Source organism: Nicotiana tabacum, chromosome 17, assembly GCF_000715075.1.
Source record: "Nicotiana tabacum cultivar K326 chromosome 17, ASM71507v2, whole genome shotgun sequence".
Lineage (NCBI taxonomy): Eukaryota > Viridiplantae > Streptophyta > Magnoliopsida > Solanales > Solanaceae > Nicotiana > Nicotiana tabacum.
In genome coordinates this window covers 67,216,982-67,289,070 of record NC_134096.1, presented here as the reverse complement: position 1 = coordinate 67,289,070, position 72,089 = coordinate 67,216,982, and the positions used below count along the sequence as shown (strand labels likewise).

Here is a 72,089-nt window from a genome sequence, read left to right as displayed (position 1 = left end):
CGAGCAAACGACTCCGGAATACGATTTTGATGATTCCAATAGCTCCGTATGGTGATTTTGAACTTAGGAGCGTGTCCGAAAAATATTTTGGAAGTTCGTAATTAAATTAGGCTTGAAATGGCTAAAATAGAAATTTTAAGTTGGAAGTTTAACCGGGGAGTTAAATTTTTGATATCGGGGTCAGGTTCCGATTTCGAAAGTTGGAGTAGTATAACGACCCGACTTGTCGTTTTAATAAATTACGCCCCGTTCAGTGACTTAAGGTCTTGAGCAGCTTCGTATTATGTGTATTGACTTGCGTGCGTGGTTGAATTTAGTTACTGGATAATTCAGAGTGATTTGGGACACTTGGTCCCTAAAACGGAAGCTTAAGTCTTAGGATTTTGACCATAGTTGAGAATGTGTGAAGACGACTCCGGAATGGAGTTCCGTTAGCTCTGTTGGGTGACTTTGGACTTAGGAGCGTGTCCGAAAAATTATTTGGAGGTCTGTAGTGGAATTAAGCTTGAAATGGCGAAAGTCGATTTTTTGAAAAGTTTGACCGGGGGGTTGACTTTTTGATATCGGGGTTGGAATCCGATTCTGAAAATTTGAATAGCTTCGTTATGTCAATTATGACTTGTGTGCAAAATTTGAGGTCATTCCGGATTGATTTGATGTGTTTTGGCACAAGACATAGAATGTGAAAGTTCAAAGTTCATAGATTTTGATTTGAGGTGTGATTTGTCATTTTGACATTGTTCGATGTGATTTGAGGCCTCGAGCAGGACCGTGTTATGTTTTGGGACTTGATGGTATGTCTGGTTGAGGTCCCGGGGGCTCGGGTGAGTTTCGGTATGATTTCGGATCATTTCTCCTTGTTTTGCAACTACTGGAACTGATATATGGTATTGTTCTTCGCAAATGCGAAGGGTCTCACGCGTTCGCGAAGAAAGATTTTGGACGGCTGGGATTTTGCCCATCGCGAACGCGATGAAGAAGTCGTGAACGCGAAGAAATAGATGAGGAAAGCCTACGCAAACGCGAGTGGACAGACGCGAACGCGAAGAGAAAAGGGAGTTGGGGGCTTGCCTGCCGTTAAGCCTTCGCGAACGCGACTCGTGTCTCACGAACGCGAAGGGAAGAGGTCGGAATGCATCGCGAACGCGATGAGGATATTGCGAGCGCGAAGAAGGAATCTGGGCAGCACATCTTTTGTGCTTCGCGAATGCGAAGAAGGCCTATCTGGGCAGAATTAAAAGTCCCAAAAGCGGGGGTTTGAGTTCATAACTCAAAATCAAATTTGGAGCTCGGTAGAAGACGATTTTTAGAGAGATTCTTACGTGGGTGTTTGGGGTAAGTGATTCTTATCCAGTTTTGATTAATTTCTATGATTTTGTCTTTTAATCCATCATTTAATTCAGATTTAATGGAGGAAAAATCAAGATTTTTGTAAAATCTTCCAAAAACAAAAATTTAAGATTTGGAAGTCGAGTTGTTATTGGAATTTGATAAAATTGGTATGGTTGAACTCATATCGGAATGAGAGTTCGGATTTCATGAAAAGTTTGCCAAGTTCCGAGGGGCGGGTCCCGTGTTGACTTTTGTTGACTTTTTGGAATAACATTTTAAGTCAACGTATTATTATCCGGAATTATTTCCGATGAATTTTAATGAAGTTATACAATTAATTTGGATAGATTTGAGCTGTCCGGAGGTCAATTCAAGCAAGAAGGCTATTTTGGAATATCGGCCTAACTTCAAAGAGGTAAGTGTCTTGCTTAACCTCGAGTGGGGGAATTTTCCCTTAGGCATTGAGTTTTATGTGCAATTTGTGTAATTGAAAATCATGTACGCGAGGTGACGAGTACGTACTTGGTTTATATGTACAAATTTCATTGATTAAAAATCTTTAGACGCCCTTATGTATTAAATTAGAAATTATTGGCACTCATTAAATCCTCTATTTGTCATGCCTAGATCCTTGTTTGTTGAAATTATTTTTACATGATGATTTGGTGTGATTGCCACCTTGATTTTTATGTGAAATATTATTTTGTTGAGTTGTTCACTTCCAGATATTTTGTTAAGATTCTTTGTGCACATTATGGTCGAGCCATGAGCTCCTTATTGTGGAAAATAAAGTATTGTTGATTTTTGTGGCAAGTTGTAATATTTGAGCACTTGATGTGCAATCTGTGATAAGTCGTAATATTTGAGCACTTGATTTGCAATCTGTGATAATTTGTAATATTTGAGCACTTGATGTGCAATCTGTGATAAGTTGTAATAATTGAGCATTTGATGCACAATCTATGCTATGTTGTAATATTTGAACACTTGAGGTGCAGTTTATGAGATGTGATATTGACACATTATATTGTGGGAGTTATGTTCGGGTGTTTGCACGAGGTTTCTGCCGTGCTATTATTACTATTGATTTATACACATGCGGCATGACAAGGCGGGCTATTTATATATATGTGGGTTTGCGTATGTGGCGAGACAAGGTGAGAACATTATTATGCACGTATGGCGAGACAAGGCGAGCATTTACTTTACTATTGCACACGTGGCGAGACAAGAGGGGGCTTTGTCGGGGATTGATTTGTGATGGCATGGGGGCATTATTGTTGTTGCATATTTATTTTGGGACTACGAGGCGGTACCTCAGGAGATCCCCTGTTGAGCACTTACTTCGGGACTATGTTTGCACTTGCCCTTAGTTATTTTATTTTTTCATAATTTGTAAATTCTTGTATTTTCCGTTATGTATTATTTGACTTAATATTAAGTGTTTTGTATTTCTTTATGTATTGTGTTGACCTTGACTTTTTTGTACGAGATTTTGAGGATTTGTATATTTTGGGTTGTGCTTGTCTTTGATCATTGAGTTATTTTAAATAAAAGAAAATTTCCAGTATATTTAATTTAATAAATTTTATATCCAAATCAGTAGTTTATCTGATGCTTTATTTTAAAGGAAATGTCATTTTTCCTCTCTCAAACGATTTCTAAAATAAACTTATCCTTTTATTGATTTCTTACTTGATTTAAATAATTTTAACCTTACTTTATTGAAAATAAATTGATCACATGGATCTTATACACATTGAGGATATTGGCACGTGTTGTCCGTGCAGTTGAGATATGAAATGAGGGCATGAGGTGCCGGAAAAATATGATGATTTAATTATGGACACGAAATGCTGTGGAGATATAAAAAATGGGCTGAGACCCATGTTTATAAAATAATATGAAAAAGGGCTGAGACCCATGTTTATGAAAAATATGAAATGGGCTGAGACCCGTATTTTTTTATGATTTTGAAATGAGGTGTCACATGGTGAATTTTTAATTGAAAGAATTATATTTAAAATATTTATTTGGAAGGATTTTTACTTAGAAAGTATTATATGAAAGAATTATATTTGAAAGAGAATTATTTGGAAGAATTATATTTGAAAGATATTTTTTTGAAGTACTTGATTTAATTGGGTGTAATTATAATTATTAATAGTTGAGAGATATTAATGGTATTCTTGTTGTCTACTGTGCATATCACTGGTTGTTTCATGTTGCTCTGTTGTTATTGTTTTCTATTATTTTGTATATTATATTGCACATGTTATTAAACTAGTGAGTGTCTTGACTGTACCTCGTCTCTACTCAATTGAGGTTAGTCTTGATACTTACTGGGCCCGCTGTGGTGTGCTCACTCTACACTTCTGCATATTTTTGTGCAGAGTCAGGTATTGGAGATATCAGACTTGAGCAGAGTTAAAGCGCGAGCGTAAAGGTTCAAGGTAGAGCTGTTTGGCCGTCGCAGTACCTTGGAGTCTTTTCATTTCATTGTACTGTTAATTTGTAATCAAACAGTATTGTATATTCGCTCCTCGTGATCATTCCATGTATTCAGTTAGAGCTCGTGACTCAGTACTACCAGTCTTGGGAGGTTGTATATTCATATTTATTCCGATGTTAGTTTTGGTTACTTATTTAATTAAAAACAAAAATGGCTTCAGATTGTAATAGAAATCGGCTTACCTAGTCTTAGAGACTGGGTGCCATCACGACGCATGTGGTGAGATTTTGGGTCGTGACAAGTTGGTATTAGAGCTCTAGGTTCATAGGTTCTACGAGTCACGAACGAGTTTAGTAGAGTCTTGTGGATCGGTACGGAGACGTTTGTACTTATCTTTGAGAGGCTACAGAACTGTTAGGAAATTTCACTTCTTTCATTCCTCATCGTGCGGCATTTATTAAGCTTGAAGCATATATCTTATGTTCTTTTGCATCCACTCGTGTATGAAATTGCGCACTCGATATCAACTATGCGCCAACGGTTCATGATACTATAGAGGGGTTATAAGAGAGCTAGGGTTGCTCAACCATTATTATAACATGTCATCCAGATAGAGGATGCGGAAGTATTATGAGATCATTCAGTTGTGCACATTGGGGTGCAGCATGTTCTTACATCTGATTGATAAGTATAATATTAAGAAGGTTTAATTAATTGTCTAATCATCACAATTGTGGTAGGGTCACGAGGTGGATGTAGATATGAAATAGCTAGTGGTATTAAAGACTATGTAGTTCATATGGGATTTCTATTTAGCAAAGGGTACGTACACAACCAAGGCACTAGAGGAAGCGAGTTTAACTGTCGCGAGGATGGCATGCGCCAAATACATGGCTTGAGGCGTCTTATGACCGGTGTCCTACGAGCGACGAAGGTTAGTATTGTGGATCATGGGAATGTGTCATGTGGCTTCGCGCCAAGTGAGGGGAGTCTACTATCAACAATCAGATTGCGGGGTCATGTGCTATATCAGTTGGGACCTGAGATGCATTTATGTGGTATTAAAAGGTTCTCCAAAACTTGTATATGATTAAGAGGTGGGATTCAAGCTACAAGCTTTATTCCAGTTAATACTCCACATGCACAGTCAGCTAGAGGTGGATGATAGGCGGGTAGTGGGCACCTAAGAGGTGGAAACCGGACCCGTTGATATAATCGCTATGATTTGGCTGAGGCCAATACACCAGATGGTGACGTTACATGTACGATCCTGATTTTTGTTATAAAAGGATATTTTTTCCTTAATTTGATTTGGTTTTAAATATTGAGGTGAGTCCTCCTATTATGCTCCACTTATGGGTGAGCTTCGTAAATTTGTAACCCACTTATATGTTATCCTTGTTAGGAGATTTGAAGGTGTGAGCCTGTGTCTGTCATTTTATTTTGGTACACCATTGAGGGCTATAAGTCCAAAAGTAATTTTTATGATTTATTACAGTGGGTTTAATATGTTTCGGAATAATTGATTCCAATTTTTTTTTATGAATTATATGCCCTACCGGTATGAGGGTTCATTATATATTGTTAAAATTATTTATGAAATATATTGAAAATAAGAAAGAAAGGAAATTGAAATTTTCAGTTGGCACAATGTGCAACATACTTGTGATTCGGAGTTGAGAATGAGATCCTCATATTTTTACATGATGTGAAATATTTAAACCGGGCTGCAAGCTGCGATGGAAGTTATGTAAGGATGAGGTCCTTGTGGTGAAATATTTATGAGTTTAAAATTTTTCCTTTGTGAAATTTAATTGTACAATAATATTAATAGGAAGTCATGCCTGTTAGGCTTATTTGATAATTCTTGTATATTTTTCTGTGCATATTCAGCCATTTTGGTGCTGTAAATATTGAGTTTTAATCTATGAGATGAGTGCCCAGGTGGCGTTAAATGTGACTCATTAATTCGAGTAAGCAATCATGAGGTTTTCATGCCTCACATTCTGTTGTAAGTGTTGTGAAAATTCAAAATGAGGTGATGGTTAATATGAGATTAATTAATGAAGCTGGAATTAATTATGAACAACTTTTAAGACCAGAGATGTGGTGATGAGCATACATATGATGTGCTTCATGTCCTGATATCATTATGATAATGCAGTGCTTGTAATGCTAAGATTTGTATTATTGGTATATACCTTGTGGTATTGTGTTGGGTTGTGGATGTGTTGTTAGGAGTTATTTTGGTGTTACTCTGACAGGTGGATAGGCCCAATTACAGGGGAGACTCTACCGAAATTTCTGAAAAAATTGGGAGTTAGTAAAATTTGAAGGATTGAGATTTGCAAAGGAAGAGATAAGTTATGTTATGTGTTTGAGGGCGAATGATCCTAAGTGGGGGAGAATGTAACACCCCAGAAATTTTTTGAAGTACTTCAACACTATCAAGAAAAATTGATGTGTGCGTAGGCACGAGTTGCTATAGCCAGTTGAGACTAATACCGTGCGTTGTTGTAAAAATTAGACCTTTTGAAATGTTTGGAGTGTAAGAAATTGATCTTAAAGCTTACAAATATGGATAAAAGAAATAAACTCAAATGAGATGATGTTGTCACGCTTATCTCAAATGCGGTAGCGTGAAATCAACCATGAGTATATGTGTAAAAGAAAAATCATCAATTTGGTAACCTTAGAATAATTCTTAGAACGTTCGAGGACGAACGTTTGTTTAAGAGGCGGAGAATATAACGACCCGACTCTTTGTTTTAATAAATTAAGCCCCGTTCAGTGACTTAAGGTCTTGAGCAGCTTCGTATTATGTGTATTGACTTACGTGCGTGGTTGAATTCAGTTACCGGATGATTCAGGGTGATTTGGGACACTGGTCCCTAAAACAGAAGCTTAAATCTTAGGATTTTGATCATAGTCGGGAATGTGTGAAGATGACTCTGGAATGGAGTTCCATCAGTTTCGTTAGCTCCGTTGGGTGATTTTGGACTTAGAAGCGTGTCCGAAAAATTATTTGGAGGTCCGTAGTGGAATTAAGCTTGAAATGGCGAAAGTCGAATTTTTGGAAAGTTTGACCGGGGGGTTGACTTTTTGATATCGGGGTCGGAATCCGATTCTGAAAGTTTGAATAGTTTCGTTATGTCAATTATGACTTGTGTGAAAAATTTGAGGTCATTCCGGATTGATTTGATGTGTTTCGGCACAAGACATAGAATGTGAAAGTTCAAAGTTCATAGATTTTGATTTGAGGTATGATTCGTCGTTTTGATATTGTTCGATATGATTTGAGGTCTCGAGCAGGTCCGTGTTATGTTTTTGGACTTGATGGTATGTATGGTTGAGGTCTTGAGGTCTTGGGGGGCTCGGGTGAGTTCCGGGATGGTTTCAGATCATTTCTCCTTGTTTTGCAACTGCTGGAACTGATATCTGGTATTGTTCTTCGCGAACGCGGATGGTTTCACGCGTTCGCGAAGAAGGATTTTGGACGGCTGGAATTTTGCCCATCGCGAACGCGATGAAGAAGCTGTGAACGCGAAGAAATAGATTAGGAAAGCCTACGCGAACGTGAGTGGGCGGACGCGAACGCGTAGAGGAAAGGGAGTTGGGGGCCTACCTGCCGTTAAGCCTTCGCGAACGCGACTCGTGTCTCACGAACGCGAAGGGCAGAGGTCGGAATGCATCGCGAACGCGATGAGGATATTGCAAACGTGAAGAAGGAATTTGGGCAGCACATTTTTTGTGCTTCGCGAACGCGAAGCTATGGTTGCGAACGCGAAGAAGGCCTATCTGGGCAGAATTAAAAGTCCCAAAAATGAGGGTTTGAGTTCATAACTCAAAATCAAATTTGGAGCTCGGTAGAATGCGATTTTTGGAGAGATTCTTGCGTGGGTGTTTGGGGTAAGTGATTCTTATCCAGTTTTGATTAATTTTCATGATTGTTTCTTTGAATCCATCATTTAATTCGGATTTAATGGAGGAAAAATCAAGATTTTTATAAAATCTTCCAAAAACGAAAATTTAAGATTAGGAAGTCGAGTTGTTATTGGAATTCGATAAAATTAGTATGGTTGAACTCGTATCGGAATGGGAGTTCGGATTTCATGAAAATTTTGCCGGGTTCCGAGGGGCGGGTCTCGCGTTGACTTTTGTTGATTTTTGGAATAAAATTTTAAATCGACGTATTATTATCCGAAATTATTGCCGATGAATTTTAATGAAGTTATACAATTAATTTGGATAGATTTGAGCTGTCCGAAGGTCAATTCAAGAAAGAAGGCTATTTTGAAATATCGGCCTAACTTCAAAGAGGTAAGTGTCTTGCTTAACCTCGAGTAATGGAATTTTCCCTTAGGCATTGAGTCTTATGTGCAATTTGTGTAATTGAAAACCATGTACACGAGGTGATGAGTACGTACTTGGTTTATATGTGCAAATTTCATTGATTAAAAATCCTTAGACGCCCTTATGTATTAAATTAGAAATTATTGGCACTCATTAAATCCTCTATTTGTCATGCCTAGATCCTTGTTGTTGAAATTATTTTTACATGATGATTTGGTGTGATTGCCACCTTAATTTTTATGTGACATATTATTTTGTTGAGTTGTTCACTTCCGGATATTTTGTTAAGATTCTTTGTGCACATTATGGTCGAGCCATGGGCTCCTTATTGTGGAAAATAAAGTATTATTAATTTTTGTGGCAAGTTGTAATATTTGAGCACTTGATGTGTAATCTGTGATAAGATGTGATATTGGCACATTATATTGTGGGAGTTATGTTCGCGTGTTTGCACGAGATTTCTGTCGTGCTATTATTACTATTAATTTATGCACATGCGGCGTGACAAGGCGAGCTATTTATATATATATATATATGGGCTTGCGTATGTGGCGAGACAAGGTGAGAATATTATTATGCACGTGTGGCGAGACAAGGCGGGCATTTACTTTACTATTGCACACGTGGCGAGACAAGAGGGGTCTTTGTCGGGGATTGATTTGTGATGGGCTGGGGGCATTATTGTTGTTGCATATTTATTTTGGGACTACGAGGTGGTAACTCGGGAGATCCCCTGTTAAGCACTTACTTCGGGACTATGTTTGCACTTCCCCTTGGTTATTTTGTTTTTCCGTAATTTATAAATTTTTGTGTTTTTCGTGATGTATTATTTGACTTAATATTAAGTGTTTTGTATTTCTTGATGTATTGTGTTGACCTTGACTTTTTTGTACGAGACTTTAAGGATTTGTATATTTTGGGTTGTGCTTGTCTTTGATCATTGAGTTGTTTTAAATAAAAGAAAATTTCCAGTATGTTTAATTTAGTAAATTTTATATCCAAATCAATAGTTTATCTAATGCTTTATTTTAAAGGAAATGTCATTTTTCCTCTCTCAAACGATTTCTAAAATAAACTTATCCTTTTGTTGATTTCTTACGTGATTTAAATAATTTTAGCCTTAGTTTATTGAAAATAAATTGATCACGTGGATCTTATATACATTGAGGATATTGGCACGTGAGTTATCCGTGCAGTTGAGATATGAAATGAGGGCACGAGGTGCCGGAAAAATATGATGATTTAATTATGCGCACGAAATATCGTGGAGATATGAAAAATGGGCTGAGACCCGTGTTTATAAAAAAATATGAAAAAGTGCTGAGACCCGTGTTTATGAAAAATATAAAAATGGGCTGAGACCCGTATTTTTTTTTATGATTTTGAAATGAGGTGTCACATGGTGACTTTTTAATTGAAAGAATTATATTCAAAATATTTATTTGGAAGGAATTTTACTTAGAAAGTATTATATGAAAGAATTATATTTGAAAGAGAATTATTTGGACGAATTATATGTGAAAGACATTTATTTAAAGTACTTGATTTAATTGGGTGTAATTATAATTATTAATAGTTGAGCGATATTAATGGTATTCTTGTTTTCTACTGTGCATATCACTCGTTGTTTCATGTTGCTTTGTTGTTATTTGTTTCCTATTATTTTGTATATTATATTGCACATGTTATTAGACTAGTGAGTGTCTTGACTGTACCTCGTCTCTACTCCATTGAGGTTAGTCTTGATACTTACTGGGCACCGCTGTTGTGTGCTCACTCTACACTTCTGCACATTTTTGTGCAGAGCCAGGTATTGGAGATATCAGACTTGAGCAGAGTTAAAGCGCGAGCGTAAAGGTTCAAGGTAGAGCTGCTTGGCCGTCACAGTCCCTTGGAGTCTTTTCATTTTATTGTACTGTTAATTTGTAATCAAACAGTATTGTATATTCGCTCCTCGTGATCATTTCATGTATTCAGTTAGAGTTCGTGACTCAGTACTACCAGTCTTGGGAGGTTGTATATTCATATTTATTTCGCTGTTAGTTTTGGTTACTTATTTAATTTAAAAAAATGGCTTCAGAATGTAGTAGAAATCGGCTTACCTAGTCTTAGAGACTAGGTGCCATCACGATGCCTGTGGTGAGATTTTGGGTCGTGACAAGTAGGTCTGTAATGTCAAATATGACTTGTGTGAAAATTTTTCGGTCAATCGGACGTGATTTGATAGGTTTCGGCATCGGTTGTTGAAGTTTGAAGTTTTAAAGTTCATTAAGTTTGGATTGGAGTGCGATTTGTGTTTTTTGCATTGTTTGATGAAATTTGAAGGCTCGACTAAGTTCGTATTATGTACTAGGACTTGTTGGTAGGTTTGGTTGATGTCCTGGGTGTCTCGGGTGGATTCCGGATGGTTAACAAACTAGAATTTGACTTGGTGTTATAACTGAAGCATTAGATTTTGTTGATTATGGTTTCCTCTTACGCGTTCGCGAGAATGGTCTCGCATTCGCGAAGTGTACATGGAGGCTGTGGAAGGTTTGTTATTCACGTTCGCAAAGAAGAGGACGCGTTCGCGAAGGTTTGGGAGGAGAGTGCACCGTGAGCGCGAGATGTGTGACGCGTTCCCGAAGAAGAGAAGAGGCAACCGGGGACTCCCTACAATTGTTCTACGCGTTCGCAATGAGAGGGGTCAGTAAAGGTCCGCGTTCACGTAGAAGGATTTTGGAACAGAAGCATTTATGCTTCGCGAACGCGAGGGAGATGCCGCGTTTGCGAAGGAGGAATTTGGGCAGAACGAAAATTGTGCTTCGCGAACGCGAGGCAGTGGCCGCATTCGCGGAGAAGGAATCGCTGGGCAGAAAGTTTAAGTTCTGAACATCCACTTTTGACGAATTGGAGCTCGGGAAAAGGCGATTTTCGGGAGATTTTCAAGAAAAACAACGGGGTAAGTTCTCTTAACTCAATTTCGGTCAAATTACCCGAATCCATGGTTGTTTTTAACATTTAATTGGTAATTTAAGTTGGAAGATTTAGAAAACCCTCTTGATTTAAATTGAAGATTTGAGGGTCCAGTAAATATTGGAATTTGGTAAAATTTATATGGTTGAACTCGTGGTTAAATGGGCGTTCATATTTTGTAACTTTTGTCGGGTTCCGAGACGTGGCCTCCACAGGCGATGTTTTTCGTTAAATTTCGGATTTTATTGGAAATTAATATTTTCATATGGAATTAATTCCAATAATTTATATTGACTGAATCGAATTAATTGTGACTAGATACGAGGCTTTTGGAGGCCAGTCCGCGAGGCAAAGGTACAACGGAGTAAAGAATTTCACGGTTTGAGGTAAGTATCTTGCCTAACCTTGAGTGGGGGAAATTACCCCTTAGGCATTGAGTCTTATGTGGAAATTGTGTAATTGAAAATCATGTACGCGAGGTGACGAATACGTACTTGGTTTATATGTGTAAATTTTATTGGTTGAAATTCGTAGGCGCCCTTATGTATTAAATTGGAAAATTGTTGGAACCTAGTTAATCCATGTTAGTTGAATTTAGTTGAATTTGTTTTTATATGATAATTTGGTGTGATTGCCACCATGATTTTCATGTGAATGTCGTATTTTTGTTGAGTTGATATTTCTTGGAGATAATTTCATTATGGATTATTCACTTGCAAATAATTTATTAAAATCTTTTTGAAGGAGGCATTAATCTAATTGCCAAAATTTTGGATTAAAAAAGACGTTGTTCCTTGATGAATTATTTTCCAGTTCATGTTGTGAAAATTAGTATTGAGTTATAAAGATCGTAAATCATATTGAGGTAAAGTATTAAATTGTGAAATATTATTCTGTTGAGTTGTTCACTCCCAGGCATTTTTGTTAAGATTTGTGCATATTATGGTCGAGCAATGGGCTCCTTATTGTGGATATTAATGTATTGTTGATTTCTGTGGTAAGTTGTAATATTTGAGCACTTGATGTGCAATTTGTGATATGTTGTGATAATTGAGCACTGGAGGTGCAATTTATGAGATGTTGTGATATTGGCACGTGATATTGTCGAGAGGTTTGTTCGGGTATTTGTACGAGGTTTCTGTCATGCTATTGTTACTATAGATATATGCACATGCGGCGTGGCAAGGCGGTCTATATATATGGGTTTGCGCATATGGCGAGAATATTATTATGCACGTGCGACGAGACAAGGCGAGCCTTTACTTTATTATTGCGCACGTGACGAGACAAGGTAGGCTATGTCGGGGGTTGATTTGTGATGACTTGTGATGGCCTGGGGGCATTTTTGTTGTTGATATTTATGATTTGGGACTACAAGGCGGTAACTCGGGAATGCCCTTTTTGTTGATATTTCTCTATGGCTGCACTTGCCTTTGGTTATTTTATTTTTTCGTAATATGTAAATTCCTGTGTTCGCCGTGATGTATTATTTGAATTAATATTAAGTGTTTTGTATTTCTTCTAGTATTATGTCGACTTTGGCTTTTTCGTACCAAACTCTGAGGATTTGTATTTCTGATTTTTACTTGTTCTTAATGATGAAGTTGTTTTAAATAAAAGAAATTACTATTATATTTTAATTTAATAAGTTTTATATCCAAATCAGTAGTTTATCTGATGCTTTATTTTAATTAAAATGTCATTTTCTTCACTCAAACTATTTCTAAAATAAACTCACTTCTTTGTTAAATTCTTACTTGGTTTAAGAATTGTAACCTTATTTTATTGAAAATAAATTGATTGTGTAGATTTTATATATTGATAAATTTGGCACGAGAGTTATCCGTGCGATTGTGATAGAGATATGGATACGAGGTGCCATGAGAATATAAAAGGGGATTGAGACCCGTAATTCTGATTATGATATAAGATATTTAATTGAAAGGATTTTTTTCCAAAGATTTTTATTTGAAAAACAAAACTAGTAGATAAAAAGTGTATATTTTGAAGCACTTGATTAATTGGTTGTGATTGTGATCATTATTTGTTTGGACAATATTTATGGTGTTCTTGCTGCCTTATTGTTTACATCACTAGTTGATTATTGTTGTTACCACTGCTATTTATTTTCTATTATTTTTGTATGCTATATTTCACACGTTATTTGACTAGTGAGTGTCTTGACTGTACCTCGTCACTACTCCACCGAGGTTAGTCTTGATACTTACTAGATACCGACTGTGGTGTACTCATACTACACTTCTGCATATTTTTGTGCTGAGCCAGGTAATGTGGAGTCAGTTGACCGCTCGCTAGCAGTACGAATCTTGTTGTGGAGACTCAAGGTAAACCTGCTGTTGCGTTCGCAGGCTTCAGAGACTACCTTCTGATATTGTACTTGCACTGTTTTATCTCGACTTCAAACAGTTGTATTTGTAGGCTTTCTAGTAACTCAGTAGAGCTTCTGACTTGTATTACCGAATTTGGGATCGTAAATTGTATAGAGATTTCTATTCCTTATTATCAGATATCAGTAAAATATTATTATTAATTCAGTTAATGTTAGGCTTACCTAGTCTTTAAGACTAGGTGCCATCACGATATCTTACAGAGGGAATTTGAGTTGTGACAAATTGGTAGCAGAGCTTTTCATAGGTGCTACGAGTCATAAGCGAGTTTAGTAGAGTCTTGCGGATCGGTAGAGAGATGTCTGTACTTATCTTCGAGAGGCTACAGGACTATTAGGACAGTTTCACTTCCTTCATTCCTATCGTGCGAGTTTATTGATCTCGGAGTTTGAGTTTTGCCATTCTATTCTCTCAACGAGCTGCAGTTACCGATGACGCTGCTCCCGGAGCAGGTAACGCTAGAGGCAGAGGCCGAAGGGGAGCACATGTCACAGCTAGGGCACCTACTGGAGCATCAGTTAAGGAGCAACTAGTAGCTTCGATTGGGGGACAGGTACCAGAGGCGCCTGCTGTTACCCCTGGACTTCAGGAGACCTTAGTACAGTTCCTGAGCATGTTTGGTACATTAACTTGGGCAGGGTTGATTCCGGTTGCACTAGCTACTTCATAGACCAAGGGAGAAACTCAGACTCCCGCCGCCCGTACTCCAGAGCAGCGAGTCCTCATTGGTCAGGTTCCAGAAGTCATGGTGACTCAGCCTGTGGTCCCAGTTCAGCCCATGGTTAGGGTCGCAGCATCTGAAAAGAACAGCTTATACTTGCAATGTTCAAGAAGTATGACCCTCCTACCTTCAATGGTTTGGCTTCAGAGGTTGCACAAGGCTTTCTAGAGGAGTGCCATCGCATTCTCCGCACTATGGGTATTGTGGAGACGAGTGGAGTTGCTTTTACTACGTTCCAGCTTAAGGGAGAGGCATATCAATGGTGGCGGGCGTATGAGTTGGGTAGCCCGACCGATGGAGCTTCACTTTCATGGGCTCAGTTTTCGGAGATGTTCCTGAGAGAGTTTGTTCCTTAGCCCCTTCGGGACGCATAACACGCGCAGTTTGAGCAGCTGCGCCAGGGCACTATGTCAGTGTCAGAGTATATTGTTAGATTCTGTGATTTGGCCAGACATGCACCTGTTTTGGTCGCTACAGTTAGAGAGCGAGTCCGTAGATTCATTGAGGGGCTTAGACGTGATATTCGGTTAAGCATGGATCGGGAATAGGAGTCAGATATTCCATTTCAGCAGGTGGTGGGGATCGCCCGCCGATTAGAGGGCATGTGGGACCAGGAGAGAGAGGACAGGCGGGGCCAGGAGAGAGAGGACAGGCGGGGTCAAGAGAGAAAGGACTGGGAGGTCAGCCAGTTTAGTTTGCACCTTAGGTTTTGTACGGTATCCCAGGTGCCCATAGATCTCAGAGTACCCGTACCGCATAGTTTCCACAGCCACATTAGCAGAGAGGTTGCTTCGAGTGTGGAGATACCAGCCACATGGTGAGAGATTGTCCAAGACTCCAGACAGATGTGTCACATCGGGCTATTCAGGCGAGTAGAGGTCGCCCAAGAGGGGGAGGCCCGGCCCGTTGATGTGTTTCCTACAGTAGGTATGAGGCCACTACACCCGATGGAGTCGTGCATGTATGCTTTTAATTTGTTACAAAGGAGCACCATTCGTATTTTATTTCGGTTCTGCTTATCGGGGTGAGTTCCCCTATTTGTTGCTCCACCTATGGGTGAGTTCATGATTTAGCATTCTACTTATGTATTTGCCCATGTTGGGAGATTCTATAAGTGGTAGCCCGTGTCTATCGCTTTATTTTTATTCATTATTGAGAGTTACGAGACCAGAAGTGCATTTTTGTTGTCCATTACGGTAGGTTTTGGTGTGATTCCTAAGTAATTTGGTTACGATTTGCTATTTGGATGCTCTACCGGTGTGGGAGCTAGTAAGTGTTGTAGTTTTGTTGGCGGAATTGAACCAGTGGAAAATTTCAGGTTGCACAGTGTGCAAAGTACTTGTGATTCATAGTTAAGGACGAGAACATCGTATTTTTATATGATGTGAAATATTTAAATCGGGCTACGAGCCGCGGTGGAAGTTATATAAGGACGAGGTCCTTGTGATGAAAATTTATTTGTTTAAATTCTCCCTTTGTGAAATTTAATTTGTATTATATTACTAATAGAGAACTCTGTTTTAAAAGGCATTTCTAGGGCGAGCCCCGGGGCAAGGCGTACCAAAAACGTCCCGGGGCGATGGTGTGGGGCGAAAGTCTCAAGAGGCGTACGCCCCGCAATTTGGGGCGTAGCCCGGGCGTTCAGGGCGTACGCCCGGGTGTTCGGGGCGTACACCCGGGTATTCAGGGCGCGTTTTTTTAGTAAGGAGTAAGCTCCAGAGACTTTTTCAAATTAAAACAAAATTCATTGAATTAGTCCTTCATATAATACCCAAATTCTCAAAAGTCAGTTTGGTAATTACTCAAAAGGTTTAAAAAGGAACTCAAAAGTAAAGACCCTTTTTTATTGTTTTAATCCCTAATTCATGATTTTCCCAATTTTTTATCTTGTTCACTAGTCTGCTAATATCTCCCAAAAGCAACGAATATTTTTTTTTTTACAAATACAAAGAGAATTATATTTTTCTTCATAGCAGCAAATTCAAAGTTCAAATTGCAGGTTAATCGTCCTTTTTGTTCCTCCATATAGAAAACTTTATTCTTTTAGACTCAAATTACTTGTGCTTGTAAGTAATGTATAATAGATTGTTTTGATTAGTTTTTTGTGGGGATGGAGCACACATATATATAGTTTTCTTCATTTTTTATTCAATTTTACCTGTTTATAAATATTATTATCATTATATTATTTTATAAAATATTAAAAATTAAATACCTATGGGGCTTACGCCCCGCTGAGGCATATGTAAAATGCCCCGCCTTATGCCCACGCCTTTTAAAATACTTAGAGAGTCACACCCGTTAGACTTAATTAATAATTCTTTTATGTGATTTTGTGCATATTTAGCCATAATTGTGCTGTAATTATTGAGTTTTATCCCCACGATGTGAGTGTCCAGGTGGCGTTAAATGTGATTCGTTAATTCGGGTAAATTGCTGTCAGTATTGCAAAAATTTAAAACGGGGGATTGATTAATATGAGGTTAATTGAGGATGCTGGAAATAAATTATGAACAACTATTATGACCAGAGGTGTGGTTATGGGCATACGTATGATGTGTGTGTAGGCACGAGTTGCTACATCCGGTTGAAACTAATACCGTGTGTTGATGTGAAAATGAGGCCTTTGGAAAATGTTTGGAGTGTAAGAAATTTGGTTTAAAGTTTATAAGTATGGATGAAGGAAATAATCTTTAACTAAGATGGCGTTGTCGGATCCATGTTAAATTTGCGATGACGTAGAATCACCCGTGATTTATGTGTGTAAGAATGCACTCAGTAATTTAATATCCTCAGAATAATTCTTGGCACGTTCGAGGACGAACGTCTGTTTAAGAGGGGGAGAATGTAACGACCCGACTTGTCGTCTTAAGAATTTATGCCCCGTACAATGACTTAAGGTCCCGAACAACTTCGTAATACGTATTATGACTTGCGTATGCAATCGAGTTTGGTTTTTGGAAGGTTCAGAATTAAATTGGAAGAACAATCCTTATTTTTGAAGCTTAAATGAAAAGAGTTGACCAGAGTTTGACTTTCGAGCAAACGATTCCGGAATAGGATTTTGATGATTCCAATAGCTCCGTATGGTGATTTTGGACTTAGGAGCGTGTTCGAAAAATATTTTGGAAGTCCGTAGTTAAATTAGACTTGAAATGGCTAAAATAGAAATTTTAAGTTGGAAGTTTGACCGAGGAGTTGACTTTTTAATATCGGGGTCGGGTTTCAATTTTGAAAGTTGGAGTAGGTCCGTAATATTAAATGTTACTTGTGTGCAAAATTTGAGGTCAATCGGACGTGATTTGATAGGTTTCGGCATCGGTTGTTGAAGTTTGAAGTTTCAAAGTTCATTAAGTTTGGATTGGAGTGCGATTCGTATTTTTAGCGTTGTTTGATGAAATTTGAAGGCTCAACTAAGTTCGTATGATGTACTAGGACTTGTTGATAGGTTTGGTTGATGTCCTGGGTGTCTCGGGTGGATTCCGAAGGTTAACAAACTAGAATTTGACTTGGTGTTATAGCTGAAGCATCAGATTTTGCTGGTTCTGGTTTCCTCTTACGCATTCGCGAGAATAGTCTCGCGTTAGTGAATTTTAGATGAAGGCTGTGGAAGGTTTATTCTTCGTGTTCGCGAAGAAGAGGATGCATTCGCGAAGGGTTGGGAGGAGAGTGCACCACGAACGCGAGATGGGTGACGCGTTCGCGAAGAAGAGAAGAGGCAACTGGGGACCCCCTACAATTATTCTACGCATTCGCGGAGGTGAGGTCACGTTCGCGATGAGAGGGTTTAGTAAAGGTCCGTGTTCGCGATGAGAGGGGTCAGTAAAGGTCCGTGTTCGCGAGTGGTTGATCGCGTTCGCATAGAAGGATTTTGGGACAGAAGCACTTGTGCTTCGCATACACGAGGGAGATATCGCGTTCGCAAAGGAGGAATTTGGGCAGAACAAAAATTGTGATTCGCGAACGCGAGGCAGTGGCCGCGTTCGCGAAGAAGGAATCGCTGGGCAGAAAGTTTAAGTTCGTCCCATTTTTCATTTTTGACGAATTGAAGCTCGGGAAGAGGCGATTTTCGGAAGATTTTCAAGGAAAACAACGGGGTAAGTGCTCTTAACTCAATTTTGGTCAAATTACTCGAATCCATTATTGTTTTTAACATTTAATTGGTGATTTAAGTTGGAAGATTTAGAAAACCCTCTTCGTTTAAATTGAAGATTTGAGGGTCGAGTCGATGTTGAAATTTGGTAAAATTTATATGGTTGAACTCGTAGTTGAATGGGCGTTCATATTTTATAATTTTTGTCGGGTTCCGAGACGTAGACCCCACGAGCGATTTTTTTGAGTTAAATTTCAAATTTTGTTGGAAAATTAGTATTTTCATATGGAATTAATTTTAATAATTTGTATAACCTGAATCGAATTAATTGTGACTAGATACGAGGCTTTTGGAGGCCAATCCGCGAGGCAAAGACACAATGGAGTAAAGAATTTCACGGTTTGAGGTAAGTATCTTGCCTAACCTTGAGTGGGGGAAATTATCCCTTAGGAATTGAGTCTTATGTGAAAATTGTGTAATTGAAAATCATGTACGCGAGGTGACGAGTACGTACTTGGTTTATATGTGCAAATTACATTGGTTGAAATTCGTAGGCGCCCTTATGTATTAAATTGGAAAATTATTGGAACATAGTAAATCCTTGTTCGTTGAATATATTTTTATATGATAATTTAGTGTGATTGCCACCTTGATTTTTATGTGAATCCCGTATTTTTGTTGAGTTGATATTTCTTGGAGATAATTTCATTATGGATTATTCACTTGTAAATAATTTATTATTTTTTTTAAACGAGGAATTAATCTATTTGCCAAAATTTTGTATTAAAAAGGTCGTTGTTCCTATTATTTTCCAGTTCATGTTGTGGAAATTAGTATTGAGTTATAAAGGCCATAAATCATATTGAAGTAAAGTATTAAATTGTGAAATATTATTCTATTGAGTTGTTCACTCCCGGATATTTTTGTTAAGATTTGTACACATTATGGTCGAGCCATGGGCTCCTTATTGTGGAAATTAATATATTGTTGATTTCTGTGGCAAGTTGTAATATTTGAGCACTTGATGTGCAATTTGTGATATGTTGTGATAATTGAGTACTTGAGGTGTAATTTATGAGATGTTGTGATATTGGCGCATGATATTGTTGAGAGGTTTGTTCGGGTGTTTGCACGAGGTTTCTGTCGTGCTATTGTTACTATTGATATATGCACATGTGGCGTGACAAGGCGGACTATATATGTGGGTTTGCGCATGTGGCGAGATAAGGCGAGAATATTATTATGCGCGTGCGGCGAGACAAGGCGGGCATTTACTTTATTATTGTGCACGTGGCGAGACAAGGCGGGCTATGTCAGGGATTGATTTGTGATGACTTGTGATGGCCTAAGGGCATTGTTGTTGTTGATATTTATGATTTGAGAGTACGAGGCGGTAACTCGGAAGTGCCCTTTTTGTTAATATTTCTCTATGGCTGCACTTGCCTTTGGTTATTTTATTTTTCCGTAATATATAAATTCCTGTGTTCTCCGTGATGTATTATTTGAATTAACATTAAATGTTTTGTATTTCTTGTAGTATTATGTTGGTTTTGACTTTTTCGTACGAGACTCTGAGGATTTGTATTTTTGGTTTGTACTTGTTCTTAATGATGAAGTTGTTTTAAATAAAAGAAATTACTATTATATTTTAATTTAATAAGTTTTATATCCAAATCAATAGCTTATCTGATACTTTATTTTAATTGAAATGTCATTTTCTTCACTCAAACTATTTCTAAAATAAACTCACTTCTTTATTAAATTCTTACTTGGTTTAAGAATTGTAACCTTATTTTATTGAAAATAAATTGATCGTGTAGATTTTACGTATTGATAAATTTGGCACGAGAGTTGTTCGTGCGGTTGTGACAGAGATATGGACACGAGGTGCCGTGAGAATATAAAAAGGGGCTGAGACCCGTAATTCTTATTATGATATAAGATATTTAATTGAAAGGATTTTCTTCCAAAGATTTTTATTCGAAAAAAAATAGTAGGTAAAAGGTGTATATTTTGAAGCACTTGATTAATTGGTTGTGATTGTGATCATTATTCGTTTGAGCAATATTTATGGTGTTCTTGCTGCCTTGCTGTTTACATCACTAGTTGATTATTGTTGCTACCACTACTATTTATTTTTTATTATTTTTGTATGCTATATTGCACAAGTTATTTGACTAGTGAGTGTCTTGATTGTACCTCGTCACTACTCCACCGAGGTTAGTCTTGATACTTACTGGGTACTGACTGTGGTATACTCATACTATACTTCTGCACATTTTTGTGCTGAGCCAGGTAGTGTGGAGTCAGTTGACCGCTCGCTAGCAATACGGATCTTGCTGTGGAGACTCAAGGTAAATCTGTTGCTGCGTTCGCAGACTTCAGAGTCACCTTCTGATATTGTACTTGCACTGTTTTATCTCTACTTCAAACAATTGTATTTGTAGGCTTTCTAGTAACTCAGTAGAGCTTATGACTTGTACTACCGATTTTGGGATCGTAAATTATATAGAGATTTCTATTCCTTATTGTTAGATATCAGTAAAATATTATTATTAATTCAGTTAATGTTAGGCTTACCTAATTACTAAGACTAGGTGCCATCATGACATCTTACAGAGGAAATTTGGGTCGTGACTATAGTTAGAGGCGGACCCAAGATTTTATCTTAATTTTGGGTTTGAAAGTTTAGAACGATGACTTTAAGTGCTAATAATTGAATTCTAAACTTAATATTTGTACATATTTAATAAATATTCTAATATAAATATACTGTTTGAACAAAAATTATTGGGTTCGGCCGAATTCATAGACGGGTTTCTAGCTCCGCCCTAAGTATAGTAGTTGTTATTTTTATCAAATTACATCAAGTAATACTTAATGTATAAATTTATCTATGATTAATTTATAAATGGCTTAATTAAGGACCTTTTTATATAAATACTAGTTAATTGGCCGGTATTAAAACTCATTAAAGGGACACAAAGGAGGCAATCTCTCGGTGATGAAAATAGATAAAGGTCAAGAAGATTTTTCTTCATGTCCAATAGGAAACCAAACGACTTATCGGGCTCGTTGTTCTTGATTTACACCGCTACTTTCTCTATCGACTTTTCCCGAAAAGTGCCACTAACAGTAACCAACCAACAGTAAGCTTAAAACGGCGTTCAACGCCGTCATCGCTTTCCATATATTATACTATTACTAACTCTTAACACAGTCCTCTCAATTTCAGGGTATTACTTTGTACCTCAACTAAATAAAGTGAATCTTGGACACTCCTTTTATGGGCACTGAACAGTCTCTTAATTCTTTACTTGGTATGTCAGAAATGGATCTGCTACTTGGTCTTTAAGTTTAACCAGTGTTTGAGTAGCAGAAATCTTGGAAGTGAGTATTTTTTGGTTTTTGCAAATTAAAAATGAAGCAAAAAAAGGAGCTACTTCATAGACCCAAGTTGTTGAAATATGCTATATTGGGGATGATTGTGTTCTTGGGTTTGATTTGTCTGTACAATTGTTCTTTTATTGCTCCTGGTCTTCCTAGAGCGCGTGACCCTTTCGCTTTTGAAGATGGTTCTGATCCAGTCACTGGGATTTCACACTATAGGCGCGTGGACATGGATTTGGAAGATCAAGAACTGTCTCTTGAAGTTCCAAAAAGTATTCCTGTATGCATGTAATTCTGGATTTGTTATTTCTTCTTTTGTTGTTGTTGTTGTAAAGTTTGCATTAGTGTGATTTTGCTCAGTTTTTTTTTTTGATTTGCTTTCTTTGTTCTGTTCTCCCTTCTATCATTTATAGGTTTGTGATACAAGGTATTCCGAGTTGATACCCTGTCTTGACAGAAATTTGATATATCAATTGAGATTGAGGCTCAATTTGACTGTTATGGAGCATTATGAGAGGCATTGCCCCCCTCCTCAACGTCGTTACAACTGTCTTATCCCTCCTCCAGTTGGTTACAAGGTCAGTAATTGATTGCTTTTCACTAGTTAGCTGAGGTTCTTTTGTTAAGGGAAATGTACAAAAACCATGATCCTGAATTGGTTTACTACTTGTCCTCATGTGCATTACTGAGGTTACTTTTAGATATTGCTATTGTTTGTGTTTAGTTTTGATGCGAACGAAGTCCTTGTTAGATTTCCAGATCCCAATTAGATGGCCAGCTAGTAGAGACCAAGTGTGGAAAGCAAACATACCCCATACACATCTTGCACAGGAAAAGTCGGACCAAAATTGGATGGTTGTCGATGGAGACAAAATAAAATTCCCTGGTGGAGGAACACATTTCCATTATGGAGCGGACAAATACATTGCAGCAATTGCAGGGGTAATTAAGCTCGACTCTTTACTTATTGTTGCGGGATGATTCATTTATAGTTGCATAACAATTCAATGGTTTTGTATGTACTTGTGTAGATGCTCAAATTTCCTGGTGAAAAACTTAGCAATGGTGGAAACATAAGAAATGTTCTTGACGTTGGCTGTGGTGTTGCGAGCTTTGGAGCATATCTTCTTTCCCATGATATTATAGCTATGTCGCTTGCTCCTAATGATGTGCACGAGAATCAAATACAGTTTGCATTAGAAAGGGGAATCCCATCTGCACTAGGAGTCTTGGGCACCAAAAGACTACCTTATCCAAGCAGATCATTTGAGTTGGCACATTGTTCCCGTTGTAGAATCGATTGGCTCCAAAGAGACGGCATTCTTCTGTTGGAACTTGACAGATTGCTCAGACCGGGTGGTTACTTTGTGTACTCTTCACCTGAAGCTTATGCGCATGATGCTGAGAATCGAAGAATTTGGAATGCTATGTATGATCTACTTAGAAGAATGTGTTGGAGAGTTGTTTCAAGGAGAGACCAAACTGTGATATGGGCTAAACCTCTGAGTAACAGCTGTTATATGAAGAGAACTCCGGGGACCCAACCTCCCCTGTGCGTGTCTGGTGATGAACCCGATGAAGCTTGGAACGTACCGATGAAGGCTTGCATCACTCCTTACTCACCAAGTGAGTAGGCAACTGCTAATGGTTCATATTCTTTCAATCCAGTCTTGAATGGCTGGTCATATGTATCCTTCTGATAAGCTTTTCTGCTTATACTGTGCGTCAAAACCTGTTTTCCTCTGTGCATAATGTGTGACTATCTTAGAAGTGAGAACTCATAAAGAACTGTCATTCTTAGTAGCCGTGTCATTCTAATTCATCTACTTCCTGCGAGGAGATTATGCTTACTTATAATCTTCTTTAATCTGATAATCTTGCTATTATATGTTAATGAAGAGGTGCATAAGGAAAAAGGGACTGGACTATTACCTTGGCCAAAGAGGCTTACGGCTCCGCCACCTCGCTTGGAGGAAATTGGTGTCACTTTGGAGGAATTCCATAAAGACACTGTAAGTTTGTAAAATCAGAGGGAAGACAGAATTTCTGTTGGATTTCATTAAATGGTTTCTGTTTCTTGTTCAATTTGTCTGTTAGCTAATTAATATATGTATATACTTTTTCAGAGCGTATGGCATGACAGAGTGATTGACTATTGGAAGCAGATGAAGTCTGTTAGCCAAAAGAACTCATTTAGGAATGTCATGGACATGAACTCAAACCTCGGTGGGTTTGCAGCTGCACTAAAGGATAAGGACATTTGGGTGATGAACGTTGCTCCTGTTAACATGTCATCAAGAATGAAAACAATATATGATCGAGGCTTGATTGGAACAGTTCATGACTGGTGCGCCACTTTCCACTCTTTGGGACATTGTTCTCTTTGCACCCCTTTTCCCTGTTCCCATGGACAAGCATAATTATTGCTAATCTTTTGTGGCATATGGTCAGTCTACTGCTAACTGCCTACTATGCGCTCTTTGAAATCCAGATTTCTTTCTGATTATTTGCACATCAGTCATTGGAAATTGGCAGATTACCAGTGACTTGTGTAGCTTTTTTTTTTCTTTATAAATTTACAGAAGAGGAGCTTGAACTTTATATAATTCCTAAATTTGTGGATAAAAAAAATTGAAAATAAAAATTATGAAGAAGCTGCGAATGAAATATGCTAATCCCTCTTTGTTCTTCTTAAGTTTATACCCATTCCCCAGTTAAGACTTGATGTTCTTCTTTATAGATTATCTTTACTCGTATCTCTTTTTCCGCCATCTAGAAAGTCTCAGTATATTTGTTATTGACTTTAAACTTCCAGTGAAACAGAAATGAAATAACGTATACTTATATAAGTTGGACCTATAGGAGCTTTGGAACAGATCGAAATGGAAATCGAGAAAGAGTTCAACATTTTACTTATCTTTTGCTTTTGACTTTGATGAAATGACTATGGCAGGAAGCCTCAGGCTTTAAGCTATATGTGAAGGATTAGCTATAGGTATGCTCCACTATGAGAATGTATATAGTGTGATACACCTGCTTGATATCTATATTGCCACGTTCCATGATGTTGATTAGCCATGATTATATTTCCTATTACCAGCAGCCAATTAACTGAAGCCTTTGGTAGATATCCCAAGATTAGTATGTCTTTCCTTTTTAAAGCCTAAAAAGTGATGTCTTCCTTTTTGTTTTCATATGAAGCAGAACAGAAGCACAATTAGCTTAATACCTATGAACTAATAACTAACAGCAGGAAGGCCTTGTGTAAACAGTGCTTTCCAAGAAAAGGAGACTATTCATAACTACCATGAGAATTTGGTTGCAGTAATAAATAGTTTTGTAGCTTATATCATGATGTTTTTGTCATAATAATGAATTTGTTCGTCCTTTTATGTAAATGTACAACTCTTCTGCCTATATTTCCACGACCTTCCAGGTGCAGTGAAATATTAATTGTGTTACATGCCACATTGTGAAAATATTGATTGGATTTAGTCAAAGAGGTACTAGTTTAAGGAAAATGTTTCATATCAATATCTGAATAACACAAGACTATTATTTTGTGCTTAACATCTATGAAAGAGGTAAAGATCACATATAGACATCTATGAAAAGGTCAATCTTTTGAAATAACTCAATTTAGAAAGTAGGTCACGCCTATGGTATGGACAGCAAGGAGGAAACAGATAGAAGCATTTTTGTCATAGTCTCGCAATATATTCCTTCTAACTTGTGCCTTCAATTTGCTGAGGACTTACTATCATATATAATTAGGTGTGAGTCATTTTCAACGTACCCACGTACGTATGACCTACTTCATGCCTGGATGATCCTCTCGGAGACAGAAGATCGAGGCTGCAGCATTGAGGATCTGCTTATTGAGATGGACCGCATGCTACGGCCAGAAGGAGTCGTCATTATAAGGGACAAGCCTCATATAATAAACTCTGTAAGAAAATTCTTGACTGCACTAAAATGGGATGGATGGTCATCAGAGGTAGAACCGCGGACCGATGCTCTCTCCTTGAACGAAGAAAAAGTTTTAATCACAAGAAAGAAACTTTGGAAGGAGAAATTTACAATTTAATGATACTTTTTTGGTATGTATTTTTTCTTCACGAATGGACTTGTGATTCAGTTCTCCTCATTTCGATCATTGTTCAAAATGTAGCAGCGAGTCGTTGCCAGGATCTGGCCGAGGCATCCTGATGGCCAATGTGTTATATGTGTCTACTTCATCAATGACAATGTTGGGACTATCTTTCAATAGTTTTAACTGATTTTTGGTTTGGCAAATTCGGTGTGTTTCAGGAACGAAAGCTGGATTCCGGTTCTCTGTTTGATCACAAAAGATCAGTGTACTATCTGCAAAAGTGCAAACTTCTGATATACATCTGCAGAGGGAGGGGGGTTGGAGTTATGTTCTTTACAGCCATATTTTGTAGTTAATTTGGTCCATAAAAACTTAAAAAAATTATACATTCCCTAGAAATTGAAAAGTGGGTTGTTACATTTTTGAATTGTTGATATGAAGGTTCATTCTTGTTTTTATTATTCTAAATGAAAATCATTTCCAATTGCATCTGCCCTCTGTTATAATTTACGCAGTACAAAAAGGTTATTCTAGTTACAAGTATCATTTTTGCTATATCTGATCTGGATTGCCTATGTACTTTTCTTTGGGATATCTAAGTGCGAGTATCTGAAGTAATGTTCCTTTATTTGCATTGCAATCTATTTACAAAAATATTAGATGCTTTACAGAAGCACTTTAAATTGAACTCCAAGTTTCAATATACTTTTCCTCCTCCAAGTTTACATATAGAAGAAAATATGTATGACACTATTACTAATTAGGAATACTTTGTTTCCTTAAATACGTTTTTATTAACTATATTCTGAATGTTTTTAAATATAAAAATGTGATCTTATTTTATCTAGTTTTTGCAAATATGTAGTTTCAACGTAAAAAAATAAGAAACCGAGACACAAGTGCATTCACCTAGTTCCACCACGTTATTCTTTTCTGGACAAGAAGAGTATACATCTCAAATACGGTAATCAAAATCATCTATAACAAATTGCCAAAGCACCCTTAACTTTATATTTTCTTTATAATCGAGAAATTTCTAAGAATTAGTGGCGTATGATTCAAAACTTGACGAATAATGGGTCCCTCCCTTTATTCTTTTTCATTTAAGTACCAACCTTTTATTTTTGTCCATCGGTACATTTTATTGCTAGACCAAAGCCCTTTGAGGCAAAATGGGGCATATATAAGTGTTAAAATTAAATTCTCGTAAAAATAATGAAACGTGTCATGCTTTTATTTGTTTGGAAACATAAATTTGGTGGCCAAACTTTTCTAATATAGGGTATGTAGAATTGTAGATGCTAAATAATAAATAGTTGTCCAAAATAAGACGTGCAAATGAAAAATAGGTATCCAAAACAATACATGCAAGTGATAAATAGGTGACCAAAACAATTGCGATTTTCCCGCTCATTCAGTTTGCTTCTTCCTCAATTCACCACAAACCATAAGAAGAGCACCCACACAGAGTCGTCGCTCTTCTCTATCAATACCATTGCCACTCAACAGAGCTCCAATGAATACTAATTTCACCTATCGTTAAGCGGGAGGTACGTAAATTTCCATTTTGAGATGATTTCAGATTCCTTCAATATGACAACAACTAGCGTTTATACATCTGTACATTTGTTTTTTCATTGTCACCTATGCCATAATTTTTACCCGTTGGATTAGAAATTCTTCAGGATATCGTTTTTAGACCGTGTAACAATCTCCATGTAGACTTCATAATTTGAAGAGAAAAAGAAAAAACAATGAAGATTCAACCATCTTTCTTTTCTGGACTTGAGAAAGATCATATAGATAGAGTTTGAAATTGGAATAGTTGATTGATTGATTAAATTGAATTTCAATAGGATTAGAAACTCAGAGATCAATTCCGTTCATTTTTTCCATGACAAATGCCACTTGCATGCCCCAGTTAATTAATGAGACCTCTATTCATGTAGGATAGCCCGATGGATTCTCAAATGGCCTCTGCTTGGAAGAGCAGTGTCGAAAATCACTTTTCGCTTCAATCAAATGCTGCCCCGGACACTGCACAAGTGCCGTTGAAGGTACCTTTCGTTATTGGTAAGGCTCAACCCTCTCAGATTCAGGATTTAAATTTGATGGATTCAACCTTTATGGTTCTTACATTGAATAGATTGTAGTTTTGAAGTATGGTTTCAGCACTAATATGTATTGACGTTTAAGTAATGTTTCACATGTATACCTATCCACCATCAGAAAAATCCATCAAGTGTACGGTGCATCTGGCTATGACCCTCGTGTCTACTATCTTGGACTTGGAACTAAACACACACACACGCACGATTGCATTTTCTTTTCACGTAGGAATGCGTTGATTGGATAGGCCTACTCTATATTAAGTGCTATGAAGGAATTGAAAGGGCCAAAGGAGAAAGAAGAATTTTTTTTTTGTTCCTGTAGTTAAGTAACATGATTCGATGAGAAATAAAAGATGGGAGAGCTTGGCTTCTCCTTCCTTGCAGTTAAATCTGCAAATAAGCTAATGTCCATAGCTCAAATAGATGGATACAAGAGAATTCATGTACCCGAGCACAACTAGTTTGGGACTGATGTAAAGTTGATTGATTGATATCGATTAAAATAAGCTGATATTGACCCTTGTATGCCTGAGAATCTTTATGTCCGATTACTAGTATTTAATTTCTATCCATGCGTTTCTTATGATCATTTAAAATGATTAAAATTGTGAAGGTGTTGCTGGAGGGACTGCATCTGGCAAAACAACTGTTTGCAATATGATTATGTCACAGCTTCAGAATCAACGCGTCGTACTAATCAATCAAGTAATATCTTGCTCACTTCTTTTTCTGCTACTACTGTTTGGTATTCATAAGCACTCTCACTTTGTAATCTGAAAATTACCTCTTGATGTCCCATTAAATCATATTTATATGTCTTTCAACTGTAAACAATTGGTATTCTGGAAAGTTTTCATTCTTTTGTTATATGTAACTTTTCATCATCTTCTAACGCTTGATCAACCTAATTTCAACTTTCAGGAAGCATTTTATCATCCATTAACTGCAGAGCAGTTAGAGAAAGTTCACGACTACAACTTTGATCATCCTGGTAAGGAATTGATGTTTGAGGTTTCAAACTAGATTGTAAATATTGCTCGAATAAGTTCTCTATCTGTCACTTGCCCGTTTACATCATGCATTCTTTTTCAGATGCCTTTAACACTGAGCTTCTGCTATCATGTATGGAAAAATTAAAACATGGACAAGCAATTAGCATCCCCAATTATGATTTCAAGAGCCATAGAAGCATTGAAGCAGCCCGTGTGGTAATAAATTTTATCTTCTTGGCCACTGATTTGAGTTGTATAGTTCTTCTTAAGCAATCTGACATTACTGCAAAGCTTCTAATCATGAATCAAGTACCAGTCAGATTTTAGAACTGCTATCTGATGGCTGTGAATTTGTACATCTTAGCAATAAGTTACCTCCTGATTACATGGCTTGCAGTATATATACTGTTTGATGCTGCTGTTTTCTACTTCTAAATGATGGGAGCTGTATAACACATAGGAAAACCATACTTTGAGTCTAATAAAAAAGATGGAAAATCCATAACAATGCAACAGTTCACAGTTCAATCATGATTGCTGAAGCAGCTGGAGTCAGTTAGATGTATCAGCATACAGTATTTTCAATTATTATAGGCTTTTGTATTTTGCTTTTACAGCTTTACTTTAAAGTTCCAAACTTCAAACGCAGATGATTCTCTAGCACATTTCGTAATCAAATGCAGGTCAATCCCTCAGATGTCATCATTTTAGATGGAATTCTTATTCTACATGATCCTCGTGTACGTGAAATCATGAACATGAAGATCTTTGTTGATTCAGGTTCTTCTCTATTGGCCCTTAACATCCCTCGCTTATCCCCAAACAGGAAAGAGAAACAAGACAGCTGCTTACTTGATATTTTGTGGTTCACTCTTTACCCTTACTCTAGCTTTTGAAATTGGAAATCAAATTCTCTGATTTGAAATCCCTTTAGGACATATTTTCAATCTTCCATATTGCTCCCTAAACTGTTAATAAACCCATGAACGCAGACTCTGATGTGCGGCTGGCCAGGAGGATACGACGAGATACTGTTGAGAGGAACAGAAACATCCAATACGTGCTAGACCAAGTTAGCATTTTTTTTTTGCACTTAATGCTCCTTTATGGATTCTCTGTTGCTCCTAAATTGTATGGCAGGTTACCACGTTAGCAGTTCTTTTTCACTTGAGACTCCTTTTTGGTTTAGTAACCTGGAAAATAAGACAGTTTATCTGCTACAATAGGTTAAAATCTGCTAAAAGTGTAAATATTCTTTACAGTATCAGTAAAATTCATGAGAAATTAATGTACATCGTAATGGAAATTAGCCGTGCTTCTTTAGTAGTTCCTCATGCACTGCGTCACACAGGTCAAAGGTTAAGGAATGTTGTATAATGAGGTTCTTTTGGACCGTTAATTACACGGGCAATCTGCTATATGGTCCTGTAATTTACCTATGTTACCAAATTGGATGTCAATAGGGTCTGTTCTCCTAGTTAAACTATTTATTGTACGTGCCATATAAACAGAATACTGCTCTGTGTTTACCAATTCGACATTAGGTTGCAGTGACCTTTTTGATGACTCACCATACATTGGGTTCTGTATCTCTTGATTCATTAGTAATCTAATCTTTGATTTGTTTGGAAAGTTTAAATTTTTCAAGCTGACTGTGCTATCTGACATGCAGTATGCAAAATATGTTAAACCTGGTTTTGAGGACTTCATTCATCCAACAAAGAAATATGCTGATGTAATAATTCCACGAGGAGCAGATAATGATGTTGCAATCGACTTAATAGTTCAACATATTCGTACAAAGCTTGGACAGCACCACCTTTGCAAAATATATTCAAATGTATTTGTTATACATTCCACATTTCAGGTGTGCATCTCTTCAGATTCTCTTCTTGATCCTATTTCAGTTCAAGTACGGGTATGGTAAATTGCTTGACCTGTGCTTCAACATTCTTGAAGATCAAAGGTGAACAAGTTCCTTAATATTTGCCCTTTTGCTAGATGCGTGGGATGCACACGCTTGTACGAAATGCAAAAACAACCAAGCATGACTTTGTTTTTTATGCTGACCGCCTTATACGATTGGTATGATCGTTTTATCTTATGTCAATGAATTCTCTTTCAACCATGTAGTGAAACACGTTCTTTTTACTCATGTTTGAGGTTGTGGAGCATGGTCTTGGTCATCTTCCTTTTACTGAGAAGCAGATAACCACTCCTACAGGTAGGTCACTTTGCTATTATCATTTGCTTCCACTTAAACAGAAAGTTAGCCCATCAAGTCTAGGGAGGTGGGAGATGTTCTCACACGAGTTTAAATTTCACTGATGTTTAAAAAATATTTGCACAATCAGATATCGTCCACACTAAATATGGTGCACATATATGGAATTGACTTTAAGTTATATTTGTTAGGATCGGGAACCCGGGTAGTGCAGAATTTAGCCAACCAACGATATAATGATAATAACAAAGATAATGGAAGGTGATAATAACGGCAATTAAAGAATATAAAGAAGACACAAATTTAACGTGGTTCGGTCAAGGTGACCTACGTCCACAAGCGGAGAGAAGCAATTTCACTATACCAACAAGAGTACAAAAGAGAGTACAAAATTAGAGTAAATACTCTAATTAATCCCAAATACCCCAAGAGAATAACCTCACAAGATCACTCCAAAGAAAAGGTTCACACAAGTGTTTCCCAACACTCACTCTCTTCCAAAATACTCTATAATGAAATAAAGGAGGAGAAAGAAAGACAAGAGTAAAAATCTCTTGAATTGGTGTGTTTACAAATGAGGAAAAACTCCTCTATTTATAGCAAGAAATCCTTAGCCTAATAATGGATATTATGTCATGGCAAATGTCATGATCCACAAATTTGTTATAATGGATATTATGTCATGACAAATGTCATGAACCACAAATTTGTTATAATGTATATTATGTCATGGCAAATGTCATGAAAATTTGGCCATATTACAAATCTCCACCTTGGCCTAATTTCGGTTTATATATAGTAAATTTGCTCCACCTTCTCCGCAAAAAAACCCAATAGGCAAAATCATTCTTCATAAATGCCAATCAAGTTCAGGCAAAGCTTGAACTTGGACACTAGAAGAGGTTTTGTAAACATGTCAGCAGGATTGTCTCTAGTGTTGATCTTCTGAACAGAGACTTTTCTTTCAGCAATGGTTTCTCGGATGAAATGATACTTTATATCAATGTGCTTCGTCCTCTCATGACACATTTGATCTTTAGTCAAGTGAATGGCACTTTGACTATCATAGAAAATGGTAATACCACTTTGGTGTAAACTGAGTTCCGCAAATAGACCCTTCAACCATAAAGCTTCTTTGATCGCCTCGGTCACTGCCATATATTCTGCTTCGGTAGTAGATAAAGCTACTACATGTTGTAATGTAGCTTTCCAACTAATAGCGCAACCACCGATGCAAAATACATAGCCCTGTCAGGGATCTTCTTTTGTCAAGATCACCTGCATAATCTGAGTCTACAAAACCAACCAAAGTGTTAGTATTTCTCCCAAACTCCAAACATGTGTTTGAAGTACCTCGCAAGTATCTGAGAATCCATTTCACAGCATGCCAATGTGCTTTACCAGGGCAAGCCATATACCGGCTTACCAAGCTCACTGCTTGTGAAATGCCTGGACGTGTGCAAACCATTGCATACATAATACTGCCGACTGCACTGGAATAAGGAACCTGTGCCATGTACCTCTCTTCTTCCTCTGACTGCGGGAACTGAGCAGCTGATAACTTAAAATGAGCAGCAAGAGGGGTACTAACTGGTTTAGCATCTTTCATGCCAAACCTCTCCAAGACTTTCTCCAAGTACTTCTTCTGGGTCAGAAATAGCCTGTTGGCTTTTCGATCTCTTTTGATCTCCATGCCAAGGATTTTCTTAGCTGCTCCCAAATCATTCATCTCAAATTCACTTTTCAGCTGACTTTTCAAATTGTGAATTTCTGTTAAATCCTTAGTAGCAATGCGCATGTCATCAACATATAATAATAGGTACACAAATGAACCATCAGTTAACTTCCGGAAGTAAACACAACTATCATACATGCTCCTCGAATAACCATGTCCCAACATAAATGAATCAAACCTTTTATACCATTGTCTTGGAGACTGCTTTAATCCGTACAAGGATTTATTCAACAAGCAAACATGATCTTCTTTTCCTTCAATTTCAAATCCTTCGGGTTGATGCATGTATATTTGTTCCTCAAGTTTGCCATGTAAGAAAGCTGTCTTAACATCAAGTTGTTCTAATTCCAAATCATACATGGCAACGAAGGCAAGCAAGACACGAATAGAGCTATGTTTAACAACAGGTGAGAAAATATCATTAAAATCAACTCCTTGTACCTGACTATAGCCCTTTGCAACTAATCGTGCCTTATACCTCGCATCTTCAACCTCTGGAATGCCATCCTTTTTCTTGAAGACACATTTGCAACCAACAATTCTTTTTCCTGATGGCGGCTTCACAAGAGACCAAGTACCATTCTTGTGGAGAGACTCAATTTCTTCATTCATTGCAATCAGCCACCTGGCTGAGTCAGCACCAGAAACTGCTTCTGAATATTTTGATGGTTCTCCAATTTCTTCAGTTTCCTGTGAAACTGAAAAAGCAAATGCAACATAATCTCCAAACCTTAATGGTTGTTTATCTTCTCTTCTTGGTCTATGTTTGGCTATAGAATACTCCTCTTCTTCTGGTTCAACTTCAGGAGTCTCAACTTCAGGAATTTCAGCTTCTGTCTCAACTTCAGGAGTTTCAACTGTATTTTGCTCCAAAGTTGACGAGCTTGGCTCAGAAGGAATGCCAATCTCAATCTTCACCTGGTTCTGTGTACTCTTTCCTTTATCTGTATTACAAGAACTAGAAGACTCTTTTCTAGAATGTAACATAGAGGATTCATCAAAAGTTACATCTCTGCTAATTATAAATTTTGGTGCCATGGGATCAGGATACCATAGTCGGTATCCTTTCACCCCAGATGCATACCCAAGGAAAATGCACTTTTTAGCCCTTGGCTCTAATTTTCCATCATTTACATGCATGTATGCAGGGCAACCAAATATCTTTAAATCAGAACAATTAGCAGGAGTACCTGACCACATTTCCTCTGGAGTCTTAAAGTTCAAAGGTGCAGAAGGAGCTCGGTTGACAATATAACAAGCTGTAGAGATAGCTTCTGCCCAAAAGGCGTTTGTCAACCCAGCATTTGAAATCATGCAACGAGCCCTTTCCAAAAGAGTTCTATTCATCCTTTCTGCCACACCATTTTGCTGAGGTGTCATTCTCACAGTACGATGTCGAGCAATTCCTTCATTCTTGCAAAATTCATTGAATTCATCATTACAAAATTTCAAGCCATTATCTATTCTAAGCCGCTTAACCTGTTTTCCTGTTTGCTTCTCAATCAAAACTTTCCATTGTTTGAAATTTAAGAAAACATCACTTTTATTTTTCAGGAAATAAACCCAAACTTTCCTTGAATAATCATCAATGAAAGTTAACATATACGTGGCACCACCTTTTGATGGGGTACGTGAAGGACCTCAAAGATCTGAATGAATGTAATCCAAAGTACCTTTTGTTCTATGAATCGCTGGAGATTTGAAGCTGACTCTTTTATTCTTCCCGAACACACAGTGTTCACAGAACTCCATATTTTCGGTACTTTGGCCACATGAGAGACCTCTTTTACTGAGGATGGAAAGACCTTTTTCACTCATATGCCCCAATCGCATATGCCACAATTTGGTGATGTCAGAATCTGATTTATCTGATATTGAAACTGCAGCAGCACGTGTAACAGTAGATCCCAAAAGAGTATACAACGTACTAGATCTGCGTGCTTTCATGATCACAAGAGCACCATGAGAAATTTTCAGAACTCCACCTTCACCTGTGTACTTGCACCCAAGAGATTCTAGAGTGCCCAAAGAGATGAGATTTTTCTTCAAGTCAGGAACATGTCTAACATCGGTGAGAGTTCTCACCACACCATCGTGCATTTTGATTCGGACTGTACCTTTTCCAATAACTTTGCAGGCAGCATTGTTGCCCATCAAGACAACTCCACCTCCAATAGATTCATATGTGGTAAATAAATCCCGACTGGGACACATATGATAAGAACAACCCGAATCTAAAATCCACTCATTGTTAGATTTGAAACTATTATTAGTTGCTAAAAAAATAGTTCCCTCAGTCTCATCAGCAGCTACACTTGCTTCGACAGTGTCAGTATTTTTATGCTCATTTTTCTTTTTTGTATGCTTTTCTTTGTTTTTCAATTTAAAGCATTCAGAAATAATATGACCTTTCTTATGACAAAATTTGCACATGACATTTCTGTATCTGGATTTTGACCTTGATTTAGGTTTCTCTCTACTTGAATCTTTCTTATTGGATCTACCTCTTATGAATAAGCCTTTCCCTTGGTTCCCACTAGTTTCTCCAGTAATATCTCTATCTATTTGTTCTTTTGATTTCAAAATAGATTTGATATCTTTATAAGAGATATTACCCTTTCCATAAAGCATAGTATCTCTTATATGTTTAAACGATTGAGGTAAGGAAACAAGCAATAACACAGCTTGATCCTCATCTTTGATTTCAGCATCTATGTTACTTAAATCCATAAGAAGAGAATCAAAAGTATCAAGATGAGTAAGTATAGAGGTACCTTCAGCCATACGAAAAGTGTAGAGTTTTTGCTTTAGGTAAAGTCTGTTTTCTACTGTTCTTTTCATATATAGGGCTTTAAGCTTTTCCCATATGCCTTTGGCTGAGCTTTCTGCTGCAATTTCACGCAAAACCTCATTTGAAAGATTTAAAATAATACATGCTTTTGCCTTTTTGTCTATGACGGCAAACTCCTCATCCGTCATTTTATCCGGCATCTTCTCCTTTCCTTGCAATGCCAAATCTAAGCCATCCTGAATTAGGATAGCTTCCATCTTTAATTGCCACATTTCGAAGTTTGCACTTCGGTCAAATTTCTCAACATAAGACTTTGTTAGAGTTATTTTGGCTATTTAAACTAACCCGGTTAGATCTGGCTCTGATACTAATTTGTTAGGATCGGGAACCCGGGTAGTGCGGAATTTAGCCAAACAACGGTATAATGACAATAACAAAGACAATGGAAGGTGATAATAACGGCAATTAAAGAATATAAAGAAGACACAAATTTAACGTGGTTTGGTCAAGGTGACCTACGTCCATAAGCGGAGAAAAGCAATTTCACTATACCAACAAGAGTACAAAAGAGAGTATAAAATTAGAGTAAATACTCTAATTAATCCCAAATACCCCAAGAGAATAACCTCACAAGATCACTCCAAAGAAAAGGTTCACACAAGTGTTTCCCAACACTCACTCTCTTACAAAATACTCTATAATGAAATAAAGGAGGAGAAAGAAAGACAAGAGTAAAAATCTCTTGAATTGGTGTGTTTACAAATGAGGAGAAACTCCTCTATTTATAGCAAGAAATCCTTAGCCTAATAATGGATATTATGTCATGGCAAATGTCATGATCCACAAATTTGTTATAATGGATATTATGTCATGACAAATGTCATAAAAATTTGGCCATATTACAATATTAAACCGTGTAAATAGCCGGATACAGCAGGTTATGATTTTATTTTCTAGGTTATCATATTAGGCTTGCTATACAGAGTTACATGTTGTTATAGATGAAAAACCCTATGCACTATGGTGTACAAAACTTAAACTCATAGGAATCTGCTGAAAAAATTGTCTTTCCCTCTTTTGCAGGATCTGTTTACAGTGGTGTCGTTTTCTGTAAAAGCTTGTGTGGAGTGTCGATCATTAGAAGGTATTCATTATTTCTATTATAGTATGGGTAGAATTTCCAGCATACAATTAAGAATTCTGTTTCATGTTACACACCAGTTCTCAAGAGTGTAGCCTGTCATTTAAGTACATCTTCCATTGTAGTAGTAATAAACATCAGTAATTGAAACTGAAAGTTGACATGGTTACCTTGGATCAGTGGAGAAAGCATGGAAAATGCATTGAGGGCTTGCTGCAAGGGAATCAAAATCGGCAAAATTTTAATCCACAGGGAGGGTAAAAGTGGCAGGCAGGTCAGTCAACCAAATTCAAGTTTAATTGCATTTTCTCATTCCCCCGTCCTCGTTGTTCTCAAAATCCCCAGAACAAGAGAAAATGTACCTGTAAAAAAGTTGATCTGCAAAAAGAATTCCGCCAATATCATTCTAGGGAAAACAATAAAGCCAAAAATCTGACTGCATTATGCATCATTAGATACAGTCAGACATCTCTATAACAACATCCTTATATAACAACACTTCACTATAAAAGCCAAGCTTTTCCGGAACCAATTTTCATGTTATGTTATAATATATGCTCTCTATAACAACACTTTGCTATAACATCCAAAAATATTCGGAACAAACGAGGTTGTTACAGAGATGTTTGACTGTATCTGCACATTCACCAAGAGCAATAAAGAAATGTAGTCAAATAATAAAATGTAGGGTGATCTATACATTTAAGAGCGGCGGAGAAGAGTAAATTGTTGCATCAGGTTTCTGTATCATGTGTTGTCTGTTTTCTGCTCTCATAACATGCCTTTATAAGTCAAACAAGTACAGTCAGACCTCTGTATAATAATATCCTTATATAACAATAAGTACAGTCAGACCTCTATATAACAACATCCTTATATAACAACAAGTACAGTCAGACCTCTATATAACAATATCCTTATATAACAACACTTCACTATAAAAACCAAGCTTTTCCGGAACCAGTTTTCATGTTATGTTATAATATATGCTCTATAACAGCACTTCGCTATAACATCCAAAAATATTCGGAACAAACGAGACTGTTATAGAGAGGTTTGACTGTATGCCTATTCGTGGTAGACATGCCTCCAAATTAAGACATTGTATCTATTAGTACTATAATGTAAATATCTCGAATTTTAAACAAATAAAAAGTTAGTTTTGTTATTAACTGCGCAACCTTTTGTTTGGACTTGAAGACTGAAGTCGAGTTCTAAATAAACCTCAAAGCTTTAAAGCAAGATAGCAAGGTTATTTTCTTTAAAAGAAGTCATCATCTTTTAAATGGAGTAATTGCTAAGCACCTTTATAATATGAATTCTATTTTGTCCAGAAAACAAAGCACGCCTTTATAAAGTGGTTGAAAGAGTTGTTTCCAATCCATACAGACAATTTCTCCTCATTCACACTTGTACTTTGACTTGCACTTTTAAAATCTCCAACAACAAAGAGCTTAATAGCAGGACATATAGAAAAATGCAGTTTCTTACCGATCCCAGCAACATTACAGTTGATCTACGAGAAGCTACCAAAAGATATTGCAAGTCGCCATGTTTTGCTGCTTGATCCAGTACTAGCTACAGGTTGGAAATGCTTTGCTTTCCGTCAATCAATAAATTCCTGAATAACTTTGTCTACTAATCAATGAATTGTTAATTACTGTCCAGGGAATTCTGCAGTGAAAGCTATTTCTGTGCTTCTTAGCAAAGGTGTACCAGAGTCTAACATCATTTTCTTAAACCTGATATCAGTGAGTAATCGTATTCAACAATTGCAAAAGTCAAAACCCATAGTATTTTGTTTCAGATAGTTTACCATTGTACTTCTTCCAGTCCTTCTGTCTTTTATGATTTTTGAACACCCCTTAAGAAAGACGTTTAGTAGCATTAATCATAAGAGTATTTGTTCCAAACTACCCTTTGCCTCACTTTAAACATCTCACTTAATTAACAATCCATTAATTATATCAGTAATATGACTTCTTTGTTTTTCTAAAACGGAAGTAGTTTGACACAAATTTAGTTGCCAAAATGACGAGTATTTGGACCAGAGGGAGTATTTTGTGTCAGATAGTTTTGAACATATTACTTAATTAATCATGCAGGCCCCCGAGGGATTACATGCTGTATGCAACAAATTCCCAAGATTGAAGATTGTAACATCAGAGATTGACACAACTCTTAACAAGGACCTCCACGTGATTCCTGGTATGGGTGAATTTGGAGACCGTTATTTTGGTACTGGTAGTCGAGTTACTCCTCCATAGATTCAGCCATGCAAGTTCTGTCCCTCTTTTATTCAGGGATGGATTTCTACTCATAATCGAAATGTGGGTTAGTCTTAATTGACAGTTTAGAAAGATATCGCGCTTTGCCCCCTTTTCTTTTAATTAGAAAGAGCAAGATTTTACTTATTCGAGGGGATGAAAGACAAATAAAGGATCATGAGATTTTATGATAAGAGAGATATCCGTGAGGCATGACCATAGAGTTGTAATTAGAAGTTCTTGCATTTCGCAATACTATTGTTGCACCTGCTTTGAGAATGTGTATATACCTTCTGTAAGTTCTCTTTTTATGTTTGATTTTAACAGCATAGTTCTCTTTTTAAAGATCTATTTTTCCTCTTCGTTCCTGTCATCCCTCAAGTTTAAAACAACCATCCCCGAGTAATAACCTTCAGAAAAGATGACCAATTAAACACACTGGGAGCAGACGGAAAAGTACAAAGTTGATCTCGCTTATATTTTCAATGGATCGGACTATTCAAGTTGCATATATAGATGCATAAATCCTCAAGATATTCTTTTACAGGAAACAAATGATGCTTTGTATTAGTAGTGTGCGTGCACTACAAAATGAAAGAAAATAACTGGTCCAAAATTGGAGAACCTGCCACCATTTTCACTTTGAAGCCAGAGTTTGAAGATCAATATCATTTAAAAACGAAGGCATGACCTTAATTGGCTCACAAACAAAACCAGCTTCTTGGCATGCATCCTTGAGTTGCTTCACTTGTGAAGGCCCATCTGGACAGAATACAACCACAGCCCCACCGCTTCCTGTGAACTTTGATGCAGCACCTATCCTTCGAGCCACCTCAACCATCTCTACATTCACAGCTCCAAGGGCATCGTCATCAAACATACGCCTACATCATTCATATATTGAATTTCAGCAATTCATTTGAGTATACCAACTCTATCTTTGACAATACAAAACAACATTTAATTACAGTGAGTTTTGCAATAGAAGATGCAGAAAAGGCATCAATCAATTAACTACGTCTCAAGGCACATTAGGAGTTCTCTAAAACTGGAGGTTCTTAAATGTTACACTTATTCCTATGCAGGTTAATGTAAGTGTAACAATGACTAAACCTTGGCATCACCTAGTTGGTTAACTAATAAAAAACTTCCAATCGATCATAGAAAGTTGCCATATGTTTTACCTTCTTAGATCAAAATTATGATTCATGAGGGTTGCTAGCTTAGCATAGTCCTTCTCAAGCAGCGCTTTTTTGTCCTTCTACAGCTATGTTTGCAACCTCTTCCATGGTTGAAATAATGAACTCATCACCTGCTAACCATCTCTGTTGAACTGTACTATGGACCTGGATTAGAGAAATGCTTTATCAATTAATGCCCAGAAATAGTGATATTCATGTTCACCTATAAATCTATTGCAGCAATTACGCCTTCCATCATCAAAATTGCTTAACAAATTAGTGGAAAATACAAGAGGTGACCATGATGCTGAAAATAGAGGGTCCTCTACAACCTAAACTGTCCCCTCTTCAAGTTCCCGTCCTTAACCTCTTGTATCATGTCAAATATAGTTCAATAGCTTAAATTGAATGCAGAGTTAAAAGTAAACAATGACTCAAAGGTGTAAACGGTACAGACCTTTTCAGAATCGCTGGGATTCTCAGCGTAGATGAGGTAAAGAGGCCGGAGAAGAGCAATATCCATGGGTGTATGTATGCCATGACCAAATTCATCCATGTGATTCTTGCTAAAATCCTGCAAAAGGTAAAAACTGGTCATACAGACTAGCAACATTAAGACCATGTGTCTATTAGTCTTCACTTATACCATGTATACGAGGCCTCCATAAGTCTGTGCCACCCTATCCTGCAGACCAGCTACAATTCCAAGTTATTTCTCTGCATTAAGGACCAGGTTTGGCCTTACCTCAACTTTGATAAGATGTCTGACTTCATAAAAGCCAATAAGGCAATTCAATGCAGCAGTTACAATAGCACTGGAACCCGAAAGCCCTGTCTCTGGAATGTGGAAAGTTTTTTAATTATGAATCAAACCTTTTCAATAAGTGATTATCATGAATGTTTTCTCTACCATAAGTATGACCAACAGCAATGATAACAGTTGCTAAATTCAAGAAATTGTCAATGAGCAAAAGAAATTAATATATATTTTAACACTTTATATGAGATAAAGAGATGGTGGCGATGTGGGAAGTAGGAAACAAAGAAAAGACTTATGAAGAAGGAAAACCAAAAACTTAAGAAAAATCAAGGAGTTGTATCATGATCCTTAAAATTCTACACGTAAACCTTTCATCACATTGGAAATCAAGATAAAGATGCTAATTTATTAGACCATATACGATCCAAATCTACTATCTTTTTGTAGGTCCTACGTTCAACATATGTTATATTGTTTTGTGTGAGCCTATTCCAAGGTACTGTTTTATTCTCCTGATTATAGATAAAGGAATAAATCCACCTTACTATCATAACATGATTGCCGAAAAGATTGTCCAACTAGGAAAAAAGCGTCTATGTTAAAAGTCTTCGTAGACAAAGAGACTATACAGTATAAAACTAGAAGAAATCTCACACCAAACTGAAGTTGTTTCCTCTACAGTTAACCAAATGCCGGGGAGAATCTAAAGCGAGAAAAGTGCAGAGTCAAACCAGCCTCCAAGTACTTGAAGCAGTAGGTAGGGTTGTAAGAAGAAAATCAAGTTGCTAGATATTTGGCTGGAGATTGACTCGGTTGAAGCTTCTTTGGGATTGATTAGTCAACAAGTAGCTAAAGCTCAGTTTCAAACTTTTGTCAATACTCAACTGAAGCTTGAGCACTCTCCTAGGGCTAGTTAAATAATTGAGTTGAGCGGCCTCAACTGGATAAAGGATTTGCTAATAATATAAAGAAAATACCTAGCCACATGAGCTTTTATTGACCAGCACTAAAAACTCATTTAAGCTTAATTTAAGCTGTTAAGAAAACAGTTTACACCATGATTTGAAGCCTGTTCTGGAACCAATTTCGTAAACAATGATAAACTACAGAGTCTATGATAGGATCGGGAACCCGGGTAGTGCGGAATTTAGCCAAACAACGGTATAATGACAATAACAAAGACAATGGAAGTTGATAACAACGACAATTAAAGTAGATAAAGAAGATATAAATTTAACGTGGTTCGGTCAAGGTGACATATGTCCACAAGCGCAGATGAGCAATTTCACTATACCAACAAGAGTACAAAAGAGAGTAAAAAATTAGAGTAAATACTCTAATTAATCCCAAATACCCCAAGAGAATAACCTAACAAGATCACTCCAAAGAAAGGGTTCACACAAATATTTTCCAACACTCACTCTCTTACAAAATACTCTATAATGAAATAAAGGAGGAGAAAAAAAGACGAGTGTGAAAAGCTCTTGAATTGGTGTGTTTTCAAATGAGGAGAAACTCCTCTATTTATAGCAAGAAATCCTTGGCCTAATAATGAATATTATGTCATGGCAAATGTCATGATCCACAAATTTGTTATAATGGATATTCTGTCATGGCAAATGTCATGAAAAGTTGGCCATATTACAAATCTCCACCTTGGCCTAATTTCGGCTTATATATAGTAAATTTGCTCCACCTTCTCCGCAAAAACCCCAATGGGCAAAATCATTCTTCATAAATGCCAATCAAGTTCAGGCAAAGCTTGAACTTGGACACTGGAAGAGGTTTTATGAACATGTCAGCAGGATTGTCTCTAGTGTTGATCTTCTGAATAAAGACTTTTATTTCAACAATGGTTTATCGCATGAAATGATACTTTATATCAATGTGCTTCGTCCTCTCATGATACATTTGATCTTTAGTCAAGTGAATGGCACTTTGACTATCACAGAAAATGGTAATACCACCTTGGTATAAACTGAGTTCCGCAAATAGACCTTTCAACCATAAAGATTCTTTGATCGCCTCGGTCACTGCCATATATTCTACTTCGGTAGTAGATAAAGCTACTACATGTTGTAATGTAGCTTTCCAACTAATAGCACAACCACCGATGCAAAATACATAGCCTGTCAGTGATCTTCTTTTGTCAAGATCACCTGTATAATCTGAGTCTACAAAACCAACTAAAGTGTTAGTATTTTTCCCAAACTCCAAACATGTGTTTGAAGTACCTCGCAAGTATCTGAGAATCCATTTCACAGCATGCCAATGTGCTTTACCAGGGAAAACCATATACCGGCTTACCACGCTCATTGCTTGTGAAATATCTGGACGTGTACAAACCATTGCATACATAATACTGCCAACTGCACTGGAATAAGGAACCTGTGCCATGTACCTCTCTTCTTCCTCTGACTGCGGGGACTGAGCAGCTGATAACTTAAAATAAGCAGCAAGAGGGGTACTAACTGGTTTAGCATCTTTCATGCCAAACCTCTCCAATACTTTCTCCAAGTACTTTTTCTGGGTTAGAAATAGACTGTTGGCTTTTCGATCTCTTTTGATCTCCATGCCAAGGGTTTTCTTAGCTGCTCCCAAATCTTTCATCTCAAATTCACTTTTCAGCTGACTTTTCAAGTTGTGAATTTCTGTTAAATCCTTAGCAGCAATGAGCATGTCATCAACATATAATAATAGGTACACAAATGAACCATCATTTAACTTTCGGAAGTAAACACAACTATCATACATGCTATTCGAATAACCATGACCCAACATAAATGAATCAAACCTTTTATACCATTGTTTTGGAGACTGCTTTAATCCGTACAAGGATTTCTTCAACAAGCAAATATGATCTTCTTTTCCTTCAATTTCAAATCATTCGGGTTGATGCATGTATATTTGTTCCTCAAGTTTGCCATGTAAAAAAGCTGTCTTAACATCAAGTTGTTCTAATTCCAAATCATACATGGCAACGAAGACACGCAAGACACGAATAGAGCTATGTTTAACAACAGGTGAGAAAATCTCATTAAAATCAACTCTTTGTACCTGACTATAGCCCTTTGCAACTAATCGTGCCTTATACCTCGCATCTTCAACCCCTGGAATGCCATCCTTTTTCTTGAAGACCCATTTGCAACCAACAATTCTTTTTCCTGATGGAGGCTTCACAAGAGACCTAGTACCATTCTTGTGGAGAGACTCAATTTCTTTTCATTCATTGCAATCAACCACTTGGCTGAGTGAGCACCAGAAACTACTTCTGAATATTTTGATGGTTCTCCAATTTCTTCAGTTTCCTGTGCAACTGAAAAAGCAAATGCAACATAATCTCCAAACCTTAATGGTTGTTTACCTTCTCTTATTGGTCTATGTTTGGCTATAGAATACTTCTCTTCTTCTGGTTCAACTTCAGGAGTCTCAACTTCAGGAATTTCAGCTTCTGTCTCAACTTCAGGAGTTTCAACTGTATTTTGCTCCAAAGTTGATGAGCTTGGCACAGAAAGAATGCCAATCTCAATCTCCACCCGGTTCTGTGTACACTTTCCTTTATCTGTATCACAAGAACTAGAAGACTCTTTTCTAGAATGTAACATAGAGGATTCATCAGAGGTTACATCTCTGCTAATTATAAATTTTGGTACCATGGGATCAAGATACCATAGTCGGTATCCTTTCACCCCAGATGCATACCCAAGGAAAATGCACTTTTTAGCCCTTGGCTCTAATTTTCCATCATTTACATGCATGTATGCAGGGCAACCAAATATCTTTAAATCAGAATAATTAGCAGGAGTACCTGACCACATTTCCTCTGGAGTCTTAAAGTTCAAAGGTGCAGAAGGAGCTCGGTTGACAATATAACAAGCTGTAGAGATAGCTTCTGCCCAAAAGGCGTTTGTCAACCCAGCATTTGAAATCATGCAACGAGCCCTTTCCAAAAGAGTTCTATTCATCCTTTCTGCCACACCATTTTGCTGAGGTGTCATTCTCACAGTACGATGTCGAGCAATTCCTTCATTCTTGCAAAATTCGTTGAATTCATCATTACAAAATTCCAAGCCATTATCTGTTCTAAGCCGCTTAACCTGTTTTCCTGTTTGCTTCTCAATCAAAACTTTCCATTGTTTGAAATTTAAGAAAACACCACTTTTATTTTTCAAGAAATAAACCCAAACTTTCCTTGAATAATCATCAATGAAAGTTAACATATACCTGGAACCACCTTTTGATGGGGTACGTGAAGGACCCCAAAGATCTGAATGAATATAATCCAAAGTACCTTTTGTTCTATGAATCGCTGGAGATTTGAAACTGACTCTTTTCTGCTTCCCGAACACACAATGTTCATAGAACTCCATATTTCCAATACTTTGGCCACATAAGAAACCTCTTTTACTGAGGATGGAAAGACTTTTTTCACTCATATGCCCCAATCGCATATGCCACAATTTGGTGATGTCAGAATCTGATTTATCTGATATTGAAACTGCAGCAGCACCTGTAACGGTAGATCCCAAAATAGTATACAACGTACCAGATCTGCGTTCTTTCATGATCACAAGAGCACCATGAGAAATTTTCAGAACTTCACCTTCACCTGTGTACTTGCACCCAAGAGATTCTAGAGTGCCCAAATAGATGAGATTTTTCTTCAAGTGAGGAACATGTCTAACATCGGTGAGAGTTCTCACCACATCATCGTACATTTTGGTTCGGACTGTACCTTTTTCAATAACTTTGTAGGCAACATTGTTGTCCATCAAGACAACTCTAGCCTCCAATAGATTTATATGTGGTAAATAAATCCCAACTGGGACACATATGATAAGAACAACTCGAATCTAAAATTCGCTCATTGTTAGATTTGAAACTATTATTAGTTGCTAAAAAAATAGTTCCCCTAGTCTCCTCAGCAACTACGCTTGCTTTGGCAGTGTCAGTATTTTTGTGCTCATTTTTCTTTTCTATATGCTTTTCTTTGTTTTTCAATTTAAAGCATTCAGAAATAATGTGACCTTTCTTATGACAATATTTGCACATGAAATTTCTGTATCTGGATTTTGACCTTGATTTAGGTTTCTCACTACTTGAATCTTTCTTATTGGATCTACCTCTTATGAATAAGCCTTCCCCTTGGTTCCCACTAGTTTCCCCAGTAATATCTCTATCTATTTGTTCTTTTGATTTCAAAATAGATTTGATATCTTTATAAAAGATATTATCCTTTCCATAAAGCATAGTATCTCTTATATGTTTAAACGGTTGGGGTAAGGAAACAAGCAATAACACAACTTGATACTCATCTTTGATTTCAGCATCTATGTTACTTAAATCCATAAGAAGAGAATCAAAAGTATCAAGATAAGTAAGTATATAGGTACCTTCAGCCATACGAAAAGTGTAGAGTTTTTGCTTTAGGTAAAGCCTGTTTTCTACTATTCTTTTCATACATATGGTTTTAAGCTTTTCCCATATGCCTTTGGCTGAGCTTTCTGCTGTAACTTCACGCAAAACCCCATTTGAAAGATTTAAAATAATATATGCTTTTGCTTTTTTGTCTATGACGGCAAACTCCTCGTCCGTCATCTTATCCGGCATCTTCTCCTTTTCTTGCAGTGCCAAATCTAAGCCATCCTAAATTAGGATAGCTTCCATCTTTAATTATCACATTCCGAAGTTTGCACTTCAATCAAATTTCTCAACATAAGACTTTGTTAGAGTCATTTTGGCTATTTAAACTAACCCGAATAGATCTGGCTCTGATACCAATTTATTAGGATCGGGAACCCGGGTAGTGCGAAATTTAGCCAAACAACGGTATAATGACAATAACAAAGACAATGGAAGTTGATAATAACGGCAATTAAAGAATATAAAGAAGACACAAATTTAACGTGGTTCGGTCAAGGTGACATATGTCCACAAGCGGAGATGAGCAATTTCACTATACCAACAAGAGTACAAAAGAGAGTAAAAGATTAGAGTAAATACTCTAATTAATCCCAAATACCCCAAAAGAATAACCTCACAAGATCACTCCAAAGAAAGGGTTCACACAAATATTTCCCAACACTCACTCTCTTATAAAATACTCTATAATGAAATAAAGGAGGAGAAAAAAAGACGAGTGTGAAAAGCTCTTGAATTGGTGTGTTTTCAAATGAGGGGAAATTCCTCTATTTATAGCAAGAAATCCTTGGCCTAATAATGAATATTATGTCATGGCAAATGTCATGATCCACAAATTTGTTATAATGGATATTCTGTTATGGCAAATGTCATGAAAAGTTGGCCATATTATAAATCTCCACCTTGGCCTAATTTCGGCTTATATATAGTAAATTTGCTCCACCTTCTCCGCAAAAACCCCAATGGGCAAAATCATTCTTCATAAATGCCAATCAAGTTCAGGCAAAGCTTGAACTTGGACACTAGAAGAGGTTTTGTAAACATGTCAGCAGGATTGTCTCTAGTGTTGATCTTCTGAACAGAGACTTTTCTTTCAGCAATGGTTTCTCGGATGAAATGATACTTTATATCAATGTGCTTCGTCCTCTCATGACACATTTGATCTTTAGTCAAGTGAATGGCACTTTGACTATCACAGAAAATGGTAATACCACCTTGGTATAAACTGAGTTCCACAAATAGTCCCTTCAACCATAAAGATTCTTTGATCGCCTCGGTCACTGCCATATATTCTACTTCGGTAGTAGATAAAGCTACTACATGTTGTAATGTAGCTTTCCAACTAATAGCGCAACCACCGATGCAAAATACATAGCCTGTCAGTGATCTTCTTTTGTCAAGATCACCTGCATAATCTGAGTCTACAAATATGTGTTTGAAGTACCTCGCAAGTATCTGAGAATCCATTTCACAGCATGCCAATGTGCTTTACCAGGGCAAACCATATACCGGCTTACCACGCTCATTGCTTGTGAAATATCTGGACGTATACAAACCATTGCATACATAATACTGCCGACTGCACTGGAATAAGGAACCTGTGCCATGTACCTCTCTTCTTCCTCTGACTGCGGGGACTGAGCAGCTGATAACTTAAAATAAGCAGCAAGAGGGGTACTAACTGGTTTAGCATCTTTCATGCCAAACCTCTCCAATACTTTCTCCAAGTACTTTTTCTGGGTTAGAAATAGACTGTTGGCTTTTCGATCTCTTTTGATCTCCATGCCAAGGGTTTTCTTAGCTGCTCCCAAATCTTTCATCTCAAATTCACTTTTCAGCTGACTTTTCAAGTTGTGAATTTCTGTTAAATCCTTAGCAGCAATGAGCATGTCATCAACATATAATAATAGGTACACAAATGAACCATCATTTAACTTTCGGAAGTAAACACAACTATCATACATGCTATTCGAATAACCATGACCCAACATAAATGAATCAAACCTTTTATACCATTGTCTTGGAGACTGCTTTAATCCGTACAAGGATTTCTTCAACAAGCAAATATGATCTTCTTTTCCTTCAATTTCAAATCCTTCGGGTTGATGCATGTATATTTGTTCCTCAAGTTTGCCATGTAAGAAAGCTGTCTTAACATCAAGTTGTTCTAATTCCAAATCATACATGGCAACGAAGACACGCAAGACACGAATAGAGCTATGTTTAACAACAGGTGAGAAAATCTCATTAAAATCAACTATTTGTACCTGACTATAGCCCTTTGCAACTAATCGTGCCTTATACCTCGCATCTTCAACCCCTGGAATGCCATCCTTTTTCTTGAAGACCCATTTGCAACCAACAATTCTTTTTCCTGATGGAGGCTTCACAAGAGACCTAGTACCATTCTTGTGGAGAGACTCAATTTCTTTTCATTCATTGCAATCAACCACTTGGCTGAGTGAGCACCAGAAACTACTTCTGAATATTTTGATGGTTCTCCAATTTCTTCAGTTTCCTGTGCAACTGAAAAAGCAAATGCAACATAATCTCCAAACCTTAATGGATGTTTACCTTCTCTTATTGGTCTATGTTTGGCTATAGAATACTTCTCTTCTTCTGGTTCAACTTCAGGAGTCTCAACTTCAGGAATTTCAGCTTCTGTCTCAACTTCAGGAGTTTCAACTGTATTTTGCTCCAAAGTTGATGAGCTTGGCACAGAAAGAATGCCAATCTCAATCTCCACCCGGTTCTGTGTACACTTTCCTTTATCTGTATCACAAGAACTAGAAGACTCTTTTCTAGAATGTAACATAGAGGATTCATCAGAGGTTACATCTCTGCTAATTATAAATTTTGGTACCATGGGATCAAGATACCATAGTCGGTATCCTTTCACCCCAGATGCATACCCAAGGAAAATGCACTTTTTAGACCTTGGCTCTAATTTTCCATAATTTACATGCATGTATGCAGGGCAACCAAATATCTTTAAATCAGAATAATTAGCAGGAGTACCTGACCACATTTCCTCTGGAGTCTTAAAGTTCAAAGGTACAGAAGGAGCTCGGTTGACAATAAAACAAGCTGTAGAGATAGCTTCTGCCCAAAAGGCGTTTGTCAACCCAGCATTTGAAATCATGCAACGAGCCCTTTCTAAAAGAGTTCTATTCATCCTTTCTGCCACACCATTTTGCTGAGGTGTCATTCTCACAGTACGATGTCGAGCAATTCCTTCATTCTTGCAAAATTCGTTGAATTCATCATTATAAAATTCCAAGCCATTATCTGTTCTAAGCCGCTTAACCTGTTTTCCTGTTTGCTTCTCAATCAAAACTTTCCATTGTTTGAAATTTAAGAAAACACCACTTTTATTTTTCAGGAAATAAACCCAAACTTTCCTTGAATAATCATCAATGAAAGTTAACATATACCTGGAACCACCTTTTGATGGGGTACGTGATGGACCCCAAAGATTTGAATGAATGTAATCCAAAGTACCTTTTGTTCTATGAATCGTTGGAGATTTGAAACTGACTCTTTTCTGCTTCCAGAACACACAATGTTCATAGAACTCCATATTTCCAGTACTTTGGCCACATAAGAGACCTCTTTTACTGAGGATGGAAAGACCTTTTTCACTCATATGCCCCAATCGCATATGCCACAATTTGGTGATGTCAGAATCTGATTTATCTGATATTGAAACTGCAGCAGAACCTGTAACGGTAGATCCCAAAATAGTATACAACGTACCAGATCTGCGTTCTTTCATGATCACAAGAGCACCATGAGAAATTTTCAGAACTTCACCTTCACCTGTGTACTTGCACCCAAGAGATTCTAGAGTGCCCAAATAGATGAGATTTTTCTTCAAGTGAGGAACATGTCTAACATCGGTGAGAGTTCTCACCACATCATCGTACATTTTGGTTCGGACTGTACCTTTTTCAATAACTTTGTAGGCAACATTGTTGTCCATCAAGACAACTCTAGCTCCAATAGATTCATATGTGGTAAATAAATCCCAACTGGGACACATATGATAAGAACAACTCGAATCTAAAATTCGCTCATTGTTAGATTTGAAACTATTATTAGTTGCTAAAAAAATAGTTCCCCTAGTCTCCTCAGCAACTACGCTTGCTTTGGCAGTGTCAGTATTTTTGTGCTCATTTTTCTTTTCTATATGCTTTTCTTTGTTTTTCAATTTAAAGCATTCAGAAATAATGTGACCTTTCTTATGACAATATTTGCACATGAAATTTCTGTATCTGGATTTTGACCTTGATTTAGGTTTCTCACTACTTGAATCTTTCTTATTGGATCTACCTCTTATGAATAAGCCTTCCCCTTGGTTCCCACTAGTTTCCCCAATAATATCTCTATCTATTTGTTCTTTTGATTTCAAAATAGATTTGATATCTTTATAAAAGATATTATCCTTTCCATAAAGCATATTATCTCTTATATGTTTAAACGACTAGGGTAAGTAAACAAGCAATAACACAACTTGATACTCATCTTTGATTTCAGCATCTATGTTACTTAAATCCATAAGAAGAGAATCAAAAGTATCAAGATAAGTAAGTATATAGGTACCTTCAGCCATACGAAAAGTGTAGAGTTTTTGCTTTAGGTAAAGCCTGTTTTCTACTATTCTTTTCATACATATGGTTTTAAGCTTTTCCCATATGCCTTTGGCTGAGCTTTCTGCTGTAACTTCACGCAAAACCCCATTTGAAAGATTTAAAATAATATATGCTTTTGCTTTTTTGTCTATGACGGCAAACTCCTCGTCCGTCATCTTATCCGGCATCTTCTCCTTTTCTTGCAGTGCCAAATCTAAGCCATCCTAAATTAGGATAGCTTCCATCTTTAATTATCACATTCCGAAGTTTGCACTTCAATCAAATTTCTCAACATAAGACTTTGTTAGAGTCATTTTGGCTATTTAAACTAACCCGGTTAGATCTGGCTCTGATACCAATTTATTAGGATCGGGAACCCGGGTAGTGCGAAATTTAGCCAAACAACGGTATAATGCCAATAACAAAGACAATGGAAGTTGATAATAACGGCAATTAAAGAATATAAAGAAGACACAAATTTAACGTGGTTCGGTCAAGGTGACATATGTCCACAAGCGGAGATGAGCAATTTCACTATACCAACAAGAGTATAAAAGAGAGTACAATATTAGAGTAAACACTCTAATTAATCCCAAATACTCCAAGAGAATAACCTCACAAGATCACTCCAAAGAAAGGGTTCACACAAGTGTTTCTCAACACTCACTCTCTTATAAAATACTCTATAATAAAATAAATGAGGAGAAAGAAAAACAAAAGTGAAAAGCTCTTGAATTGGTGTGTTTTCAAATGAGGAGAAACTACTCTATTTATAGCAAGAAATCCTTGGCCTAATAATGGATATTATGTCATGGCAAATGTCATGATCCACAAATTTGTTATAATGAATATTATGTCATGACAAATGTTATGAAAAGTTGGCCATATTACCGTCTAAAATCGAGTAACCGAACATTTTAGGAAAACCTAAAACATTGAATTTGTTGCTTGGTCTTTTTTGTCATCTAAATTTCATATGATGTTTCTGGCTTCAAAATAAAGATATAAATACGGCCAAAAAAATATTTTGGAATATCTGAACAACATGTATAAGGTTTCTTGACACCTACTCACAAAAACACCAAACATGGTACCATCTAGGAGCAGATAAACCTTGCAGGGTTAAGCTCTACCTGTCGGGGAATGTTAGTATCATAGGAGATAGTGAAATTTCCCTCACGTAGAGAAATGTTGTTATCCTTGCAAAAATTATGAAAAATCTTACAAATTGCCATAAGTAAATGCACACCTCCATAGTAACCCTCACTCTGCAACCGGTTCACCTGTGATACAAGAAGAATGAGTTAAACACACAAGTACACACATATACATCAAACAGAAAGCGAGAAGAAGTGGAAGATACGTCACAAAAAGCCCAAAAGTAAAGTAGAAATTTGTTCTCTATCCATAGCATGATACTTTTAACTCTTTCATGACTGCAAAAATGTCTAATGACATTGCGCTTCTGGAAACCCTTCATTGCCAGTAGCTCAAAAGAGTTGTTATAAAATTCGCAGATGTATTCTCCTTCACTTCACTTGCCTTAGGTCTATAACATGAATTTACTCCTCACTATGCAAACAGACGACTGTTGGATCTTGCATTATCAGCTTTCCAGGAAAAGACACCCAATGAGCAGTAGGAGAGCCAAGATTTCATCCAAGGGTATTCAACAACAACAACAACACAGTGGAATCCCACAAGTGGGCTCTGGGGAGGGTAGAGCGTACGCAGACCTTACCTCTGCCTTCAAGGGGATTCAAGAAATAAAAATATAAACACGCGAAGAAGCTAAGGGGATTCAACACCTAATATATATATAAACATAAAAAAAATTGATCATTCCGGCGAAGCGCACCCGAGCTCCGTCCATGCCAATACTACAACAACAACAATCCAGTAAAATCTCACTAATGGGGTTCGGGGGGATGGTAGAAAATCCCACAAAAAGAATAAATAATAAAAAGGGAGAGCGAGAGACCAGGTGAGTAATGGAATTGAACTGGACAAGATAGAGTATTTCCATAATAAACGTCGCTAGGATTGCCTAATAGGCCAACTCTAGCGTACGATTTGTGCTCGATCACCGCTGAGTCTTTTTTCTCCGACGCAGCGGCCATTGATTCTATTCAGAATCCCACGTACAAAAATATTGGCTTCAGTTTCTTGTGATTTTTTTCTGACGAATTTCTCCGCATGTGCAATTAATGGTATTTTTGTGATTGTGGGATGCTGCTATTGATTGACACGAAATGGTAATGTCTCAGTCAGGAATCATGGGATTCAGCAGATTCAGGTGATGCATTCTTGACGTGGCAAATCTATCATTTTATTTGTCCTGATCGCTATATATGAATGCTAAACGTACATGGATTTAATTCATACTAGTTTGTATATCATATTGATAAATATAAACTTTTTAAAAATTCCATAAATAAATATTGTTAAAAATATTTTTTGTGTTATAATAGAAAATAAAAGGAAAAAATTCTTTACTACAAGAATGTTATCATATGTGAATTTGATATTGTGAGGTAAACACTTTCACACCTTTTTTTTTCCATTATATTAAATCTTTTTTATTCATACTGAATATTTACATCAAACCATTATGGTTAAGTGAAATATTAAAATAAGAATATATATGAATAAGATGATCATAATGATAATCATATTTATGAAGATATTCCTGATGTATTTATTGATTTTAAAGTATTATATATAGAAATTCCCTAATGGTTAAAATGTAAATTCAAAGTCCTAAAAACAAGAAAGTACAATGGATTCATATGGGATACCTACAAAGATTTTGTTTTTTTTTTGGTTAGATACAAGGATTCTTGTTAACGAAGGATGACAAAAATCTCCAATTTAAGGAAATATTATATACACTTAGAACCCTAAGATCAAAGAAGGACTGCGGATCCATATCAAATACTTCTAGGATTAAATCACAAATTTTTTTTAAGCAAAGAAAATCACAACGTTGTGTCTGAAGTAAATAGATTTTTTTCTTTTAAGAAAGATGTAAGGAATTATAGTTATGTTACACAATTTAATTAAGGAAATAATTCATATAAGTTAAATTTTAATGAGTTTTAAAGTTCTAACTTTTAGAAATTATTAAATAGTTTAAATAAGGAAAGATTTAACAAGAAATTATTTAGTTGGTTTCAAAGTTTAAAATATTAAAAAAATAATTTAATTATAATTTGACCCAGTATGAATTTTATTTTTAAAGGGCAAAAGTAAATGACTTCATGCTTTTAATATAACATATAGATTATCTTGTTTCAATAAGTACAAATTTTATTAAAATTTCATAATTATTTTATAAAATGTATGTTAGTTATTAATGATAATGCACACGCACTAACTATTCCAAAAATGTCTATTTAAGTCCGTCGATGCATGTTTTCTAATATAAGTGTTAGAAATATTTTTGACTAATTATGAGCGTCAAGAAAATAAAATCAACACAAAAAAATATTACAATAATCGTAGTATTTGATTTCAAATAATATGAGTGTACAATCTCTATGAATACTCTGATTCTTCTTTTCAATAGTAAATAAATTTAAGAGCCTTCGAGCTTGATCTTGAATATGTAGTTGCTGCCACGAACGATGATGTTGAATTCAACTAGCATGAACTTTGATTTGAATTCGTACTCCTTGAATCTTGATTTGTTCTTCGTTCTTGAGCTTGATTTCTTGAACTTGAACTTGATTGCTTGAAGCTTGAAATTTGCGGCGTTTGATCCACGAGCTCTCTCTTGCTTCTTGTTATAACTTCTGGTGTCTTTTCTGGGTTATGAAGACCCATATTTATAGTTGTGAAAGGGAGGAGTTATGAGAAGAACAAACTCTTTCTGACCAATCAAGTTGAAGTGTAATAATATGCCGCATTTGATTGGCCAGAACATGTCACTTGCACATGTGGCGCGATTTCATTGGCCCTTTAATTTGACATGGCATGCCTTGTCATTTTGACACATGGCACGATCCTATTGACTCTTTTGTTTGACTTGGTATGCTTTGTCATTTTGACACATGACATGTTCCTATTGGCTCTTTTGTTTGACTTGGCGTGCCACATCATTTGACACGTGGCACCAAACTTGGCCTCTAGGAAGATGTCATCTTGGGCTTAATAAAGTGGGCTCATCATTTTAGCCCAATTAAATGGGCTAGCCCAATGGAGTTAGACTTATTTATTTAATCTATATATATTTGACTTATATAATTGATCCAATTATATTATCCCATAATATTTATTTGGACCAAAATATATTTAATTTAAAATATAGTTCAAATTATTTTATGAATTTAATTTTCATAAAATTTATATGCTTACAAATGCCCTGTACTTTAAAACTTGTTAAAGTGTTAACTCATTATATTTCAAAAACAAGGCTTGAAGTACATACCTTATTTTTGGTTTGTTATGTGTGCTTGTGAAATTATTGAAAAGATGCATTAGATTAAAAGCTAATATGACTTCAAGGATACTTAAGTCTCCTATGCTCCGTCTTTTTTGTTAGGATCGGGAACCCGGGTAGTACGGAATTTAGTCAAACAACGGTATAATGACAATAACAAAGACAATAGAAGGTTGATAACAACGACAATTAAAATAGATAAAGAAGATATAAATACGTCCACAAGCGGAGAGGAGCAATTTACTATAACAATAAGAGTACAAAAGAGAGTACAAAATTAGAGTAAATACTCTAATTAATCCCAAATACCCTAAGGGAATAACCTCACAAGATCACTCCAAAGAAAGGGTTCACACAAGTGCTTCCCAACATTAACTCTCATACAAAACACTCTTAATAAAGGAAGAAAGGAAAAAACAAGAATTGAAGACAAGTCTTGTTGGTGTGTCTACAAATGAGGAGAAACTCCTCTATTTATAGCAAGAAATCCTTAGCCTAATAATGGATATTATGTCATGGCAAATGTCATGATCCACAAATTTGTTATAATGGATATTATGTCATGGCAAATGTCATGAACCACAAATTTGTTATAATGGATATTATGTCATGGCAAATGTCATGAAAATTTGGCCATATTACAAATCTCCACCTTGGCCTAATTTTGGCTGATATAGTAAATTTGCTCCACCTTCTCCGCAAAAGCCCCAATGAGCATATGTCAAAATTTAATGCCATCAAAATCAGACAAGTTGTCTGGTACCGAAACTGTAGTAGGGCCTATAACAGTGGAGCCCAATAAAGTATACAACGAACCAGATCTGTATGCTTTCATGATCACAAGAGCATCTTGAAATTTTTTTAAAACTCCACCTTCACTAGTGAATTTGCACCTAAGCGATTCTAAAGTGCCCAAAGATATGAGATTTTTCTTCAACTCAGGAACATATCTAACATCGGTGAGAGTTCTCACCACATCATCGTGCATTCTGACCGGAATTGTACCTTTGTCAATAACGTTACAAGTAACATTGTTACCTAGTTGGACAACTCCACCTGCAACTGAATCATATGTAGAAAATAAGTCCCTGCTAGGACACATATGATATGAACAACCGGAATCTAAAATCCACTCATTATCTAATCTGAAACTCGTTTCAGTTGCTAAAAATATAGTTTCCTCAATCTCATCAGTTGCTACACTAGCTTCGGCGGTGTCAGTATTTTTGTGCTCATTTTTTCTTTCTTTGTGATTTTCTTTATTTTTCAGTTTATAGCATTCAGAGATATTGTGACCTTTCTTATGACAATAGCGACACTCAAAATTATTGTATCTGGAATTGGAGTCGGATTTGCCCCTAACAAATAAGCCAACTTCCGCTTGAGTTCCACTAGCTTCCCTAGTAATATCACTATCTATCTGTTCTTTTGATTTTAAGATAGATTTAATATCCTTATAAGAGATATTATCTTTTGCATAAAACATAGTATCTCTTATATGCTTAAAAGATGGGGGTAGAGAACAAAGCAGTAACACAGCTTGATCCTCATCTTTAATTTCAGTATCTATATTACTCAAATCCATAAGAATGGAATCAAAGGTGTCAAGAAGAGAGAGAATAGATGTACCTTCACTCATACGAATTGTATAAAACTTCTGCTTCAGGTAAAGTCTATTTTTCACTGTCCTCTTCATATATAAGGTTTTTAATTTTTCCCACATGCCTTTAGCTGTGGTTTCTACAGAAACTTCACGTAAAACCTCATTTGAGAGATTTAAAATAATACATGCTTTTGCCTTTTTGTCTATGATGGCAAACTCCTCATCCGTTATTTTATCCGGCTTCTTCTCCTTTCCTTGCAACGCCAAGTCTAAGCCATCCTGAATTAGGATAGCTTCCATCTTTAATTGTCACATTTCGAAATTTGCTTTTCGGTCAAATTTCTCAACATAGGTCTTTGTTAGAGTCATTTTGGCTATTGAAACTAACCCGGTTAGATCCGACTCTGATACCAATTTGTTAGGATCGGAAACTCGGGTAGTGTAGAATTTAGCCAAACAACGGTATAATGACAATAACAAAGATAATGAAAGTTGATAACAACGACAATTAAAGTAGATAAAGAAGACATAAATTTAACGTGGTTCGGTCAAAGTGACCTACGTCCACAAGCGGAGAGGAGCAATTTACTATAACAATAAGAGTACAAAAGAGAGTACAAAATTAGAGTAAATACTCTAATTAATCCCAAATACCCTAAGGGAATAACCTCACAAGATCACTCCAAAAAAAGGGTTCACACAAGTGCTTCCCAACACTAACTCTCATACAAAACACTCTTAATAAAGGAAGAAAGGAAGAAACAAGAATTGAAGACAAGTCTTGTTGGTGTGTCTACAAATGAAGAGAAACTCCTCTATTTATAGCAAGAAATCCTTAGCTTAATAATGGATATTATGTCATGACAAATGTCATGATCCACAAATTTGTTATAATGGATATTATGTCATGGAAAATGTCATGAACCACAAATTTGTTATAATAAATATTATGTCATGGCAAATGTCATGAAAATTTGACCATATTACAGACAAGAATAACGTTTTCTCCACGTAGTTCATTTCAGGTAAGCCAATTGGAATACTTTCCTTGCTTTCTTCCTTTTCTTTTGTTTAATTTTAACTTATTTTATGCAAAAAAACTATTTTTTTCTTACCAGTCAACCCATGATCCAATTCACCCCAACACATTAATGAAATACTACGTAGGATAACCTTGCAGTTACGTGGAGTTAAGATGGAAGGGTATAGTTACTCAAATGATCGTAACAGGACAGAACAAAAGTTATCCATTATTTTCTAATAGTAGAGCTCGGTTAACCTTCTACCATGCGTGCATGACTCATACTTTGGTCCCTTCAGTCTTATTCCAATTAGAATAAATTGTCGCCGCCTCAATAGTCAGAGTCCTTCTAGGCGAATGATTCTTACAATATGAATCCTTTTTGGAGTTTAATTACGGCCATCGCACATCGCTATTAGTCCTTCAATTAGCGATCTTTGGAGCTCTGTAAATAGGGACATGCCTTCCCTTGGCATCTGTCGCAGCTCACAATCCTGTCCAAGTGAATCATTGACAGGTACGGTTTTTTTCTTTCTGCATTTTTTTTTTGTCTTCTTTTTTAGGATCAAGCAAGAAGGATATGTTCTTGTTTAACGAGATGATCGATGCATAAAGAAGACAATCTTAGGATTTAAAGGAATGAGTACTCATCTACGCCCGAGTATCGGAGAGATTACTCTCAAGGTGATCCGAATATCAGAGAAATTACTCTCAAAGTGATCCGAATATCGGAGAGATTACTCTCAAGGTGGCCCAAATATCGGAGAGATAACTCTCAAGGTGGCCCAAATATCGGAGAGATAACTCTAAAGGTGGATCAAATATCGGAGAGATTACTCTCAAGGTGGTCCGAATATCAGAGAGATTACTCTAAAGGTGGCCCGAATATCAGAGAGATTACTCTCAGGGTGTGAAGGGATAAATACTCATCCCTGTCCGAATGTCAGAGGGATTACTTAGGGCGCAAAGGTTCATACGGCATATTGAAGTACAAGTCCATGACAACAAATAGATGGACAAATCATCAACATCATATGGGAGGACAAATCCATAGCAGCATATAGAATGACAAATCCATAAAGAGGCCAACTTAAAGTGCAAAGGGATTTAAACTTCCACCTTAAGATTGTAAAATTATAGTTCCTTTTAAGGACAAACCCACGAAGAGGCCAACTTAAGCTGCAAAGAGACTTAAATGTCCACCTTAAGATTGGAAAGTTATATGATTCAGGCAGATTCAGCAGATTCAGGCGATGCATTCCTGACGTGGCAAATCTTAGGGACATGCCTTCCCTTGGCATCTGTCGCAGCTCACAATCCTGTCCAAGTAAATCATTGACAGGTATGGTTTTTTTCTTTCTGCATTTTTTTTGTCTTCTTTTTTAGGGTCAAGCAAGAAGGATATGTTCTTGTTTAACGAGATGATCGATGCATGAAGAAGACAATCTTAGGATTTAAAGGAATGAGTACTCATCTCCGCCCGAGTATCGGAGAGATTACTCTCAAGGTGACCCGAATATCAGAGAGATTACTCTCAAAGTGATCCGAATATCGAAGAGATTACTCTCAAGGTGGCCCGAATATCGGAGAGATTACTCTAAAGGTGGATCAAATATCGGAGAGATTACTCTCAAGGTGGCCCGAATATTGGAGAGATTACTCTCAAGGTGGTCCGAATATCGGAGAGATTACTCTCAAGGTGGCCCGAATATCAGAGAGATTACTCTCAGGGTGTGAAGGGATGAATACTCACCCTGTCCGAATGTCAGAGGGATTACTTAGGGCGTAAAGGTTCATACGGCATATTGAAGTACAAGTCCATGACAACAAATAGATGGACAAATCATCAACATCATATGGGAGGACAAATCCATAGCAGCATATAGAATGACAAATCCATAAAGAGGCCAACTTAAAGTGCAAAGGGATTTAAACTTCCACCTTAAGATTGTAAAATTATAGTTCCTTTTAAGGACAAACCCACGAAGAGGCCAACTTAAGGTGCAAAGGAACTTAAATGTCCACCTTAAGATTGGAAAGTTATAGTTCTTTTTAAGGACAACCCACGAAAAATCCAACTTAAGTTGCAACGGGACTTAAATGTCCACCTTAAGATTAAAAAATTAGAAAGCTTCAACTCGAAGACTTGGTGGACTTGACGACATCGACTTAAATGCTTAGTGAATTTTGAAGATTTGGCGGACTTTGCAGATTTCAACTTGAAGACCGACAAAATTGAAGATTCGGCTGACTTTGACAGTTCAACCTGAAGAGTAGTGGACTTTTAAACTTCAACTTGAAAAATTAGAAGACTTGAAGACTTCAACTTGAAGACTTGGAGGGCTTAAATAGTTCAACTTGAAGACAGGCGAATTTGAGAACTTCAACTTGAAGACTTGGAGGGCTTAATATTCCAACTGGAAGAGAGGCGAATTTAAAGACCGGAAGACTTAAAGATTTGGCGAACATGAGGACATAGTGAATCCCTGGATTTCAATGTAAATACTTAGTAGTCTCCTAAAAGACTATAATCATTCCATTGAATATACCAATTTATCATAGAGGCTTGCCCCCTTTAAATCAAATGAGATTCAAAGTTCAATAGAAGAATAGTATCTCAGCTCGATTTTCAAGTGTTCAATCATACTTCACTTGAATAACGATTGGGGTACTATGAATCTTTTGAACTTATGCGACTGAACTTAGAATTAAACTCTAAGCTGCCTACGTACCTCGGTGAAGACGATCAAGTCATACCGTAGTTCAAAATGGCTGATTTATTTTTGACCTAACTTTTGCCTATGCCGCCTCTTTTGAGGTTTTCAACCTAGCGAACTTTTTTTTAGGGCCGTACACAGCTTATACTCTTGCGGGCCAGGAGTATAGGAATATGCAGTTTAGGCTCGTGCATCAAGGAGCGTTGCAACTTCAAGGATAATACTTCTTCAAAAACTTGCCATTGATAGGGCCGATTCTCATGCCATCTGCATCAACCAGCTTGTAAGCCCTACTTAAATAAGCTTCTTACACGACACATGGCCCATCCCATTTTGAAGTGAACTTCCCTACAAGCTTATGGGAAGTAATAATGGATCTTCGTATGGCAAGGACTTGATCTCCTACTTGAAAGTATCTTGGGCAGACTCTTTTATTGAAGGCGCGAGACAATCAAGCTTGATACCATTCAAGACTCTGTTGAGCTTCCAACCTCTTTTCATCAAGAGCCTCCAACTCTGCTAATCGAAGTCGAGCAATCTCTTAATCAGTGATCCCCTCTTGAATAGCTAATCGTAAGGAATATATTTGACGCTCGAGTGGCAAAATGACTTCTACTCCATAAACGAGTGAATAAGGGGTCGCTTATGTTGGCGTGCGGTGAGTTGTCCTATATGTCCACAGAGCTTCTTCCATACGGTCATGCCAATCTCGTTTGGATTTGCAGACGACTTTCTTTAACAAGTTGCATAGAGTCTTGTTGAATATCTCAGCTAGACCATTGGCATTGTACATAGAAGAGTTACGTTGCTTGAAGCCAAAGAGTTCACAGATCTTGTTCATCAATCTATTGTCAAATGGTTTGCCATTATCCATTATTATGTAACGAGGAATGCCAAAGCGATAGATTATGTTTACTCATATGAAACTTACAACATTTTCCTTATTTACTTCCTTAAGAGCAACAACTTCGGCCCATTTTGAGAAGTAGTCAGTTGCAGCCAAGATGAATAAGTGCCCACCAGAGGATTTTGGCAGTGGTCCAACAACATCCAGTCCCCAAGCGTCAAATGACCATGATGCAACAATCGGATGTAGCACTTCAGGAGGCTGATGAATAAAATTTGCATGGAACTGGGAAGCCTTGCATCTTCGAGCGTAGTCCAAGCAATATTTTACCATCGTTGGCCAATAATATCCCATCCTTTTTATATGGAAGTGGAGCTTTGGTCTAGACTGGTGTGACCCACATACCCTAGAATGTTCTTCTTGCAAAGCTTGGAGTGCTTCATATTCCCCTAAGCATCGCAAGAGTACTCCCTCAAATGATCTTCTGTATAGAGTATCTTTGTAGTAAGGAAGGCACACGACGGCGGATTTCAGTCATTCTCGGATTTTCTGGAAGTATCCTGTAGCTCAAGTAATCAATAATAGGTTGTCGCCATTCTTCCTTCTCAGGTTCAGACATAACAACAAGATGCTCGAGTTCATTTTCTTCATTTTCACCCTCATTTGGCGGCGGACTGACATCCCTATTTAGCCACTTTTCATATTTATCTTTTTTTTTGTTTTTTTTTTACTCTTTACTCCTTTTTCCACTGTTTAAAAATTGCTTTCTTCAACTTAAATATCAATGAAGGAAAGCAACAGTTGGCTGCATTGGTTAACGTCCAAGAGCAATGCAACAATTGCCATAGTTAATGAAATTAATGCCGATATTAAATGTAGAAATAAAGAGCTTCCTGAATAACGGTTAAAACTTACTATTTATCTAATTTTTTTAATTTTTTTTTTAATAAACTCCCTCCCAAATTAGGAGGATCTATAGTGTTTCCACACTTTCCCTTTAACGTGACTCGAACCCAGGACCAAACGGCCGTGGGTGGAGGTGCTTTACCAACTTAGCAACCCTCACTTGTCACTATTTATCTCATTAAATAGTCCAAAACTGACCTGATCATCAAATCAAATCGAAGGAGAAATTGAGGAATCCTTGAGGAAGACAGGAAGTCGTGAGGGAGGATGTCACGACCCAAAATCCGACATGTCGTGATGGCGCTATCATGGTATTAGGCAAGCCGACGTCTCACACATACCAACATTTTTAAATCCCAAACATACAGAAATAAGTTTAAATAAGTAAGAAATTTCGTAAAAACTGAATATAAATATCGTAACTCAGTACAAAATTCTCCCAAAGTATCTAGGTGTCACGGAGTACATGAACATCTACATAATAACACAGTATAACCAATGGAACACTGTCTAGGAAAGTAGAACAATATAAACAAGACTAAATGATAAAGGAGGAGAGTGAAGGTTTGCGTACGCAAGGACAACTACCTCAATGATCTCCGAACTAAGGAAACGCCAGGGATCAGCAACCACCGTGCCCGAAAACACATGGATCTGCACATGAAGTGCAGGGTATAACATTAGTACAACCAACTCAATAAGTAACAACTCTAACCTGTGGTATGAAAGTAGTGACTAGCTCAAACAATACAGTAAAGATACAAAGTTTAACAATACAAAAAAGTAGGCATGCTTCTAGGTTCAACAGTTAAGTTTAGCATAGTTAAAATATGCCAAGTGTGACTGATAAGAAGAGTATGACGTCTCTATAGCTACATGCCAATGTGAATATCATATATGATGCAACACAGTGAAATCCCAAGTAACCACACTCTCAGAGAACTCAATCTGTCCGTCTCAATTCTCGCTCCTTACGCTCAATCAATCAAGCACTGTACGATACCTGTTGCGGCGCGCAACCCGATCCACATATAGCCCTAAGGCCTGTTGCGGCGCGCAACCCGATCCTCTCTCTCACACACACAAATATATATATATATATATATATATATATATATAGCCATAAGGCTTGTTGCGGCATGTAACCCGATCCACATATATATAGATATCTCTCACAGCACGACACTCAGGCCCCAACTCAGTCACCAAACTCTCCAGTCTCTAGGGTTTACAACACTCATGCTAAGCAAGCCTAATCAATGATACAAGATGTGACAATATACGATAACAGAGATTGAGATATGACACGTAATGATGAATTTGACTGAGTACACAACTGCAATTAAACAGATAACTCAACAGCAAAAAACGACCACTGTGGGTCCTAGTAGCACCATCATAAAGCCTACACATGATTTTCTAGAATGAATCACAACTCAAGTGCTCTAACACATAGAGTACAACAAAAATGTTCTAATAAAATAGCTACGCAGTTCCAGGGAATTGACTAAATAACAATTTATAGAGTGTACGCCCACACGCCAGTCACATAGCATGCGTGACACCTTAACACCAATCACATAGCATGTAATTCAGGGTTTTATACCCTCAGAACCAAGCTTAGAAGTGTTAGTTATCTCAAACGGTGCGTAGCTCTACTCCAACAAGCCCTTGCCTCGCGAATCGGCCTCCGAATGCCTCGAATCTCAAGAATCCATTCGAAATTCCTCTCAAAAATTGCCTAAGCCCGAGCTTTAAATGTCCAAAATGATGAAAATCACGGAACCCTTGTATTTTAAACACAGCCCAGTGCTTTCACACCTGGGGGACATATATCTGCACCTGCGGAATCACTTTTGCGATAGGAGTTCCACTTCTGCGGAAGTCACTTAAGTCCACAGGGTCCGCACCTGCGCTCCAAGTTCTGCACCTGCGAAAGCGCTTCTGCGACCCCGATCCGCTTTTGCGAAGACAACCTACTCTCCACTTCTCCGCATCTGCGGAGCCTTGCTCACACCTGCGGGCTCGAAGATGCGGAAGACCCCTCACACCTGTGTCACTCCCCATGCCAGCCCAGTTCCGCACTTGTGCAACATTAGCCGCACCTACGACATCGCACCTGCGGCTAATACCCTCGCAGGTGCGATCACACCAAAAGTCTCCGAGCTTCAGCAATGCTCTAAGTCCTATTTTTCATCCGTTAACCACCCGGAATCCACCCGAGGCCCCAAGGACCTCAACCAAATATACCAACAAGTCCTAAAATACGATACAAATTTAGTCAAGCCTTCAAATCACATCAAACAATGCTAAAACCTCGAATCGCGCATTGATTCAAGCCTAATGAACTTTTGAACTTCTAACTTCCACATTCTATGTCGAAACTTATAAAATCATGTTCGATTGACCTCAAATTTTGCACACAAGTCACACATGAAACCACAGACCTACTCCAACTTCCAGAACCACAATCCGAGCCTAGTAACCACAAAGTCCACTTTCGGTCAAACTTCTAAATTTCCAACTTTCGCCATTTCAAGCCTAATTCAACTACGGACCTCCAAATCACTATTCGGACATGCTCCTAAGTCCAAAATTACCCAATGGAGCTAACGGAACCATCAAAACTCCAATTCGGAGCCACTTACACATAAGTAAATTTCCGATCAACCTTTTTAACTTTAGCTTCCAACCTTGAGACTAAGTGTCTCAACTCATTCCGAAATCTCTCTAGACCCGAACTAGCTACCCCAGAAAGTCACATAGCAACTATTAAGTATAAAATGAGTAGTAAATTAGGGAACGGGCCTACAACTCTCAAAACGACCGGCCGGGTCGTTACATCCTTCCCCTCTTAAACAAACGTTCATCCTCGAACGGGTCTAGAAATGTGCCTGGAGTCTCAAATAGGTGTGGATATCTGCTTCGCATCTCCTGCTCAGTCTCCCAAGTGGCCTCCTCAACTGGTTGACCTCTCCACTGCACCTTCACTGAAGCTATGTTCTTTGACCTCAACTTTCGAACATGCGGACCCAAAATGGACACCAGCTCCACATCATAAGTCAAATCACCATCCAACTGAACCGTGATGAAATACAAAACATGAGTCGAATCGCCGACATACTTCCGGAGCATAGAAACATGAAATACTGGATGATCACTTGACAAACTAGGCGGCAAGGCAAGATTGTAAGCCACCTCTCCAATTCTCTGAAGCACCTCAAACAGCCCAATATACTGATGGATTAACTTACCCTTCTTCTTGAACCTCATAACACCCTTCATGGGTGAAACCTTGACTAGTACCGTCTCCCCAACCATGTAAGCAACATCATGAACCTTCCTATCTGCGTAACTCTTCTACTTAGACTGTGCCATGTGAAGCCGATCCTTAATCAATTTAACCTTGTCCAAAGCATTCTGAACCAAGTCAGTACCCTATATCCTAGCCTCACCCGACTCAAACCAACCCATCAGAGATCGACACCGCCTCCCATACAAAGACTCATACGGAGCCATCTGAATGATCGATTGGTAGCTATTGTTGTAGGAAAACTCTAGGAGCGGCAGAAACTGATCTCAAGGACCCTTGAAATCTTTGACACAAGCGCATAGCATATCCACCAATATCTGAATAGTGTGCTCGGACTGTCCGTCCGTCTGAGGGTGAAATATTGTACTCAACTCAACCTGGGTGCCTCTCACACTGCACTTCTCTCCAAAACTGCGTGCCTCGATCTGAAATGATGGGCACCAGTACATCGTGAAGGCGAACAATCTCGCGGATGTAAATCTCAGCCAACCACTCCAAAGAATAGGTAGTCCCAAATAGAATGAAGTGCGCAGACTTGGTCAGCCGATCCACAATCACCCAAATAGCATCAAACTTCCTCGAAGTCCGTGGGAGCCTAACTACAAAATCCATGGTGATACGCTCCTATTTCCACTCCAGAATCTCAAGCCTCTGAAGCAATCCGCCCGGCCTCTGATGGTCATACTTCACCTGCTGACAGTTTAAGCACCGAGCTACAAACCCCACTATATCCTTCTTCATTCTCTTCCACCAAAAATGCTTCCTCAAGTCCCGGTACATCTTCGCGGCACCTAGATGAATGGAATATCGCAAACTGTGAGCCTCCTTAAGAATCAACTCATGTAGCCCATCTACATTAGGAACACAAATCCGTCCCTGCATCCTCAACACCCCATTATCCCAAATAGTGACATCCTTGGCATCACCGTGCTAAACCGTGTCCTTAAGGACAAGCTAATGGGGATCATCATACTGGCTCTCTCTGATGTGATCAAATAAGGAAAACCGAGGAACCACACAAACTAGAACCCTGTTGGGCTCCGAAACATCTAACCTCATGAACTGATTGTCCACGGCCTGAACATCAACTGCAAACGATCTCTTACCAACAGGAATGAATGCAAGGCTACCCATACTCACCACCTTTCTACTCAAGGCATCGGCCACCATATTAGCCTTCTCGGGATGATACAAAATAGTAATATCATAGTACTTTAGCAGCTCCAACTATCTCCGCTGTCTCAAATTTAGATCCTTATGTTTGAACAAGTGCTGGAGACTCTAATGATCTATAAATACCTCACAAGACACACCATAGAGTTAGTGCCTCCAAATCTTTAATACATGAACGTTGGAAGCCAATTCCAAATCGTGAACAGGGTAGTTCTTCTCATGGGGCTTCAACTGACGTGAAGCATACATAATTACTCTACCCTCCTACATTAAGACATACTCGATACCAATCCAATAGGCATCTCAATACACTATATATGAGCCAGAAGCTGAAGGCAAAACTAGAATCGGAGTTGTGGTCAAGGCAGTCTTGAGCTTTTGAAAGTTCTCCTCACACTCATCCGACCACCTAAATGGGGCACCCTTCTGGGTCTATTTGGTCAAAGGTGATGCTAGAGACGAGAAACCCTCCACGAAGCGACGATAATAACTGGCCAATCTGAGAAAGTTCTTAATCTCCATACCTAAGAACAGCCTGGGCTAACTCTGAACCACCTCTATCTTCTTCGGATCCACCTTAATTCCCTCACTGGACACCACGTGCCTCATGAACGCCACCGAACTAAGCCAAAACTCATACTTGGAGAACTTGGCATAAAGCTTCTCCTCCCTCAGCCGCTGTGGTACAATCCTCAAATGCTGGGCATGCTTCTCCTGGCTACGAGAGTACACCAAGATATCATCAATGAATACTATGACAAACGAGTCGAGATAAGGCTGAAATACACTGTTCATCAGATGCATGAATGTTGTTGGGGCATTGGTCAGCCCAAAAGACATCACAAGGAACTCATAGTGACCATAACAGGTCCTGAATGTTGTCTTCAGAATATCCGAGTCCCGATTCTTCAACTGGTGATACCCAAACCTCAAATCAAACTTAGAGAACACCCTCGCTCCCTAAAGCTGGTCAAATAGGTCATCAATGCATGGCAAAGGATACTTGTTCTTGATTGTAACTTTGTTCAATTGCCTATAGTCGATGCACATCAGCATAGTACCATCCTTCTTCTTCACAAATAGGACTGGTGCACCCCAAGGCGACACACTTCCTAATAACCCCCTTATCAAGAAGTTCCTGAAGCTGCTCTTTCAATTCCTTCAACTCAGCTGGTTCCATACGACATGGAGGAATAGATATGGGCTGAGTTCCCGTCACCAAGTCAATACCAAAGTCAATATCCTTGTCGGACGGAATGCCCGATAGGTCTACAGGAAACATACTCGGAAAGTTTTGCACCACCGGAACAGAATCAATAGTAAGAGTATCAGCACCAACATCCCTCACAAAGGCCAAATATGATAAGCACCCCTCCCAACAATCCGTTGGTTCTTCAAATATGAAATCACTCTGTTGGGAACATAATCTAGAGAACCTCTCCAATCGATCCTTGGCAACCTCGGCATCGCCAATGTCAAGATCTTAGCGTGACAATACAGAATATCATGACATGGAGACAACCAATCCATACCCAAGATCACATCAAAATCGGCCCTACTAAGAAATAAGAGGTCAACTCTAGTCTCCAATCCCCCAATAGTCACTACACATGATCGATATACACGGTCCACAACAATAATATCGCCCACTGGTGTAGATATATGAACAGATAAAACTAAAGACTCACGGGGCATATCCAGATAATGAGCAAATTATGATGATACATACGAATAAGTGGAACCAGGGAAAAATAATACAGAAGCATACCTGTGACATACCGAGACAATACCTGTGATCACTATGTCTGAAGCAACGACATATGGTCTGGAAGGAATAGCATAGAATCGGGCCTGACCTCCACCTGATCGGCCTCCCTCTCTAGGGCGACCCCTAGCTGCCTGAGCCCCACCTCGAGCTGGCTGGGCGGGTGGTGATATAACTGGTGCTGAAGTCATAGTCTGCCCCCTGTGCTGAAGTGGACCTCTTAAGAGGCAAGGAAACTGCCTCCTGATATGACCAAGCTCCCCACACTCATAGAAAAACTGGTCGGACAATGGTGGTGGGGACTGGATCGCCCCCCCTCCGGAACCAGAATACCCGCTAGAAGAACCCGATGCAGATGAACCCTAATTTGAAGGAGCACTGCTGGGAGAGAACTGGGAGATGACTTACCCAGACGGGCACTGTATGAAACATGGCTAGATGATGCATGATAAGTGGGGATTTTGACTGATTATTTTCTCTCTTTTACTTGTGATTTAGCTAAAAAATGCTTAAAGGCATTCCCGGAAACTAACAAAATGTTCTTACTTGCAGGAATATTGGGATACGAGCCAAAGAAGTCAAAATCAACTCATAAAAGAGTCAAAAGTGAACAAGAACCAAAACAGGGCAAAAAGGCAGGCAGTGCGGACCGCACAATTCTAGTGCGGCCGCAGAGGGGAGATTCAGAGAGTAGCTCTTGGGCCAGCTAAAGGCATGCGGACCGCACCAAAATTATGCTGCTACATTCATTATTATGCGGTCCGCAATGTTGAAGAATTAGAGAGCTGTCTAGTCCAAAAAAGGTAAGGAGTGCGGACCGTAGTAGTTTTGTTCGGCCGCATAATCATAAGTGCGACCGCAGAAGCCCCTAGTTCTAAGCCCAAAGTCCCAAGAATGCGGACCGCACGATAATTATGCGGCCGCAGTAGCTCATTGTGCGGACCGCACCTGAATTATGCGGCCGCACAACCTTCGTATGGGCATTTTTATCAAATATTTTTAGCTTAGTATAAATATAACTTTTTTCATTTTTAGGTTAAGTAGAGTTTTTAGAAGTGCGCCTGAGCGGTTGTCTTTGCTATTTTGAGGAAGTTTGTACTAGATTAACTTCTTAATATTAGATTTTCTTTGTATAATCAATTATTATGTATTCTATCTTAATTTCTTCTTGTATTTCTTTAGTTTTCATGAGTAGCAAAATCTTTAGCTAGGGTTATGACCCAACCCTAGTGTGGGTATTTGATGGGTATTTAATTTAGGGCTTATTTTTGATTTGGTTAGTGATATTTAGCCTTGTTCATGATTGAACCCTAGAATCAATGGTTGCAAACATTGATTCATGCCTATTTGACTTAGCCTGTACTTGAGAAAGAGAGACTAAGTTTAGAAAAATTTGGCTAACAAGAAATTGGGGTGATCTCAAGAAATTGATAGCCCAATTAAAGAGTTAAACCTCGAGATAGTAATATCCGACTTGAGCTAATATCACTTGTATTGTGCAAATACCCAATTGGACTTGAGAAAGCCAAATTGGGAAAACATCACTCAAACTACCGAGTGGTATAGAGTGAGTACCCGGATATGATTACTACATCATGACCCCAACTAATCAAATTTGCCCTGGAGTTTACAACCCATTAGATAACCACCTAGGTAGAAATCACGACCCTAGTCCCTTTAAATTAATTGAAAAACCCAAAACCAAAAATATTGTCCTTAGTTTTATACATGCAAACAATAGAGTAAAGTAGAAGTAGAATACAAATCAAGTTTGTGGAAGTGTAATTGGAATCAAAACTTGTAATTAACTTAGATATACACCTAATCACATTTTCTAACTCCCTGTGGATTCGATTCTGACCTTCATTGGGTTTATTATTGCATTGACCGCCTCACTATTTAATTATGGTGTGGGTTTGGCCGAGATCAAGTTTTGGCGCCGTTGTCGGGGAGTTAAACGGATTTAGCTATATATCTAGGTATTTGTGTGTTTTGTCTTTCTTTCCTTTCGAGTCCTTAATTTTGTTTGTGAATTGCTTTTAGGTAACAAATGGCCTTTAACAACGAGCACCTCGATCAAATGGATGAGGTTCATCCCGAGCCTCAAGTAAACAGGAGAGGCCGATCGCCTAATGATAATGTCCCAAACCCTCCCCCACCTCCACCAAGAGCAACGCACTGGGTGTTGCCGAATGAGGGCTATGCAAGTGTAATAGTCCCGCCCCGGATTAGGACGGGCAACTTTCAAATAACCAACGTGATGATTACACTGCTTGAGCAGCGGGGTTTCTTCACCAGAGCTCCACACCAAAATGCCTACAAGCATCTCAAGGGTTTCGTCGATACTTGTTGGGGGAGCAAGCAAACGAATGTGTCCGAGGATGCATTGCGGTTAAGGCTGTTTCCCTTTTCTCTACGGGGAAAGGCTTTGGACTGGTTAGAGAGATTGCCCAATCATTCCATCCACACTTGGGATGAGTTGGACGAGACGTTCATTGCCAAATTCTTCTCTCCGGGGCACATGGCTACGCTAAGGGATGAAATTCTAGCCTTCAAACAAGAGCCCACTGAGCCATTGCATGAGATTTGGGAAACATATCGTACCATGGTCAAAGAATGCCCCAACAATCATATGACTGAGTCCATGATCCAACAGACCTTCTACAAGAGGATCAACACAACGAATCAGTGTGTGGTAAACCAACTCGCTGGGGGTAACTTCATCAACACGCCTTATTTTGAAGCTTGTGAAATCTTGGATGAGATGGCAGACACCTCTTCAGCATGGCAAAGTAGAGCCAATGTTCCTCAGGGTGACCCAAATATTATTCACCTACACAAGGAGCTACATGATCACGGGCAAGCTATTGCGGAGTTGACAACCACCATGAACCAATTGGCCAAGGCTCAGATTCAACAGGTTCAAGGGCCGAAACAGGTGAATGCTATGGAAGGGGTGAATATGATGGTAAACAAGAGACGGTAACGAGGTCAACAAGTACAAAACCATCCGGAACAATTTGAGCAAATTAATAGTGGGTATAATCAAGATGTCTTTTTTTTGGGAGTGGAAATTTGAGCAAATTAATAGTGGGAGGCAACTCGTGTCTTTTTTTTTCTTTTGTTTTTCTTCTTTAGATTAGATAGGCTTTGTTTTGTGTTAACTCATTTTGAAGTTTATACAGGAGTAGGTGTGTATGGCAGGGACTGTGCAAGAAAATTTGGCTAAGTGTCAAAATGCATAGTCTCTGA

At 37.8% G+C, this 72,089-nt stretch overlaps 2 protein-coding genes and 1 pseudogene across 8 annotated transcripts; 2 read left to right on the top strand and 1 right to left on the bottom strand.

Annotated features, from left to right (window-relative positions):
* Positions 1–21,306: 21,306 nt before the first annotated feature.
* On the top strand, positions 21,307–26,281 carry LOC107792773 (putative methyltransferase PMT9). Of its 5 annotated transcripts, none has more exons than XM_016615005.2 (8): positions 21,307–21,984; positions 22,118–22,282; positions 22,464–22,646; positions 22,736–23,330; positions 23,604–23,716; positions 23,831–24,051; positions 25,479–25,804; positions 26,016–26,281. In XM_016615005.2, exons 1-7 carry the CDS (start codon positions 21,736–21,738, stop codon positions 25,789–25,791), a joined length of 1,839 nt encoding a protein of 612 aa, XP_016470491.1. In that variant the 5' UTR covers positions 21,307–21,735; the 3' UTR covers positions 25,792–25,804; positions 26,016–26,281. The 5 variants fall into 5 exon arrangements, with proteins under 5 accessions (XP_016470491.1, XP_016470490.1, XP_016470493.1 ...); XM_075234431.1 differs by having other exon boundaries at positions 21,366–21,976; XM_016615004.2 differs by having other exon boundaries at positions 25,479–26,281.
* Positions 26,282–27,202: 921 nt separating this feature from the next.
* Positions 27,203–39,403, top strand: LOC107792772 (uridine kinase-like protein 5). 3 transcript variants are annotated; one of them, XM_075234430.1, is made up of 15 exons: positions 27,204–27,347; positions 27,752–27,870; positions 28,522–28,613; positions 28,830–28,899; positions 29,001–29,116; positions 29,584–29,680; positions 29,893–29,972; positions 30,573–30,767; positions 30,902–30,985; positions 31,064–31,124; positions 36,734–36,794; positions 36,972–37,065; positions 38,303–38,375; positions 38,460–38,542; positions 38,897–39,403. In XM_075234430.1, exons 2-15 carry the CDS (start codon positions 27,756–27,758, stop codon positions 39,056–39,058), a joined length of 1,383 nt encoding a protein of 460 aa, XP_075090531.1. In that variant the 5' UTR covers positions 27,204–27,347; positions 27,752–27,755; the 3' UTR covers positions 39,059–39,403. The 3 variants fall into 3 exon arrangements, 2 of the variants coding, with proteins under 2 accessions (XP_075090531.1, XP_075090530.1); XM_075234429.1 differs by having other exon boundaries at positions 27,207–27,347; positions 27,747–27,870; XR_012701270.1 differs by lacking the exon at positions 38,897–39,403 and having other exon boundaries at positions 27,203–27,347; positions 27,747–27,870; positions 38,126–38,375; positions 38,460–38,535.
* Positions 39,404–39,511: 108 nt separating this feature from the next.
* On the bottom strand, positions 39,512–52,352 carry LOC107817809 (glucuronokinase 1-like; annotated as a pseudogene).
* Between the last annotated feature and the right edge of the window lie 19,737 nt (positions 52,353–72,089).

Bases quoted from the DNA above. Each gene is read 5' to 3' on its own strand.
- LOC107792772 (XM_075234430.1), top strand. From the start codon at position 27,756: ATGGATTCTCAAATGGCCTCTGCTTGGAAGAGCAGTGTCGAAAATCAC. The intron at 29,681-29,892 runs GTTCTTCTCTAT...CCATGAACGCAG, and splicing joins GAAGATCTTTGTTGATTCAG to ACTCTGATGTGCGGCTGGCC. The intron at 31,125-36,733 runs GTAGGTCACTTT...CCTCTTTTGCAG, and splicing joins GCAGATAACCACTCCTACAG to GATCTGTTTACAGTGGTGTC.
- LOC107792773 (XM_016615005.2), top strand. From the start codon at position 21,736: ATGAAGCAAAAAAAGGAGCTACTTCATAGACCCAAGTTGTTGAAATAT. The intron at 21,985-22,117 runs GTATGCATGTAA...TATCATTTATAG, and splicing joins AAGTTCCAAAAAGTATTCCT to GTTTGTGATACAAGGTATTC. The intron at 23,331-23,603 runs GTGAGTAGGCAA...ATGTTAATGAAG, and splicing joins CATCACTCCTTACTCACCAA to AGGTGCATAAGGAAAAAGGG.